Source organism: Panicum virgatum, chromosome 5N (assembly GCF_016808335.1).
Source record: "Panicum virgatum strain AP13 chromosome 5N, P.virgatum_v5, whole genome shotgun sequence".
In the NCBI taxonomy this organism is placed as follows: Eukaryota; Viridiplantae; Streptophyta; class Magnoliopsida; order Poales; family Poaceae; genus Panicum; species Panicum virgatum.
The window spans coordinates 68,210,590-68,278,997 of NC_053149.1; the positions used below are offsets into that span (position 1 = coordinate 68,210,590).

The window sequence follows — 68,408 nt, forward strand, 5'->3', positions numbered from 1 at the left end:
GCGGGAATCTTCCCGCGCGTGAAGTTTTGGCGGTTTTCTCAAAACCGTCCATCTACACGGGTTTCACGGACCTTCTAAAACTGTGGACCAGATCTTCATCAAGATGGCGGCATCGTGGAGAAGACTTCGTTCCGAAGAAAGAACCTCAGCCGCCAGATGAGATCGTGTACAGGGGGTGCTGCAGACGACCGGTCCCTGACACCGGTCTAACCGGTCTAACCAACCGGTCTGACCGGTCCATGGAACCGGTCTGACCGGTCCATGGAACCGGTCTGACCGGTCTCGGCGGGTATAAATACCCCCAGCAGCCCGTGGCTGGTGGAGTCTTTTGAGTTTTCTTGAGTCCTTTTCATTTTTCCTTCCCCTTCCTCCTGCTCTAGGTTAGGGCCAAGGACTCCAATGCAAAACGAGGGTTAGGGTTTAGCTAATCTCTCAAATTAGTGGGTAGGATGATGGGTGGATGGCTCTAGCCTTTGCATAGATGAATTCCTCTGAGATTAATGAATGAAATTCATTTGAGATTCACCTGTGTGTGCTGAGTTCTTGTCCTCTCCCTCCTCTCTTGCGTTTTGGGTTCGAATTGTCCTCTTTTGGTGTGTTTTGTGTTCGGAGATGACAACCCTTTAAATTCGTGCTTTGTTGAACTCTTTGTGACGATTCCTATGCATCTAGCCTAGTGCCAAACCCCCTGGAATCGCGAGTTCTCACGGATTGGAGATTTTGAGTTCTTGAGAAAACTCCAATCCTCTTTGATTTTCCCTTGATTTCTCACGATCTGTTAATCTTTTGGGAAAGATCTCTTGGGGATATGTTCACGGGACAGTTGTGAAGGTATCCTCCAAATTTCGTTGGATTTGGACTTCATTTGCTCGAGATTCAACTTTTGAAGTCTTGTTCCCGAGTTTTCTGGGAGCGACCGGTCTGACCGGTCCCTTCCACCAGTCTGACCGGTCTCTGCAGTCCAGTTCTGCGTTTCGACTCGTTTTACTTCCGTGTAGTTCCCTAGGGTGTTGTTGCTCAGAAATAGCTAGTCCATAGCTATTCTCTCATTTCCTAGGTGTGAGGGTTTGAGGTGATTTCTGGGATATAGGCTGACGGATCGATTTCGAAAGAAATTTTGATCGGCTCCCATTCACCCCCCCTCTGGTCGCCGGTTTCGGTCCCTCAATTGGTATTAGAGCTTGGTTGAGGTTTTCAGTACCTTAACCGGTTCGAAAACCACTTGGCGACCATGGCGAGTCTTGGTAAGATCCCTGTGTTTGCCGGCGAGGACTATGATTATTGGAAGGTGCGTATGCGAGCATTCTTGCAAAGCATGGGAGACGAGGTTTGGGAGATTACCAGGAACCAGGCTTACGAGGTGCTTGCCGTTCGGACCACACCTCTTCAGGTGTCCGAGCACGAGGCCAACGCCAAGGCTGTCAATGCCTTGTTCGCTGGCGTTTCTCGTGCGGAGTTCTCACGCGTCCAGGGTTTTTAGGAAGCCCACAAAGTTTGGACGTGCCTTGAGAACTACCACGAGCGCACACCTCAGGTGAAGGCCAGACTATTCGAGACTCACCGGCGTGAATACGAGAACTTCACACAGGGGCCGGGTGAGAGCATTGGCGACATGTTCAGTCGGTTTCAATCGATTGTGAACAAGGTCAATGCGAACAGATCTGCTGATGCCCTTGAGTACACAGAGCATGAGAAGGCCCTCAATTTGCTCTACGCACTTGACCGCTCTGTGTGGGATCTCAAGGTGAACATGATCATCGAGTCTGCTGGCTATGAGACTCTGACTGTGAATGAACTTTTCAGCAAACTCAAGGCCACAGAGGTGGATAACCAGACACGAGCCAAGCTCAATGGTGCCCCCTCCTTCCAAGATCATCGCTCTTGTGACTGGCCCAGGTGGATCGAGCTCCAACGCTAACTCTGCTCTTGGCTTTTCTCTTGCCTCTTTGCCTTCTGTTACAGATGAGCAGTTGGAGACGCTGGGCGATGACGACTTGTGCCTCCTCATCAGCAAGCTCCAGCGCGTCTACCACAACAGGCAGAGGAAGAAGAACCCCAGGTGCTACAACATTGGCGATTTGAACCACTTCATCGCCGATTGCCCCAAAAAGTCCGGCGGTGGCCAGAACAACCAGTTCGACTACTACCGCCACCGCGACCGCGATGAGGGAGGCTCCAACAAGGAGCGTCGGTGCCACAAGCACCGCAGTCGTGACCGGGGAGGACGCTTCGACAAGGAGTTGCTCAAGAAACGCTTCCAGTACAAGGCCAAGAAGCGGGAGAAGGCCTTTCTGGCGCAGCTCAGCGACCTCGACAAGAGCTCCGACACCGACCGCTCTTCTTCACCGACCACCGACGACGACGACAAGAAGAAGAAGAAGAAGAAGAAGAAGAAGCGGGACAAGGAAGCCACCGGCTTCATCGGCCTTTGCTTGGCGGCTGGTCGACGCAAGGGCTTCTGCACCATGGCGGGTGAAGCCGATGGTGCTCGTGCGTCTTCGGGTGGACATGCTACACCGACGCACGTCGACTCTTCTCCTGGATCCGAGAGCGATTCATAGGTAAACTCCACAATCGACCTGCTTGATACGGAGGTTAGGGAGTTGTACGCCGCTCTCGACAACCAGAAGAGGCTGCTTAAGGAAGCAGCTAGAGAGCGTAGAAAGCTTAGGGCTAAGCTGGCTTGTGCTAGGGAGAGATCTGGTGAGGATGAGTGCGCTGGCTGCATATCTCACATGAACGATCTTGTTGCTCTCTGTGCCAAGTATGATGAGAACGTTGCGAACTTAGATGTTGCTAAGACTTCGCTTGCTGACGTGTCTCATGAGCTCGCTAACACCAAGCATGAACTAGAACTGGTTAAGGACGCTCCTATTGTTAGCGATGTGCTTGAATGTGATGAGTGTCCTATCTTTAAGTCCGATCTAGCTTCGTTGCAGTCCAAGTTTGCTACTGTTGTGTGCGAGCTAGAGGAGATGAAGTCTAGGCCAGTTCTGTTTGGTGCTTGCAAGCTTTGTCCCACGCTTAGGTTGGGGCTAGATGAGAAAAACGCTTTGATTAAGTCTTTAGGGAAGACTAAGGTCGTGGAGTCTAGCCCACCTATTGACTGCTCTGTTTGCCCTGGTTTGATCTCTGATTTGGATAACATTGCGGTAGAGAAAGCCAATTTGGAGAATGAGAATACCTATCTTAGGGCGATTCTTAGTTGGGTTTCTGCTAGTGAGCCGCAGTTGGGCATGATGATCAAACAGTTCAAACTTGGTGATGGGTTTGGGGTCAGTTACACATACACAAAGTCAGACTTTGACAAGTTGTATGGTAAGATCGGCAAGGCTGCTGGAAACACTGCTAGTACGAGCACGCAGCCTTCGCTTGTTGACCCCGCGGATGGTGTGCTTAAAGAACCACCGAAAGCACCTCCGTAGAAGCAGGTTTGGGTTCCAAAGCCCAATGAGCTGAAGAATCCCCTCGATGCGCTCCCTGCTGCCGCAGCCCAGGTTGCCCAGAAGAAGAGGGCTGCTCCTCCCCGTCCGCAGGCGAGGCCTCCACCTCCCAAGCGTGAGATGATGTACCACTGCGAGTACTGTGATAGAGAAGGTCACCTGGAGGAGTTTTGCTTCAGAAGGAAGCGGGCTGTGAGGCGTGAGTAGGAGAGACGGAACGCGGACATGTACTCTGCTCGAGTGCATGGTCCTCCTCGGCGTGGTGGTAGGCAAGATGCTAGGGCGCGCCGTGTAGGTGGAGGTCAGGAAGACGGTGGTGGTTACCGTGCTCCAGCGGGTGGTCGCTTTGCCGGACGTGCTCCTGGTCGTTTTCAGTACGGCTATGGACCACAGGACCGAGGCTTTGGAGGAGGTTTTGAGGCACCACGCTTTCCACGTGGTGGTGTTCGTCAGTCACGCGTTAGACGGGATGCGGGATACGCTTTGACTGGTTGTGCTAACCTTTCTGTAGAGCAAATGGCTCGACACTGGTTTGCTTCTCACTTTGCTAACCCCAGTGTTGAGACATTTGCTCACCCTTTGTCTCCCTGCTGATGTGCAGATTGGAGGCTTGGAGAACAGGTGGATCATAGACTCCGGTTGTTCGCGCCACATGACCGGAAATGACAAATGGTTCTCCAGTCTCACCCCGATGCGCTCAAAGGAGTACATTCTATTCGAGGATAATGGAAGAGGAAAGGTACGTGGACTTGGCGCTGTTCGAGTTTCTGATCGCTTTACCTTGAGAGAGGTTGCTTTGGTTTTGAACCTTGGGTTCAATTTGCTCTCTGTTTCGCAACTTCTTGATGAGGGGTTTGAGGTTCGCTTCAAGGAGGGTTGTTCGCGTGTTTTGGATTCCAGTGGAGATTTGGTTTGCCGGATTACACCTCGCGATCGGGTTTTCTTGGTTGACTTCTCTGGAACTCCTCTTGGCCCTTCTCGTTGCTTGTTGGCTAGTCCTTCTTCTGATTTGTGGAAGTGGCATAGGAGACTTGGACATTTGAGCTTCGATTTGTTGTCGAGACTTAGCTCACTTGGCCTGATCCGAGGATTGCCCAAATTGAAGTTTGAAAAGGACCTTGTTTGCCATCCGTGTCGCCACGGGAAGATGATTGCTACTTCACATCCGCCTGTTAATCAGGTGATGACCACTCACCCAGGAGAGTTGCTACACATGGACACAGTTGGTCCTTCTAGGGTGATGTCTGTTGGTGGGAAGTGGTACGTTCTTGTGATCGTGGACGACTTCTCTCGCTATTCTTGGGTCTTTTCATGAGAACCAAGGATGAGACTTTCGAGTTTGTTCGAGACTTGATCATGAGGTTGGAAAACAAGCTACCCCAGGCCATGAGAGCGATTCGCAGTGATAATGGCACAGAATTCAAAAATACTCGTTTTGATGCCTTTTGCAGTGATCAAGGGCTTGAACACCAGTATTCTTCTCCCTACACTCCACAGCAGAATGGAGTTGTAGAACGGGAGAATCGGATGCTGGTTGAGATGGCGAGAACGATGCTCGATGAGCATAGGACTCCTCGCAAATACTGGGCTGACGCGGTTAACATCGCTTGTTACGTGTCCAACCGCATTTTCTTGCGTGCTTTCATGCACAGGACTTCTTATGAGTTGCAATTTGAACGCCAGCCCCGTGTTGACCATCTCAGAGTTTTCGGTTGCCGGTGCTTTGTGCTGAAAGATGGAAATCTTGATAAGTTTGAGTCTCGCTCGTCTGACGGCATTTTTATCGGTTATGCTTCTCACTCTAGAGCGTACTGTGTGCTGATTATTGATACTAACATCGTCAGAGAGACTTGTGAAGTCACTTTCGACGAGACTGCACCGTGCAATTCTTCTGTCTTTGAAGTTGCAGGAGATGATGAGCTCGGCACATCCATCTTTGAAGATGAGGAGGAAAAAGCTGCGGAGGGTGAGGCTGAGGCTACCACACGTGCTGTGGACCCAGTTGCCTCCGCCACGAGCTCGGACGATGATGACGGCCCCGATCCGACTATGTCTACTTCACGGGGACCGATCGAGCAGGTGACTCAGGCTTCACCAGCTGCACCTGAGGAGACACCAGATTTGGTTGAGGAGGAGGTGACTTCGACAAGGGAAGCACCGCGACACATTCAGCGTCGTCATCCACCTCAACAGATGCTAGGTGACCTCAATGAGCGAGTCACCAGGTCCAAGGTAACAAGTATCGCTGGCTTTGCTCATTCAGTATTTGTTGCCTCTTTTGAGCCCAAGGATATTGGACACGCTCTTTCTGATTCTAATTGGGTCAATGCCATGCATGAGGAACTTGAAAATTTTGAAAGAAACCAAGTTTGAGTTTTAGTCGAGCCTCCACCTGCCTGTAATCATATCGGAACGAAGTGGGTTTTCAAAAATAAGCAGGGTGAGGATGGGTTGGTTGTTCGGAACAAGGCTCGTTTTGTTGCCCAGGGGTTTTGCCAAAAAGAGGATATTAATTTTGAGGAGACTTTTGCCCCTGTTGCTCGTTTGGAAGCTATTCGAATCTTTCTTGCATTTGCTGCTTCCAAGGATTTTAAAGTTTTCCAAATGGACATTAAATCTGCCTTCTTGAATGATTTTATCGAAGAAGAGGTTTATGTGAAGCAACCCCCTGGTTTCGAAAATCCTAAGTTTCCAAACCGTGTTTATAAACTTCAGAAAGCACTTTATGGTTTGAAACAGGCACCTAGAGCTTGGTATGATAGACTGAAAATATTTTTGTTGGCTCAGGGTTTTAAAATGAGATGTGTGGATAAAACTTTGTTCCTCATGCGGTCTGGCACTGATTTTCTGTTAGTTCAGATATACATGGATGATATTATCTTTGGTGGCTCTTCTCACTCTCTTGTCTCCAAGTTTTCTAAGCAGATGTCCAGGGAGTTCGAGATGAGCATGATGGGTGAGCTGCAGTTCTTCCTCGGGCTGCAGATCAAGCAAACTCCTCAGGGCACGTTCGTCCATCAAGCCAAGTACACCAGGGACTTTCTGCGGAAGTTCGACATGAGTGACTTGTTACCTCAGCCGACTCCGATCAGCACTTCGATGACGCTTGATGAGGACTTGGATGGCGAGGCGGTGGACCAGAAGGAGTACATGAGCATGATCGGGTCTCTCCTGTACCTGACAGCTACGTGGACGAACATTCAGTTCGGCGTCTGCCTCTGTGCGCGGTACCAGGCTTCTTCGCGCACCTCCCACGGGCAGGTGGTGAAACGCATCTTCAGGTATCTAAAATTCACACCTGAATTTGGTATTTGGTACTCTGCGGATTCTTCTCTGGTTTTGGTGGGCTTTTCTGATGCCGATTTCGGTTGGTGTCGGTTGGATCGCAAGTCGACATCCGGCACTTGTCAATTTCTCGATACATCTTTGGTGTCTTGGTCCTCTCGCAAGCAGGCTAGCGTAGCGCTTACTTCCACAGAAGCTGAATATGTTGCCGCTGCTACTCCCAGATACTTTGGATGAAACAAACCTTGCAGGATTATGGTTTGAGTTTCGGTAGGGTTCCCATCTTTGTAGACAACATGTCAGCCATTAGCATTGCAAAGAACCCTGTCCTACACTCCAGAACCAAAGACATAGATATCCGGTTCCATTTCCTGCGAGACAATCATGAGAGAGGCCACATAAACTTGATCCAAGTTCCTTCAGAGAGGCAAACCACAGATATCCTAACCAAACCGCTAGAGCAGGACACCTTTGCTCGCTTGCGAGGGGAGCTTGGGGTTTGTTACCCCTTTTGATCGCTGACTTTTCTTTGGTTAGCTTTGTAGGTTTTATTTGCTTCTCTTCGTTTTATAGGTTTGGTAGTTGCATTATGCATATGCATTGTACATGTTTGCATTTTGCATTGTCTCACTTGCACTAGCATTCTAGTATACATTGCTATGATCTTCTAGTGCCTGCTAGTGTGAGTTGATAAATTTGATCATATATAGCTTGCTCCACTGTGTATATGACATCATCTGAGTTAAGCTATTTTGATTTGAAAATCTGAAAACATGGTCACCCTGTCTTGGCTACTAGCATGTTAGGGCGTGTTGATATTCTTTGCTATCTTATTCATGCTAGTGTAGCTTTTCGTTCAGCAATTCATACTTAAAATGATATAAATTTGATAAAATTGCTTAAGCTGTTCTTGAAATGGATTGAAAAGATTCAGGTGGGATTGCTTGTCGCACTGATCGAGCTTTCGGGACGGCTCACTTTGCACTTGTGAGAACCCGGGCAAGGCTGTGCATGACTGAAACGAGTGCCTTAAGCTTCTGATTGTCTTTGGCATAGGCTTGGCCTCGTTGCTAAGTAAAGCATGACAAGCTTTCAACCCCTAGCATTAAGAATTGCTTGATATAATTTGATTGAAAAATGAATGTTTGCAACATGCTTTGGCTGGTTTGGCTCATCTGTATGAGTATGATTAGCACTGCTTTCCATTCCCTACTTGTTAGTGCTAGATCTTGGGTGATGCTTTTATTTCTCATAAACTGAATTTGTCTAGCTCTAGATTGATTTGATATACCCTGTTAAGCTAGATGCAGGTCTTGTTTATGGATGCACACGTGCTTGTGACTAGATGTTGCTCATATCATTGTATCCCTGAATGCTTTCACTTACACCTCCTGCATTGCATTTATTGCATAGTATCTGTTCAGGGGGAGTTTCAGCTTCAGTTGGAGCTTTATATCTTTTTAGACTTGATGTGTGCATGTGCCAACAAGGGGGAGAATTTTGGGAGAAGTGATCGAACAAGGGGGAGACTTGTCTGATTTTTTTGAAAAACATGTTGTGCACAGGGCTTTTAGAGTGCATTATTTTTGAGAGAGTTGCACTTGTGAGAGGGAAAAGCTTGGCATTGGGAGTTTCTGCTTTGTTTGTGGCTCCTGGTTTCCTCGTTTTCCCTCTGCTCCTTGCATGACTGCGTCGAGTGTTACCTCTGTCTTGAGGAGTCATGTTTTGGCTTTTGATCGATTGTGTCGAGTCGCTGCCCTTGTCTTAGGGGATCGATCTGTGCTTGAGTAAGTGACTGGTCTTGCTTTTCTGAGCTTTTTGTCACTTGCTTGAGTTCTTCACTTTCTTGCTTCTATTTTATCATTTCTCTGGTTTCAGGTGGTGTGTTGATAATGCACTCATCAAGGGGGAGATTGAGGAATGTTGAGTACTATATCCTACCTGTGATGAGTGAATTGTCAACCGTGCGGTGTGATCGTGCGCTTGGTCTTTGGATTGCAGGTACACGGGCGTCGAGTGTCAACGGAGAGCTGCCGTAGAGGAGCTTAGGCTGGGTGGCAGCTGTGGCGTCCATTCCTGGACCGAGGGCACAAGCGGCGACGGAAGGCGGGTTTCTTGGTTTGCGCCACAAAACCAAGGAAGCGGACGGCTGTTGAAGACGCCAAGTCGTGGAGGCACGGGCATCGGTCTCGGGACTGACGGAGGCGACGGGCGTCGACGGCGTCTAGGGCCTCACTGCGGGCGAGGAGGTGACGGGCGTCGGGCGGCGTGTAGAAATACCCCCAGCAGCCCGTGACTGGTGGAGTCTTTTGAGTTTTCTTGAGTCCTTTTCGTTTTTCCTTCCCCTTCCTCCTGCTCCAGGTTAGGGCCAAGGACTCCAACGCAAAACGAGGGTTAGTGTTTAGCTAATCTCTCAAATTAGTGGGTAGGATGATAGGCGGATGGCTCTAGCCTTTGCATAGGTGAATTTCTTTGAGATTAATGAATGAAATTCGTTTGAGATTCACCTGTGTGCTGAGTTCTCGTCCTCTCCATCCTCTCTTGCGTTTTGAGTTCGAATACTCCTCTTTTGGTGTGTTTTGTGTTTGGAGGAGACAACCCTTTGAATTCGTGCTTTGTTGAACTCTTTGTGACGATTTCTATGCATCTAGCCTAGTGCCAAACCCCCTGGAATCGCGAGTTCTCACGGATTGAAGATTTTGAGTTCTTGAGAAAACCCCAATCCTGTTTGATCTTCCCTTGATTTCTCACGATTTGTTAATCTTTTGGGAAAGATCTCTTGGGGATATGTTCACGGGACAGTTGTGAAGGTATCCTCCAAGTTTCGTTGGATTTGGACTTTATTTGCTCGAGATTCAACTTTTGAAGTCTTGTTCCCGAGTTTTCTGGGAGCGGCCGGTCTGACCGGTCCCTTCCACCGTCTAACCGGTGTGACCGGTCTGACCTGAGAGTTGAACCGGTCTGACCGGTCTCTGCAGTCCAGTTCTGTGTTTCGACTTCTTTTGCTTCCGCGTAGTTCCCTAGGACGTTGTTGCTCAGAGATAGCTAGTCCATAGCTATTCTCTCGTTTATTAGGTGTGAGGGCTTAAGGTGATTTCTGGGATGTAAGCCGACGGATCGATTTCGAAAGAAATTTTGATCGGCTCCCATTCACCCTCCTCTAGTCGCCGGTTTTGGTCCCTCAGTTTGCTCTTTGCTGGCTCCGCAAAGGCCTTCAACCCAGCGGCGGCGAACGGCGCGGGTCTGCTCGAGGATAATCTTCGAGGATGGTGTGGGCCTGAGGAACTGTTGCATGGCGCCGAGGTCGGCAGGGCACCTGCAATGCTTCGCGACGGGCTTCTCGTGGTCGTGGCGTGCGAATTGACTTCGGGTGTTGTGGCAGAGACTAGCTGAATCGGACGCGGCGACAATGGAGGTGGCGGTGGGAGGACGAGCTGGGCGCGCAGGACGAGGACGAAGCGCGCGGGATGAGGGATGGTGAGTGGAGGGACTCGTGAAAGATGGCTAACGGAGGGGCAGTATACCAATCTAGATAGCGAGCAGTTGATTTTGGAGAGAACGTTGGATGCGATTTTTATCCCAATTTTACTATTTTTAGTTAGTCTATTTGTTTTACATAAGCTCTTGGACGTGCTCTGCGGTCAGCTTCCCTCGTGATCCTGCAGCATCTTCTTTATTCTGTAGCAGTGGAGCTGATTAAAATCAACTTGCTGATTCCATCTGCCATTAGCAATTTGTTGCCCCCAGGCTGTCAGATAATCGTTCCCAGAAACCACAAACTACTTTGCGATCTGAATAGCATTTTCGAAGTACAGCTTCAGTTCTTCATCTAATCTGATATTATCGTGCTACACTAGGATGATAATGTATGTACGTTTACTCTCTGCGCTACATGCTTGCTAACAATACCACGACAGAAAAGGATCAGTAAATAAAGGACAGAAACAATTCAGTGCAATACTCTCAACTTTACCGATTTCTGATTGTGTATAGCTGGGGAATCTCTCTCCTCATCATCTGAGTAATTGAAGAGACATCTTGTACATTGATAGACATATGGTACACAATCCCCCCTCGATTTTCAATTACTCTAACATGCGCAACATGTTTTCCAATTATTTTTTCACCAATCCCCCCTATTGTCCTACTAATACTATAGAATACTGAATATATTATCCGCATGAAGGTTGTAACACCCTGCCCGGATACTCCGGACATAGAGTTACTAGTTCATGTAATTGTTGTTCTCTGGGCCCCACAATCATTTAAATAGAAAATATCACTCCCTCACTCTCACTCTCTCCCGTTACCTCTCTCTCCCTCACCCCCCTCACGAGCTCTCCCTCTCCCCAAATCCCAAACTCCAAATCCCCCACCCCGAATCGATCCCAAGAGCAAGGAGACTTCGAATCCGCGTGGAGGGCCATCTTCCCCACGTATTCCTTCCCGGGGTGCCCTCGGTTCCAAGTTCTTCGCGCGGAGAAAAGCTCATCCTAGGTATTCAAACTTGTGCCGCCCCAATCTATGTTTCTAGGAGGTTCTAAGTGATTTCTTTTGGTCAATCAACTCTATATGCATCCCTCAACTAGGATCTAAAAGGGTTTTGATTTTGGTGGGTTGGTTTTGTCAAAATCAAGATTTCAGTTTTTGGGGCGAAAATGCTGTCAAGCCCGGAGACTCCGGGTATAAGCCCGGATACTCCGGGTTTTGAACACTCCGGGCGAAACTCCAGGTATAAGCCCGGATACTCCGGGTTTGGGATACTCCGGGGGAAACTCTGGGTATAGGCCCGGAAACTCCGGACTTGGGGGTCCAGATACTCCGGGCATTCGTCCGGATACTCCGGATTTTTGGGGAATGTTATGGACCAGGGAGTACAATTTTTGTGTAAATTACTTGTGGTTGCATCTATTCATTGGCTATTTTAAGATTGCAACCCATGCATGCATTCTCATATCATTATGCATACGTATAGCAGCCGCGGTGTCGCGGGACTTCTAGGGTACCCACAGCCGGGTGGCGGAACGCACCCGCCTATTCCCAGAGAGGGAGTGCTCGGGAAGGTACTAGGCGATTGGCTAATCTAGCTCTGAGATAGGCACATAAGAACACACGATCTAAAGTGGTTCGGGCCGCCGGAGCGTAATACCCTACGTCCACTGGAAGAGGTTTTGATCTCTGTTGTGTATGAATCTATCATCTGCCGGGTCTTGGCTCTCACCCAGCCTGAGTTTTTCTTCTAGCGGGCATCCCCTTTTATAGACCAAGGGGTGCGGATACATAGGACGTTGGGGCCCCGACAAGTGGGCCCAACGTGATTGTGCAGCATACTGCGCAGAGTAGTCAAATGGCTACAGTGGTTATGAATCTTTCCTCCGATACGCTTCCATGCCCTGCTAGCCTTCTGACGAAGGGTGGTCTTCTCTTGTCCTGTCAGCAAGGTGCCCGTTGGGGGAACGTAGCTTGCGGCGTGACCTGTTGAGGCTATTGTGTAGGCGTCATAATGGGTGAAGCCGAGCCGTCGTATCCACCTGTTATAGCAGACTGACAGGCGCGGCGTGGGCGGTGCCAGCAGCCCCACTATGCATCTTGGTAATACGCGATCAATAGTGCCCCCTGGTCAAAGAATCGCCTCGGCTTCCGCTACCTCAATGCGGACGTCCTCCTACCGCAATGAATACAGCGGTAGGTGAACCTTAATATGGAGACCGAGCAGCTTTATATACGAGTTCTGCGTTTGCAGACACGTGGCGGCCCCGGACCACCCCGAGGCGGGGTGTCGATTCCTTCCTGCTTGGCGAGGGGTCCGGTTACTATACCGGGGGTCCGAGACCCCAAAGGGGGTCCGGGATTTCGCGGGGACCTGGACCTCCACGGGAGGTCCGGAGCCTCCGGCTGTTCGGGCTGAGCGTCTGCTTCTTCCGGAACACGTGGTGCTCCCGGACCTTTCCCAATCAGAGGACGGGTCCGGGACCGTTGACGAGTGAACAGGGCTTCCGGACCGCAGTGGTTCGGCTGCTGGACATAGTTAAGAATAACTACAAAGCTCTTCTTGCCTAGACACAGCAAGAGGGGGTACCCCAGTCCTGGGGTACCGACAGTGGCCCCCGGGCCCACCTCGGGAGAGGTACGAACCCGCGGGTGGGGCCTACTATCGTGATGTGTTTCCACGCAAACTTGATTGCGTCGGTGTGCTCATGTCAAGAGCGGGTGCTCCGGACCCCTTGGAGGCCAGAACACCGGTTGCCAGGTCCTGGTATTAGAGTGCTCTCCACAGGGCGTCGAAGGTATAGACTTAGGGTACGGAACCAAGCTAAGCAGCTACACAGACTTCGGATCGCTCGGGGAGCTACACAGACCCGGCTCTTGGCGAGCGGTCTCCGCCGGAGCGGGCCACCGGAGTGGACTTGAGTCGACCGTGGCGAGCGGTCTCCGCCGGAGCGGGCCACCGGAGTGGACTTGAGTCGACCGTGGCGAGCGGTCTCCGCCGGAGCGGGCCACCGGAGTGGACTTGAGTCGACCGTGGCGAGCGGTCTCCGCCGGAGCGGGCCACCGGAGTGGACTTGAGTCGTTGCTGACGATCCGATGAAATATATCACCGGATCTGAGAGTAAAGGTGCGAGAAACCAATCCTTATACTAGAAGGGAGCTCGGGACCTCTAAAGACAGCAGTTCTCGGATACTAGAGTACTTGTAACAGGGTAGTGAAGTACGTAAACTTAGGGTACATTACCAGGCTAAGCTACGCGGAGCTTCTCTACCCCAGGATACGAGTACTACTTCTCCGGAGCAGGTTCTTAGGGGTCCGAACTGCTTTCCAGCTTGAAGGGGTGTCCCCACCTGGCCACAAGCCAGCAACTTAACTTGGATTGTTAGCAATAAAAGGAAGGTTCCGCTTAAGAGGAACGAATAGTTAAACCAAGGCGAATAAATGTAATCAAGGTGGAGCCTAGATAAAACTGAGAAAGAAAATCTCCTTTATTATTGTGGTTGTCACGGTATACATCAGAGGTCAGGATTACGAGGTCGGACCTCTACCGCTCCGGACCGTAGCTTGCCTGTTTGTGCGATAGGGCCAGAGGTCGGGTTTACAAGGTCGGGCCTTGACCGCTCTGGACTCACATGTAGGCGCCACGTTATTACAAAGGAGGAATTTTCTCAGTCCTATTTTAGGAGTAACCTTCGGCTGCATTCTATACAGCATGTCCTTCTCTGATTGGAAGTGGTACCACTACTCCTGGGTTCTTTATGGTCGTCGGAGGTGAAGGCGCCCTGGATGTGCCTGAACTGCATCATCCAGCATCACCTCGGGAGCTCGGGGGGCTACTCCTTGCCTAAGAGCTGTCATATGCTTTAGGTAGCATGAGACAAACTCTTTGGCTTTGAATGGGAGAGGCCCCCCCTGCCGTCGTCGTCTGCCGATGGAAACCAGACGCCCTTGCGCAGCAGAAGGACCGGTACGGGGCGTGGAGAGGTGCGGTCGTTCGCCGGCTTGTCCTTGGTGCTAGCGCCAGGGGCCCCCGCGCCTGGCGGCGGGGCCCTGTCTGCAGCAGCACCAAGCTCCTCGGGCGGTGCTGGCGACGGCAGGACGGCACGGTCAACTTCCTCCGGGATGGCCGTCGGCTCCAGGCTCCATGTTGAGAGAAAGCCTTGAGCCGACGTCATGCCGCTGGAGAGGAAGCATGGCCGTTGCTTGAGAGAAAACCTTGAGCCGACGTAGGGGCGGCAGTGCCCAGCGGCGCCTCCGCTGTGCGTTGCCGCGCCGGCTCTGAGGTGTCGTCGTGGCGACGCACAACAAACGCCGCTGCCGTGCGCCGCCGTACCGTGGGCGTTGGCGCCCCAGTGCCATGGCATGTGGAGTGGGTGACACCCTGCCTTCCTTCATCTTCTCGTTCACCATTGCAGAGGATGAACACAGCCCTAGAAGCCTGAAGATCCAGCCAGCGCCTGACCTCCCCACGGACGGCGCCAAATGTCGCGGGATTTCTAGGGTACCCACAGCCGGGTGGCGGAACGCACCCGCCTATTCCCAGAGAGGGAGTGCTCGGGAAGGTACTAGGCGATTGGCTAATCTAGCTCTGAGATAGGCACATAAGAACACACGATCTAAAGTGGTTCGGGCCGCCGGAGCGTAATACCCTACGTCCACTGGAAGAGGTTTTGATCTCTGTTGTGTATGAATCTATCCTCTGCCGGGTCTTGGCTCTCACCCAGCCTGAGTTTTTCTTCTAGCGGGCATCCCCTTTTATAGACCAAGGGGTGCGGATACATAGGACGTTGGGGCCCCGACAAGTGGGCCCAACGTGATTGTGCAGCATACTGCGCAGAGTAGTCAAATGGCTACAGTGGTTATGAATCTTTCCTCCGATACGCTTCCATGCCCTGCTAGCCTTCTGACGAAGGGTGGTCTTCTCTTGTCCTGTCAGCAAGGTGCCCGTTGGGGGAACGTAGCTTGCGGCGTGACCTGTTGAGGCTATTGTGTAGGCGTCATAATGGGTGAAGCCGAGCCGTCGTATCCACCTGTTATAGCAGACTGACAGGCGCGGCGTGGGCGGTGCCAGCAGCCCCACTATGCATCTTGGTAATACGCGATCAATAGTGCCCCCTGGTCAAAGAATCGCCTCGGCTTCCGCTACATCAATGCGGACGTCCTCCTACCGCAATGAATACAGCGGTAGGTGAACCTTAATATGGAGACCAAGCAGCTTTATATACAAGTTCTGCGCTTGCAGACACGTGGCGGCCCCGGACCACCCCGAGGCGGGGTGTCGATTCCTTCCCGCTTGGCGAGGGGTCCGATTACTATACCGGGGGTCCGAGACCCCAAAGGGGGTCCGGGATTCCGCGGGGGCCTGGACCTCCACGGGAGGTCCGGAGCCTCCGGCTGTTCGGGCTGAGCGTCTGCTTCTTCCGGAACACGTGGTGCTCCCGGACCTTTCCCAATCAGAGGACGGGTCCGGGACCGTTGACGAGTGAACAGGGCTTCCGGACCGCAGTGGTTCGGCTGCTGGACATAGTTAAGGATAACTACAAAGCTCTTCTTGCCTAGACACAGCAAGAGGGGGTACCCCAGTCCTGGGGTACCGACACGCGGCAGAGGAGGTCGTATACGAGGTGGTTGCGGAGCCACAGGAGCCCCAGAGGCAAGCCCCGCAGCAGGAGGATCGTGGGGAGTCGGCCCAAAGCCCCACTCACCCCAGTGTTGAGCAGCAGGCGCAAGGCAAGCCCCGGTGCACATCCTTTTATTTCAAATTATGACATATATATTTATGTTTCTATTACTTGTGCATTAGGTTCAGGAATTGTTTGGAACTCTAGGTATGATCCCTAGGTTTCCTCGAGTTATACTAGTATGTAGAGGACGATAGAAATGCTATGCTTAATATAACTCGGTAGAAGACGAGTGATTTCGGGTCACTCGCGAGATATAGGGTATTTTATTTATTTTGAATATGTGGAATATTGAATTAGGTAAGAAAGGAAAAGAATTTAGAGACCGGGCGGGGAAAAGTTAGCCCCGTCTGTGTCGGTTAAGGACCGTTCGTTGTTTGGCCCTGTGATTGAGTTTGAACAGTACTAACCGCATACCGGGAGTAGGAGGTAGTCAAAACCAGTAAGCCGAGTACTACTTTGCTTCGAAAGTACAGGAACCCGCACCCAACTCCTGGGGCGAGTCGAGTAGTCACGGAGAATTGGGATGCATATGTTTATTTTTTGTGGTCTCACGTTGAGCTCGGCTGACCATATGTCGTTGGGCTGGTTCCTGTAGTTAGAGGCGAGGAGGGGAAATGTTGGTGCGTGGGGTCCGACGGGGCTTTTGCGTGCCGTGTTGGTTAGGTCCATCTTGCAAGGTTAAAACGGATCGATTCGCCGTCAGTCGCTCTCGGATATGAGCACATTGATCGCAGCACCGCATCGTAGTAATGATATATGGAATTTTAAGTGATGTTTGGAAATGACTATCATGAATTATTATCCCATGTTTGTCATGATTTGATTAGCAGGTGCAAATACTAGTTAATGATTTTTGTACATTAAATTTGGAGCTAAAAGTGGAAAAATAAGGATTTATTTTAGAAGCTTTTTATGCAAATTAACCACCAGCCAGAAAGCTTTGCATGTCTAGATATGTGGGCTAAGTTATACCCACTGGTCGGGTAAGCCTTGATGAGTATTAGTATACTCAGGGTTTGTTGCCACAATTATTATTTCAGGACACCCGAACGTCGATTTCTGCCCCTATTACGTTAAATTCATCCGCAGAGATATAGAGGGGTGGGAAGTGGAGGAGAGAGACCCTTAGGCTAGGGCTTTGTCGAGTTGTACACTTGGGGCTGAGTGTGCAGCCTTTCTGTTTTGCGCAGACCGGTCTGACCGGTCCGTGGGACCGGTCTGACCGGTAGGGTCGGTAGGTAGTGCTGACCGGTCCGACCGGTTGGGAGCACCGGTCTGACCGGTCTTGATGGATCAGAACTGATGTGAGCTAGAGTAGTTGTATGATCTTTATATTCGACTTCAGTCATATCCATTGTAAAAGTTAGTCTTGTAAATTATTTATGTATTTGAACTCAACTTGTAAAAATTAAATATCTCGTGTCGTGATCACTCTCGTATTTTAAGCATAAAATAGTGTGAGAATATTTAGAACCCGTTGAGTTCTGATCCGCCGATCAGTGGCTCGCCGCCTCCTACATAAGATAATGATAATGTGGGCACGGCCCATATATGCATACTATATTCCTCGGGCAGCAATGCAAAGCTCATGACAAAGTCCCTTGAGACATGAGCAAGCTTGCAAGCGTCTGCGATCAGCTCCGTCAGATCCGCCCTGATCTGTCAGTGGCATCTTGCGTGCAGCCATCTTCCTCTTGCAGTCTTGCGCCGGCGCCATGCTATGCTTTGCAGGATTTGTGCTAGAGAACTGAAGGTGTGGGATGACAGTTAACGGGTGTGATTTGTTGTCTGACGTGTTCTGGGAGTCCTTAATCTTATCTGCCAATCCTATCCATGATCCGTCTACTGATGATAGGATATGTTCTGAATGGTCTGACGCCCTTTAGCGTTTCCCCTGCTTTGACTAAAAGGATGTTCAGAATTCAGATAAAGCACCTTCGCAAAAAAAAAAAAATTTCAGATAAAGCAGCGCAACGCAGGGGCGGAAGCAAGAAGCAAGCGAGTTCGTGAAACCAGTTGACTGTGCAGCGTCCTACTTTTGTTTCGGAATTCGGAGTCAAATTCACCTGATCGCGACGGCACACTCATTGTTCAGAAAGCGTCCAAGTGCAGATGACACCAGCTGTGACGCTGAACCCATGCCACGACAGTGGAAATCAGCTGCTGGCCCAGTCCAGCCACCCGGGAGGAAGGACCAACACGCCCTGACGTGGATCCGAGCAACGCGACGGTATTCGCTAGGAAAAGTTGCTCGGAAATGGCCGTGCACGCGAGAGGGTAAGCCCACGGGCGGGCCACCGCGCCCCGCTCCGGCCGGCGTCGCGCTCTCGCGCGGTCGCGGTGGCATCGGCCGTGTCGTTTCGCCCGGGATGGCTGCTAGCCCGGCGTCGCCTTCCGTTCCCGTGCGTCGCAGCGGTGGATCCCACCTCCCCGCATTATCGTCCAGATACGACGGCCATCCCACCCACCTCCACGCCGTGGGGCCCAGGTTCACGCAGCCTTCTCTCCCCGTCCGCACGGATCGCGGCGCGCAACCAACGGCACTATAATTGGCCGGCCCACCCTGCCCTGTGCCCACCCCCCTCCTCACCAAACTCTGGAACGCGAGCACACAAGTCATCTCCTCACCTCCCTCTTGTCTGGCTCGCGCGAGTGAGTGAGCAGCTTCGCTTCCTCGTCTTCCTCATCTCCGGCGCTCCGGTGGCCGAGATCCTGGTCCAGCAGAGCTGACCGGAAAGGCTGCGTTCGTTCTGTTCTCTGCAGGCGGTTGGTGCGCGACCTGAGAGCACCAGGGGCGGCGAGAAGATGGCCGGAGCAGCGGCGGTCGACGTGCCGGCGCCGGCGGCGGCCAACGGCGGGGCGTGCTGCCACGCCGCGAAGGGGCCCGGGTACGCGACGCCGCTGGAGGCCATGGAGAAGGGCCCGAGGGAGAAGCTCATCTACGTCACCTGCGTCTACAACGGTGAGCTTGCTTCCTGCGTAACCCCATCCGTCGTCCTGCCACAAGCCATGAATGGAAGGATCATGGAGATACTGACATACTACACATCACTCATCACCATACAGGCAGATCTTGGAGGATTAATCGGGTTTTTATAGCACCTCTAATAGAGCGTTAGCAGTTCTTAAATACGGGTTGTTAGGATGGAAAGGCAGAAAGCGACCCTTCAAAATTAACCTGAAATTAAGTCAAGACAAAGAAATATTCTGTACGAGTGGTCCTGTGTATGTTTTCATAATTTAAGACTGTCTATTAGTTTCCGATATCATAATTTAAGACTATTAGTTTCCGATATCATAATTTAAGACTGTCTATTAGTTTCGGTTACTGGCAGAAGTTCACATGGTTTCTGCCTTGGGAATTTCTTAAGACCACAGAAACCCCGTGATAATGAAGAGAGCTGTGAATCTTGCAATGTAACGGGGTTTTTGTGCTTACGAGTATGTATTATTGTGCAGGCACAGGCATTAACAAGCCAGATTACCTTGCGACGGTGGATTTGGATCCCAACTCTCCTACATACTCCCAAGTGATCCACAGGCTCCCGGTGACCCACATTGGCGATGAGCTGCATCACTCTGGCTGGAATTCTTGCAGCTCCTGCCACGGCGATCCATCAGCGGAACGCCGCTTCTTGATCCTGCCTTCATTGCTGTGAGTATCAAATGGAGATGACCACATTTTTGGATGAATGAATTAATTGACTTGCTGGAGTGCTGATACGCAGAACTGAATTTTTGATGTGGCTTGGATGGCTATCTGCAGGTCAGGTCGTGTGTATGTTGTTGACACTGCTACAGACCCGAGAGCGCCGTCCTTGCATAAGGTGGTCCAGGCCGAGGACATTGCTGAGAAGACTGGACTTGGGTTTCCTCACACATCGCATTGCCTTGCATCTGGTGACATTATGATATCTTGCCTTGGGGACAAGGAGGGGAATGCAGCCGGCAATGGCTTCCTCCTGTTGGATTCAGAGTTTAATGTCAAAGGGCGGTAAGTTCTTTTCACGATATAGGCACATTGATGTGGAAAAATAACATGCGACTAGGGACAATTACAGAGCATAACCAATTATATGCAGTAAAATATGAGCAAACAAGATCCATACTTGTATAATTTACTATGGATGTAGGGTGCTCTGAAATGGCAGCTCATGCATGACAAATTGTTACATGACAATTGACAAGATAAACAGACAGATTCATAATGTTGTTCTTAGTGTCTTGATTAATGATTAGATCTTTTCTACTTGTAGTTGGGAAAAGCCAGGTCACAGCCCCTTGTTTGGCTATGACTTCTGGTACCAGCCTCGTCACAAGACGATGATCAGTTCAACATGGGGAGCCCCTGCAGCCTTCAGGACAGGTTTCAATCTTCAACATGTCCAGGATGGTCTCTACGGAAGGCATCTTCATGTGTATGACTGGCCTGGTGGTGAGCTCAAGCAGACCCTTGATTTAGGAGACACGGGACTTCTTCCCCTTGAGGTAATATAATGTTAAAAATGCAGCAACTACTGTCGGAATAGGTTTCCTCAGACCATTTTTTTTACTTTTGAGATGTCTTTGTTTCCTGTAAATGCTACCAGAATAGTCGCGCTTGTAGTATTCTTCCAGGGGCGGTTTTAACCAACTCATCTGATACCTGCAGCTGGAGGCTGACATGCCCCAGTTTTGTAATGCGTGATTAAAACTCTCCTTGCCAGTTTTAAAAAAAATGGGACTTCTACACCGCTTCTTAAGTGCAGTTTGTCTAAAACAGCAATTCTGTAAAACAACTGGTTACAATTCTCTGTTTGTTTTTCCTTCAGGTGAGGTTTTTACATGACCCATCAAAGGACACTGGTTACGTTGGATGTGCTTTGACAAGCAACATGGTTAGATTTTTCAAAACTGCAGATGGATCATGGAGCCACGAGGTTTGCCCATGCTACATGCTAAAGTTTTTCTTCCCACCTAATAACTTGATTTCCAACTCTCTTACACTTCCTATGATCATGTTTGTAGGTTGCTATCGATGTAAAACCACTGAAGGTCCGCAACTGGATTCTGCCAGAAATGCCAGGATTGATAACTGATTTTGTTATTTCTCTTGATGACCGCTATCTCTACTTGGTCAATTGGCTTCATGGGGATATCAGGCAGTACAACATTGAGGACCCTGCCAAGCCTGTCTTGGCGGGACAAGTATGGGTTGGTGGGCTTCTTCAGAAGGGCAGCGATGTCGTCTATGTTACTGATGATGGCCAAGAAGAACAGTATAATGTGCCCCAGGTCAAGGTAATTTCTCCCCTCGGAACCTTCTTAATTGAGAAGTGTAATTTGGTTGTTGCACATGGTGAATTGTAAGCTAATGAAGTGTGAAGTACCAAAGAATACACAGCATCTATCTTGCCACACTGGATTTGCATTGTCAGTTGTCATGTTCAAAAGCACACTTTATCTTCATTGAAATCTAGCACACTTGAATCTTACTGAAGATATTCTTTCTAAATATACTGAGGAGGAAAACACTACGGGACAAGATTGTTGAGAATAAGATAATCTAATTTACTATGTGTTCTATAATCAGGGGCATCGACTTAGAGGTGGACCTCAGATGATTCAGCTGAGCTTGGATGGCAAGAGGATATATGTAACCAACTCACTTTTCAGCCGTTGGGATGAGCAGTTCTATGGTGATGATCTTGTCAAGAAGGGCTCCCACATGCTGCAGATCGATGTTGACACTGAGAAAGGAGGACTGGCTATCAACCCCAACTTCTTCGTAGATTTTAGCAAGGAGCCTGATGGTCCTGCCTTAGCCCATGAGATGAGATATCCTGGTGGGGACTGCACGTCTGATATATGGATCTAAGGTCATGGATTGGCATAATAGTCTGCTGGGGGTCCTTGTTGTATGCACTGTAATTAAGATGGTATTATACAGTGTTTCATCTTGTACTGTGACTACTGCCACTGGAATAAGCCATGGTTTCATGAGAGCTTGAGCTTAATAAAAGATGTCTCGGTTCTGAATTTCTGATTCTACCGCCCGCTTTAAAGTCTGATATTGTGTGTATGGCTGGGCATTCGGGTAGCCCGAAAATTTCGGGTCGGGCTTTTCGGGTATTTGAAATTTCGGGTTTTGAAAATCGATACCCGAAATTTGCCGGAAATAACAAAAACCCGACATTTCGGGTACCCGAAAATTCGGGTTCGGGTTCGGGTAATACCCGAACTACCCGATATCAAGAGGGCCGATAATGGCTCGCCGCGCCGCCGCCGCCATGAACTCGGAGCCGCGCGCTCGCCCGTCGCTCGCCGAGCAGTGCCCGCGGGGGCCTCTGCACGCCACCGCAGCCGCCACGCGCCCACGGTGGCCTCTGCCACCGCCACCGCGGCCGGGATCCGCTCGCCCCGCGCCGCTTGGAGCAGGGGAGGCTGGCCCCACCCCACGCCCGCGCCGGCCGGTGCAGCTCCTCCCTCGGCCCGGCGTAGGTGAGGAGGCCGCAGCTCCTCGCCCGTCGGCCCGGCGCAGAGGGAGCCGGTGAGGCGGCTGCCCCGGCGGCCACTGCGGCGAGGGCGAGATCCGAAGCTGCGCTGGCTCGCCTGCTCGCCGAGGAGGGAGAGGAAGGAGCGGGAGGCGCCGGATGCCTCCATGGATCCGGTCGGAGAAGAGGAGAGGGAGGGCCGGCACTGGATCAGGCCGCCGGGGGTCGCCGCGAGCAAGGGGGTCGCCTCGAGCTGCACCGTCGGAGGAAGCAGGCCGCGGTCGCGTGCGGTGGCGCGGTTATGGCGGCCGGCGGGTGAGGGGCGGTGGCGCGGTGAGCCGGTGACGGCGGACGGAGCACGAGGGGCGGACGGGCGACTCGCGACTCGCGAGGGGGCGGCTGGGCACTGTGGCCTGTGGCGGCGTGACTGGGGTGGGGCGGTGGGGGACGGGGGGTGCCGGGGTGGGGTGGGTGGGGCGCTGACCGCTGTGCGTAGGTTAGGGTTAAGAGGATTCATGGGCTGGGCTGGGCTGATTTTCATACAATGAATAAACACATCTATGGGCTGGGCTGATTTCGGGTAGTTCGGGTAATTCGGGTACCGTAGCCCAATACCCGAACTACCCGTAATAATTTCGGGTACCGTGGGTTAGAACCCGAATTGGGGTTCGGGTTTTTTGGGTTCGGGTTTTTCGGGTTCGGGCTCGGGTTTTTCGGGTTCGGGCTTCGGGTTTCGGGTATTTTGCCCAGCCATAATTGTGTGCTCGTGATTTCTAGTAAATCACTCTCATTCGCTTCGTGGTAGATGGCACCCCTCACAACTTTTTTTTTTTTTATCATCACCCCTCACAACTCTGTTATCACACTGCAGGTTTTGCCGAGCTCAGTTGCGCGGGCTTGTAATTCAATCGTTTTGCATTGAGTTACTGCGCTGAAATGGACATGCTTCTGTCAGGGTAGGAAGGAACTCTTAAATAGGGTGATGTCCTGCCCCTGAATCTTTCAGGTCACCGCAGCTAACTGGTAGGAATGAACTCTTAAACAGGGTGATGTCCTGCTCCTGAACCTTTCAGGTCACCGCAGCTAACTGGTAGGAATGAACTCTTAAACAGGGTGATGTCTACCCCTGAATCTTTCAGGTCACCGCAGCTAACGCAACTAGCAGGAGTTTAACAGTGTTAAATAAAGTTTGAATTGTACGGGTGAACTACTTAGAATTATACGGGTGAACTACTGGAGAAAATGCATTGCTACGCAACACATCACATTCGACTATACGCGTATCAACAGCAAAACGGGCATGTATGGGTAGAAGCAGGGGCGAAGCTAGAGCTGGGATGACCCTGGTGCACTGCTTTAACATTGTATTCATTTGCCTATATGTTATGTATATCAATTTTTTTTACAATGGTTGGGGGAGAAATAGACGGCTCACGACATTATTAGTACATCCATTCTTAGGCCCTCCATACCTCCACAGTGTACAAGTGATGCCTGAAAATTAGAAGGGCCCTGCGGCAGGAAACAGGAATTGACGGGATCAGCTGCAGCGTGAGAAAAACTGGGCATTGTCTGTTTGGTTAGCGCGCTAATGGTTAGTGCTAACAATTAGTGCGAAGGAATTTTACTAGTAAATAAAATTTATTTAAAAACCTATTTTAAAGATGGGTGTAATTTCGCCAGACGAATCCAATGAACACAAAGTAACTGGGGACGGACGAGGAAAGGGCGGAATCGGAGGTTGGAGCGAGCACGCGTGAGTAGCTATTGTGCCGGAGAAGAAGCACAGTACCAAAGCTGGGAGGAAGAAGAAATGCTCAAGATTGTCCCATGAAGATCCTATGATATATGCTTATTAGGGAGTTAAAAATTAGGCGCTAGCGCAATAACATGTCCCTGAATATGTATATGTGTTAATATGGGAATTTAAAATAGAAAGATTCTAAATGGCCAGAAGATGAGAGAAATCTAAAGCTTTCGATGCTATATATCAGACAAACATATTGAGGTGTATGGTGCACATTTCATGGCTAGGTGAAGGCACAAAGCACACCTGGTGCCTTAGCATCGTAGATGGATGGGCCACGCGGTCATCGACCTGGTGCACAGGTTTGCTCAAGGGTGGTGCACAAACGGTAAAATATGATACTTACTAGCAAAAACATGCCTCAAACCCTGGTGCCAGTGCACCACCCTTGATCAACGTGGCTCCGCCCCTGGGTAGAAGTATGACAAAGAAATGCAAAATTAACTCAGCAATCAGAGCAATTCCATTCATCTTTGGAGACATTGCATTACAGAGGCGAGAGCTGGCAATGCTCTCAAGTACAGATTTATGAATAGCTGATTACATTTCTGTTGGGGAAAACCTGCAAGTTCTTCCCAGGTTTTCAGAAGCTCCCATAGCTTCCAGATGCATACATACAATTACAAGTAATAGAAAATCTATAGAGAGCATCGCGGATCAGCAATCCTCCACTTGGTCCTCCACCAAGTTGACCTCTTTCTTCATTCAGTGCCTTGTGCCCACGCCAACTGATGATCTGCGCCCCCACCTCCTCTTGAAGTTGCGCTCATCATCGCTTGCATCCTCCTCACGAGTCATACTCCTGGAACTGTCTCTCGACCTCCGACCGCTGTGTTTGTCGCCATATATTGGAGAAGAATCCCGCATTCTCTTTCTACTTGACTGATCCTCGTGGTAGTCGTCGGAGGACCTGTCAGGACGCCCATGGTCCCTTCTCTCAGAGCTTGACCTGGTTCTGTTCCTCGATTCTGAACCATGAGAACCCAGTTGGTGGTTGTTCTCTGAAGATTGGGGGTGAACACGAGTGTTCTTGGGCCTCTCAGCCTGTCTTGAATGTGACGCAACAGCTTCTGTGCCCCGGTGATTTGTGGGCTGAGTTTCAGGCCTGAAGAAATCAACAAGGACTATTAGCATTGCAATAGAAAGGGGAGCTCTGGAAACTGGAACCAGATTATAGCATACTATAATTAATAAAAAAAAGAGCATTATGAACACAAGATGCTAGGACAACAGATACCTCTGATAGCTTGCTGGATAGCCTGGCATTCCAGGAGCCTGTGGTGGCATACCATTGAAGTAATTTACACCATATGGGACCATTGGATAACCAGCGTAAGGCATTCCCATCGAGCCACACATGTAAGGTTCAGTTACCCAAGAATACCCACTGATGAATGGGTTGTAATAAGCTGGGTCAAATGGAACATTGTAACCATTTAAACCATAGTCAACACTGTTAGGTTGAACATTCTTTGTTGAGTCTGCCTTCCGCTTCTTCTTCGGTTGATTTGTCCTTGTGGCATTGTGCTCTAGGGCCCCCGAAACAGTAGTGACCTTTGATGTTGATCCACTTCCATCTTTTACTTGAATTACCTCAGAACCTGCTATAGTCTTCTCTGTTGACACTTCTGTGGAATTGCCTTCATCTCTGCTCATGATATCAACATTGGCTGCCAATTTCTCTCGAGGTTGATTTATAAGATCACCTCCTGTTGCAACCTGGAGTCCATCATCCGGTGCAGATGCTGCTGACAGCTCAAGGTCTGTCGATTGCTTCATCACCCTTTCTGAGGCAGCAGAAGGGGTGTGGCTCTGTACTCTGGGGTCAGGGTTGCTGCCTGACGAACTTCTGTGCGTTGTTGTGCCACTTCCACCGCTGCAAGCTCTTGTTCCCATCATATTGTTGATTGTGCTCCGAAGTGTTTGATTGGGAATGAGGTCATCTGCTAGCGCCTTGACTCCACAAATGCACTTCGACTCCGTAATAATGTAATCCCGAATGCCTGACAGAGGTAAACAGAAAGTTGTTCCTCATATTGTCCGAAGTGTAATTACTTGACCCAGAAACAGCTAGATACTGCTATTACTAAACAAATTTGGAGTGTATGAAAATAAAGATTTAAGATACATACATATGGAGTATATGAAAACCACTTACATTTATCACAAAAACTGTCAAAACAGCACTTGCTTGTCAATACTGCATCCATCATCACTTTATTACACAGTCGACAGTGGAGCTCTGCTGGCAAGTCATCAACAGCACTAACCGGTGCAGCTGGGACAAGTGCTTCCAGAATGCCATTAACAGGACTTACAGTTACTACTGGCGCAAGGGACCGACTCAATTTATTATTGTCGAACTTAGGATCCCCAATGGTGGGGCAATGGTGAATAAAATGCCCTGGGATTCGGCATCTGTAGCAGATGTATCCAGGTGGAGGTGTCTTGCTTTCCTCTGGGCAGTGTTGAATGAAATGGCCTGGAACACCGCAAGAGCGGCAGACATACCCTAGTGGAGGTGTCTCCACTTCCCGTCCATAGTTTCTTCCTGATGTAAACCTTCTACTACCCTGTTCTCTTTTAGCTGGGTACTGTTCCCTACAGACACCATGGAGCAAGATTATCAGAATGAAGGTAACAAAAAAACTACTAGCATTTTGGGTGAAAAGCGAATATAGTATGCTTACAATTTGAGTTCAGCTGCATCAATCACCGCGGTGATTGCAGCATCTTCATCTTGCACTCCTATGGAGGAACACGATTTTGAGTTTACATCAGTAACCACTGACTCGCTTGAAGGTACAGGACATCCTTCTGTGACTTTCCGCCTGCAATTAATTACATAAAATTAGTATACATGGTCATCATTTTTCTGCCCTGCATGTTCTGCTTGAGCTCTATGTGTTGTTGCAAAATCTGTGTGGACAGGGAGTGCTTGAAGGAAACAACCATATTTTTCAAGGAGGCAGAGAAGACATGTAAATATTAGGGACATCGAGAATTATTTTGCTGGTTTCATAGTGAAATCCAATTATTCAGACTTAAAGCACACATTTATCTAAGCAGAGCAGATAATACAATAATGTTCAAAAGTGAATTTCAAATGTCCGTCTTTTAACCTCTCTATCCAAACAGGGAAACAGTGACTTTGACTGTGAAGTAAAAGATTTAAGAGGAGACATTACGTTGGGGATAAGACGATTTTGTCTGACAGTTGTCCAGGAATGTTAATTCTGCGGACCAGAACATGTGTGTTCTGTAGTACCATTGCCCTTTCATCTGCATATTCTGAATTCAGGAACAAGCACAGAAAACAGAAAAATGTCAATCAATCCACTAAAATAAACATAATCTTGCAAGTTATAAGAGAAATGATGCGTTGAACTGAACATCAAAATTGAGATGTTATTGAATTAGACTACGATCTTTGAATAGCATTGACTTTTGTTCACAATTGGTATTGGAGCGCTATTCTTATCTATTGGACTCATGTGCAGTATCGGGAAAAATAGAAAAGAGAACACAATGTTACAAATGATCACAATTTATAAATTTATAAACCCTCCATAAGGATTGCAAGGCGCAATCTAATGGAGGATGTCCAGTTATATGGATCATCTTTTATCCCGGATGCTTTCCTGACACCTTCAGGAGCAAATCCCATGCATGGGCATACAAAAAAAAAGGAGACAAATAGAATTACAGTGCTCAAGAAAACAAGTAACAAATGACCACTGTACGGATTCATAGCCCAAACAGCATCTACCTAGGAAACAAGAACCATAAAATCTCGATCACAAAGAAATTGACGTTATCGAAACAATGCCCTCTGCATGAATCCGAACATCTCAGTGGCAAAGCTACTAATCTCTCAAAATCGTGATGATCGTGATAACAAAACGCTAATTACACATGCTTTTCAGGCTGCAGAATCTATCGTGCAGCATATGGCCTACGATGAATTTTACCACTAGTATCAAGTACAATCGAGCACGTTAAAACGAACCTTCGCCAGTCTGGGCGTTGGAGATGACAATATCGTCCATGGGACGGCCGCGGGTTCGGCCACGGCCGTACTTACCGCTCGTCATGATAAGCTGCTTGAGTTCAGAGACAGAGATAAAAGTATGGGGCACAGGCATGGAACAGATCTCCTTTTCACTCTTATATTGGTAATACACAACACCCATGATGGATGGCGAGTTTGTTTTCTCGCAAAAGGCCTTTCTCACAATTTTGAACGAGAGGGCCTGAATATTTTTTTTCTCAGATGAAATACACAATTCGAAGGGCTACAGATCAAATTCGATCTACGGGGAGGCGATCGGCGATCGGCGATCAGCGACGACGGCGGGCTCGCGGATCCCTCCGATTCGGCGCCTGGCGGGTGCGGAAGAAGCCTCCAGCAAGCGACTCCTCTGGACTCCGCCGGGGGGAGATCGCAGGCGGAGAAGTCGGGTGGAGAACGACGGGGAGCGGAGGTGCCGGAGCGCGTCGACTGGGGGTAGCAGCGGCCGATTGCGCCGGATGTGCGCGCTGGATCTGGAGGCGCCGCCGGGCTAGGGTTCCGAGGCGCTTGCGGAGGCAGACGACGGGGACTGGGAATTTTGCGAGCAGGCGACGGGGATTTGGGAATTTTGCGCAGGCCTCGAGGCGGTGGTGGGGAAACTGGATTTTTATAGCAGAAGGCGAACGCGTTGAACGGGTCGGACGCGGCTTCATCGTTTCCGTGGCCTCGAAGGTTCCTGTGTTACCGACCTTTCACCCGACGGTCCATCTTGGGCCAGGCCTCTAAAATATGGACCTGAAAGATAATCAGGCCTAAAGCCCAAAAACGGATACGCACCCATGAAGCCCAAAACCTGGCCCTATAACACGAGCCTTTTCCTCTACTGTATTTATCTCGAGAGAAAAAAACAGTCGGCAGCGCAACTGAGACTCTGGCCTGGCCTTGTTTGATGCTTTCTATCGCTCATAATAGTAAATTTTGACCGCTAATTACGGTATCAAATAAAATTAATTTACAAAATCAACTTTAAAACCCTGCACTAGTGACACTGAAGAATCTAATGAGACCTTTGATCCCGCGATTAGAGGAGGGTTACTGTAGCATCACTGTAACAAATCATCGATTAATTACCGTCATTAGATTCGTCGCGAAAAATTACACTCATCCTTGAAATTTTTTTACAAATAGACTTCATTTAGTGCTTCATGCATACGAGATTCTTTTTCCGGAAAGCGTGCTTGCTAGATTTGTTGCCAAACCAAACGAGGGCTCCGAGAGGCAAAAACCCTAGCCGTCTTCCTCCGTCCCAACCACCGCGACACCCTGCTCAAAAAAAAAAAAACACCGCGACACCATGGCCGCATCCAACGGCGGCGGCGGCAGCGGCAGCGGCAGCGGCGGTCCGATCTCCCCCGAGGCGGCGGCGGCGCTTGGCGAGGGCATCAGGCTGGTGTTCGGGCGCTGGACGGCCCTGCAGATGGCGGTGGAGAACCAGTGGGGCGGCCGCGACTCCCGCGCCAAGGCCGACCATTTCGGCGAGTCCATCCACTCCTGGTTCTGTCGCTCCAGGGGTACGTACAGCTCCTTCAGCATCCTCGGACAATTTACTGCTCCTCGAGGCGGGTTCCGGTAGTGAGGTTGACAGGGTTTAGTTTACGCGCTGAATTCTCAAATCTCAGTCGCTGAAATTCTCATATCTCGGTCTGAGGATTTGGAATTGGGCTCGGCTGTACGAAGTTGCTATGTTTCATATAGCTGTAGCTGTGGCTTAACTAGCGAGGATTTAGGTTTCTGGTTGTGTGCAAAAGTTTCATTTGCTACGGGTAATGGCGTTGTGCTTGTATTAATTGATCATTATAATTGTATGTTGTGGCTATTGAATGTGAGGTGTGGAGAAACTTAAGGTTATCTGATTCATCGTGGGGGTTGTCCTTTTTAATTATTTCGATCCAAATAGTTGAACATATATTCGTATATCCTTAAAGAAAAGAAAATATTTTTCCAAATAGAAATCTTGGATGACATATACATTTGCTGAATAATATGGGGACCAGTTAGCTGCTGTGCGTTAAGCTGTCAATTTTTACTCCAAAAGCTGCCAATGTAAACTTTAAAGAATCAGTTTCATTAGCTTCTATAGGCTATGCATACTCATAAATAGGGACTTGTTAAATTACCCCCAAAACTACTGGTTCAGATTTCTCAAAAAAAATTGTTTGGATGGTTGATGCCTTCAGTAGTCAGCAAGAAATGCCTAGGTGCACCATGTCACCATTCATTTTGGTTGTGGAAACCTATTAGCCAAATTGTGAGAGATTTATGAGACACTTATTGGGATCGATTTAGAGGCACTTGTGACTTCATGGACACTTCTTAGGTTCAGCATTGTGAGCCTGTAGGAGTCAAGGCGCAACCATCTAATCCACGACTAAGTACTACATAGCCTATTGGATCCCATCTATACCTTTCTCATAAATATGATACTGGTGCCCATATTACCAGATATCTCAGTGACTTAATGCATCCTAGATCTTATCCTGAAACATTCCAACTAGCAAATTGAATCCCACGATTATAGAATGCTACTTTTCTGCAAGCTTCTTATTCTTTTTATCTCCTTATGGTACACTTGGAGCAGATTTACACTTCTGAAAAAAAAAGAATTAGAGTTTGGTGAAATTAGCCAATTCTTTGAATCAATGCAGATAGGCCAGTTTTTAAAAACGTGTGCAGGTCCTCAGGATCGGGGACTACCAGCCAGTTACTGTTGGTATAAATCATCAGATGAGTGTCTTAATATCTATTTGCTTATATGTATGATTTGAGAAGATCGACACGGATTAAAGCTTGTTTGGCCGGCATGGAAAAATGTCTACCATGGAGCATTTTGTAATGTTTACATTTCTGCTTTCAGCTCCGAGCCATGTTTGTACTATTCTTCTTTTACTTTAGCGGTTTTAAATTTAAGTGCACAAGTGCATTCCTTTACGCAGGATTTTTTAGTCAGGAAAGAATGGATTTCACTCCATTTTTTTCAGCTTTGGTTTTTTGGAAATCAAAGGGCTTTTTTTATATCTATTCAATTGGCTGTGGACTCAATTTCATCAGCTTAGAACTTTTGGGGTCCATTTGTATTGATAAGGTTTCTATTTCAGGTCCGCACTATTTTGAAGACTTGGTGGATATGATGTACGACACAGTATCTGATTCTTTCAATGCTGACTTTGAGGATAATAGTGTTGAGGAGGTAATTTATTTCCCCTGTCTACTCATTTCCAGTTAAAACTCTATCGGCACACTGTATGACTGTTTTGTAGTGTGATATGTTCCTTGCAAAAAGGATGGTTCAATTTTTCATTATTGGAATATTTAAATTAATTTGGGTATGTTGGGTTACCTGGATGTCATTTAATGTTTTTAATTAGTACATTGGGATTTGTTGTACCTGACCTTTTTTACATGTTGAATGATCTTATTCAATGGCAATTCAGCTTCACATGACCTTAAGATGTGTGTGAGCAAATCTAATACTCTCACCTTATTGGACCAAACATATTTTTGTGCCACACAGGTAGCCTAAGCAAAGTTTGACAAGTACATGGATGGAAATTTGGATATGGATTGTACCATTCAATTTTACACAATGAGCGTTTGCATTGGGGAGATCTTATGCTGTTTATGACATCACTCAGCAGTAGATAATATTTCTTCAGAAGAACTAGGCCTTGTTTTATATTACACATTACTTCATCAGTTCTGTCTTTATGGGGCCGTTCTGTAGCATATCACACAAATAAAAAAAAAAACTTCTTACAATAAGCAATGTAGTGTTTCTGTTGGTATTAAGTGTTTTTCATTTAGTCATACAAAACATTGTATATTTTTTTAGTTTCAATCACTTCTTTAAACAGGTCGCTGAACAATTATTGATTATACATGAAGAATGCCTGCAAAGCAACTATTCATCAATAGAGAAGTTAAGGAATTTGCGTGTTCAGGGGAATGCTGTTTCTCAAAGTAGACAGGTATGTGCTGTTTTTGCACTTCATTGAATCATATGTTTCCCAGAGTGCACATGTACCTACTGTCATTGCATTCTCTCCCTTTGCCTGCTCTGTAATTTAGTGTTGCATCTGTTCACACTTCTTAACTAACATTTTTCTGCAATTTTGTATCAAAGTATGACCAGTCTTCATTTCCAAAGCATCATCGATCCACCTTGATACATAGTTCATCTCAGCGGAGATTAAAACCTCTTTTTTGCTATTGTAATGTTGGTTTCATTCCTGATATTTTCTTCTCTTGGCAAATTGTTATTATACCACGAGTAATTCTTGGCACATTCTGATTTGTTTTGTTCTCATCAGCAGATAGCAGCAGATGATGATGACAGTGATAGCTCAGATGATGATGATGATGGCGAGTCAATGATGGAAGATGAAGCAGCTGCTGCGCCGGAGGAGATGGCGGTGGACAGACCAAGACCCTCGAGGCCTGCACCTGACTCCGATGGGTGGACTGTTGTGCCTCCTAGGCATGGCGGTCGCTCTCGTGGCAGGAATTAGGCAGAGGGCTTGAAACCTTACTGCATACTTACATGTTGCTAAGCTGCCGATTTTGTTACTGAATGTTTGAGTGTTGCTGGTTCCTAGTTGCATGTATTGCTCGGGATTTAATCAGGGATGTCCACTGTTTTGCTTGCCACCAGATATGTACTTGACATGGTAAATTGATAATTATATATAACTTGTGATTAAGTCTTGTGATGCGTGCTTAGTTAATCGCAGTAACGCTGCGCGTTTCGGTGCTTGCTTGCCAATAACGTGGGCCGCAGGGCTGGTGGGCCGGGCTTAAATAGCAAAATCGAGGAGCCCACATCAAAATAAGTCCAAGACTCGGTCTTCTTGGGCTGAGGACGTATCACCACATACAGGCGACGAGAGAATACGAGATGATGAGGCTAGTCGTTCTCTTTTGTTTTTTATTTAATCTTCCCTAGAAAGCTCCGTGGGTCCCACGGTTGCCACTGGACCCGCCGCAAAAGCGAAATGCTACGGGAACACGAGTTATAGCGATCATAAAATGTGTTCTTAGCCTGTTAATTTCTTGAGGAAAAAACAATAGGGCAGTTTTCATTCTTTTTTTTGATAGATAATATAATTCACAAAAACTTTACCTGGTTTATGTTCTTAACTATTCTACACTCTTTGTTTACATCATTAACAATAAATGTGAAAAAAATTGAGTAAGTTAAGGTCCTCCACAATGAAGTGGTGCCAGAAAAAATAGAACATACACGTGAAATTGGCATAACTCTTGCAGCCTGTTCGGTTCGCTGGGTGCTGCTACTGAGAGCACGACCCTGTAGCAGCTGGTACTTCTACAGTGAAAAGCGCTACTGCTATAGTGAAAAAAGCTAGCCGTGGCTGCCCCAGCGATCCAGCCGAACAGGCTGATAATATGTTGCAGTATGTTAACAATGCTAGGGAAAAATAAAATATCTAAAAGTTGCCAGTAGTGTTAAGTGTTTGCCCATCTCAGCATCACTCACTTGTATCATCTCTCTTCTTCTTTATTTTTTATTTAATAAGACATCGGCGAATGTTCTTACCTTGCTCCATATTTTTTAAACACCGCTAAGAGTTGGCATCGCCAGCCTCATTCGGCTTGTTCCGCTGGGCGATTCCCCGTTTGGTTACTTGTGCTAATGAACAGTGATTCGTGCTAATCTCTATGCATGGCCCACTAAACAAAGTCTATTTGCAAAACCTCTTCACGGATGGATGTAATTTTTTGCGACGAATCTAATGACGGTAATTAATTGATGATTAGCCACAGTAATGCTACCGCAACCATCCTCTAATCATGCGGTCAAAGATCTCATTAGATTCGTCTCGTGAAGTTAGTTTTGTAAACTTTCATTATTTAGTATCCCTAATTATTGGTCAAAATTTATGCTAGTTGTGCTACAACCAAAAACAAACAGGGAATGTCATCTCCAGCCCAGACTTTTGTCCAGCTGGCTGGTTCCTGCCAAATTTATCAGCTGAAAAGGCTGATTGTGCAAAGTTTCAATACACGATGACCAAGAGTGATATATCATCAAAAGTCTTTTGAAACTATGGATGAAATAGGACCTCCCAATGCATAGTTTCATTTCACGATTTCATAGACGAGCCATTGCATTCAATTACTATAAACATGATTGGTTGAAATCAGATGAGATGAAATTCTCTAGCCCCCAATGGTAATTTCATCAAATTTCATAGTCTTGGAAACAGTGTAACCCAAGTTTCATCTAGATGAAACTCATTTCTTCTCTCTCTTCATAAATTTCTTGCCATATCATTATTTTTGCCTATGTGGTACCTCATTTAACGTATATGAAACATCTATGAAACTTACACTAGGACTGGTATAAGGAGCCTCTATCTCTCCTTAAATATCACTCTAGGCACACGGCGTGGAGGGCCTAAGCTGTTCCCATACTTTTCTGGTACGAGCCGGGTGCGCGTTGGAATTTTCAGTTACTTTATGTGTACCCAGGCAGAAGGCAGTGGATATTTTCGTGGCGCCGCCAACGGGCCAGATATTTTGCGCCGAGCTGGAGCTTGGCAAAATCCTCAAGAGGCAACGCCCAACAAAACCCTAGCCGCCTTCCCCTCCTTTCTTAAACCCCAATCCGTGCCTCCACCGCTCACTCTTCCCCCATTCCACCACCTCTCCTGGTCTGGTCGCCTCGACCCATCCCAATCTTCAGGTAGGTCTCCATCCGCCGCCTTGTTCCGCTTGATCTGACCGTGATCTATGTGTTCCTTAGATTGATTCAGTCGGGGGGCAGAGCGGAAATGTTTGGATCCTTGGGTGGAGGAGAGGGGATTTCGGATGCTCGCTGTTTGTATGTGGATCTCGTCCCCCTCCGGTAGGGTAGAGGGAATTTCTTCGCACGCGTGCTGTTTGGTAGTGTATCTTCGTTGGGGAAATGTTCTGGCTGGGGAGAATTTCAGGGTTACAACTGGAGTTCTGTAGTTTTTACATGTAACCTCGCCGGATATCCTCGCCCGGAATCAGATCCTCTGAGTTGTTTTGATATGTGAGTTCTGTAGTTTTGTTGGTGAAATGTACTTGGCTGATGCGAATTAGGCTTCGATTGGAGTTCTGTAGTTTGCATATATAACCTGGCTGAAATCCTCGGCTGGAAGAAATCAGATCCTGTAAATTGCTGTTATATGTGATTTCTATCTAGTCCCAGTTGGTTTGGGCTTCATCTGTCTCCTATGTTAAATGCCTAGTATGCTGTTTAGATGCTCTTAGATATGTTGCCGTCCCGTTTGTTTTGCTGTAGTTTATGCAGTGCCTTGTTCCAGTGTGTTGTATAAGGGTTCCTATGAAACTATCAAAGTGATGCTCAAGTGTTAGTCCGGGTCTGTCTCACTTATCTGTTCAATGGCCAGGTTTAGTGCTCAATGGCAGCCTTCAACAAGCTTGGCAGCCTTCTAAGGCACAGCACTCTGACAAGCGGTGCCCCTGCCAGCTCGTCTCCTGCTTTGTTCAATGTTGCTCGGCTAATGTCCACCAAGCTTTTCGTTGGTGGTGAGTTTTTGTTGTTTGGTTTTCTTTGATTTATGTTCAGAAGCTAATCTATCACTTTTGCTTTATGTTAATCCGGTATCATTTGGCTAGGTCTTTCCTGGGGTACTGATGAGCAGACTTTGAGACAAGCATTTAGCAACTTCGGAGAGGTTACTGAAGGTTAGTATATACAATTAAATGTTGAGTTGGCAGTTGATCGAGTAATTCTTATTTGTTTTGCTCACCTGTTGTTTCATCGTCCGTTTTCTGTTTTAAAATGTTAATACTTTCGTGTTGCAGCAAGGATCATCACAGACCGGGATACTGGTAAGTCAAGAGGCTTTGGATTTGTGAATTTCAGCAACAGTGATGATGCCAAGGCGGCTATGAGCCAAATGGATGGTCAGGTGAGCGAGACCTCTGGTCCTATGTTTGGAGTTTGGTTACTAGTGTGTTGTAGTTGTTTAGACGGAGACCTGAAACAAATGCTGGGTCAAAGATTGCACACCTCTGCTGTCTGCTCCTGTCTTTCTAGTATGGTTATAAGCTTGTAGCAGCTTTTGTCTAAATGGAGACCTGAACAATTGCAGGAACTTGAAGGGCGGAGTGTCCGTGTGAACTTTGCTAATGACAGGCCTGCAGGGAACCGTGGTGGTGGTGGTGATGGCGGCTTTGGCGGAGGTGGCTATGGTAGTGGCGGCTATGGCGGCGGCGGCTTTGGTGGAGGCAACCAAAGCTATGGTTCTGGAGGGCGGCAGGATACCTTTTAAAAGTTTGCTAACTATAAAAGTATTTGAAATAATGGACTTCAGGCCTGATGTGTGGCTTATGTGAGGCCTTAATCATGTTTTACTATTTTGTGTTCTGAAGTTGAGTCGTTGAACTAGTGCAATTCAGGAGCTACCGTATTTTGCTGGCGGGTGGTTTGAAGGGTGCATGGTCTCATGTATCTCATGAGACGAACATAGCAAATTTCGAGCACATTACTTCAGATCCCTATCTATCGCAATGTGTATAGAAATATCACTTGATTATCAAAAAATTGGTTGCCAATATTGTTTGTGTGGTTTATGTGTTCAGCCATCAATCCAATTGTTGCAAATTTGTTTTCATGTTGAAAAAGACGGATTCCTATCTAAAGATTGAACTGCTGTTTGTGTACTCCGGATGCTCGGTACTATTTGAACACCTGCAATCTTTTATGCCTAGCTGTTTTTGTTCCACATGAAAACTGTGCGAAGGTGCAGCTTGGGTCCCTATAGTAAGCGATTGAAATGGTTTGAAGCTCAGTTGGGTACTCATCGCCTTTCATCCTGGTTAAGATTTTATTGCAAATTCTTGCAAAATCACGAGAAGTCGTTAAACGAAATAACTCCATCTAGGTGTATGCTGAGTTGAAAAAAATAACTATTTTTGCTGTGAATAATAGAAGTTTGCATTAACAAATAACAACACCTTTGGCATACTGGACTCCTTATGAAAATATTTTTATATTATTTAGCTCCAATGAAATAAAATATATATTTTTGATAGTTCTATATGTTGTAATTCTTATTGCCTTATATTTCCCAATACGATGGAGTATCAAATGAACAGAACTGACACAGTCATCAGATTGTGCAAATTTACATTCAAACCAAACGCCCCTTTTGCCCACGCAAAAGCTGGTTTCCTCTTAAAACCCTCCGTGCCCATCGCCGCTGACTCGCCCACTCCGCCGAGAAGACAGGCGCCATGAATCCACCGCACCCGGGGCCCGGCCTTCCGCGCCGCCACCACCACCTGCTCCACCTCCAACTTGACCCCCGCCATCACCACCATGTCCACATCCACCTCTGCCACCACCACCACCACGGCGCTCACTTGCTCGCTCCCGCGCCGCCGGCCCACCTCCACCACCAGCACCAGGTCCCGGCTCCTGTGTTCTTCCCCAACACCAACGGGAACGCGGCGCCCTGGCATCCGGAGCCGCCCCCCGCCGCCGTAGGAGAGGACGTCGCGGAGTTGGATCCCGCGCCGGGGCTGCTGCACGCAGAGGGGGCAGAGGACGAGGAGGAGGAGCCGGTGTTCGTGCTCACGGACGAGTGGGCGGAATTCTTCGCCAAATCCGATGCCAAGAGGAGACTTGGTAATTGATAGTCACATCTTCCGTCGTCTCTGATTGTCGCTCAATGTCATGCTTCGTTCTTTCTGCCTGATTTTTCTTAGCAACTCCTTATGGTAGCGATTAATTTTTTTGATTTCTTGGTGCGTGACTCAAACTGGAGTAACTAATTTTTTTATTTCTTGGCGATCAACAGCTAAACAGCAGAAGAAGAACAAGGGCAGGAAGTGAACTGACTGCGACGCCGAAGAGAAGGCGCGTGAAGAGAGCTGAGGCGCTCAGCAGTCAGCACCACGACGGATCAGTGGCCAACAGCCATCAACACACTCATTGCATAGCCAGAGACAGAGAGCCATGATACACCGTCTTTACAGTGTTTTTTTGGAAGGGTCTTTACAGATTTTTGGGTTTACATGGTTTGAATTCTGCGCTGAATTTGTTGGAACATCGGAAATATAAAATGCTATTTGATTTCGATCATGCAAGATATTCCTAGCGCGCCACGCCTAGCTTGCGCCGTGTGTTCAACTCAAACTTGGAAGTACTAAGTTCTCCCTGACATTGTGCACTGTCTCTTGACCAATCTCTACTTGTTCGAGCTACTGCACATCACCATATGTTTAAGGTGTAAGATTCTTGATGATGTGGAAGAAATATGAAAAAGTATCTGATCTGTAACACCCCAATTACAAGCTCGGCCAGGCATATTATATATATAAAAAGATACTGATTCTGCAACGATTACCGGTTTCTAACGCTGCGGACAGATAGAGAACCAGCACACAGGTTACCGTCCACCAGTAATGGGCCTAATAATAGCTAAATAGGAACAGGAATCTTCCCCGACTCCTACATAAATCCCACCGTTTCAACAAAAATCTTTCAAACATTGCAGATGAAATTTCTCCATGCAAAGTCAATAGTCAAAACACGGGAAGAGGAATTCGCCCCAACATGCTCACAACCATGACAAGATTAACCAGAACAACAGCACATTACGTCAAGCATGCAGCACACACAACTACACAGCCAACTTTAATAAAACTGAACAGAAAAACAACTAAGAAAAATTTCCGACCACTATGTACATTTCAATCATTCTGTCTCCCTAACATTATTCCTAGAACGTGCAAAAAAATGGTGATTCAAATGCTTTCCTACAACAAAGATGTTAGCAGTTAGTAATTACAAAATACAAAGTAGCCGGATGGTGAGCCACACATCTATGTTTCACAAGTACAAAATCACTGTAAGCTACCCATATGTATTTTCTTCACCTTCCACATTGTTTACAGCACAAAATGTATGAAGCTAAACATGCCCCATCTCTGTAGGTAAAATTCGCATTGACTAGCTTCTATCTGCGGTACTGAGCAGAAACTTTATAGTCTTCCTAAGCAGATATTTCACATCTCCCTAACTGGCGCCAGCAGTATACTCTTAAATGGTTTGCTTAGTTATACTGAAATATGTTTTCTCACTGAAGAAAACATGAAATTTATCCGCTACAATGCTTGGAGGAATTTTATGATGCTCGACTGAATCCATGCCAGCACTGATCAGCTATTTCCGGTGCTTCCTTTTTGTTTCAGTTCTTGGTCGCTTTTCCTCTTCCCATTCCCTATCATGCATTCTGCAGTTGAGAAGTGTTAAACCAAGTTAGGATCATTTGAGAAAAGACAACACCAAGTATACAAAATTACAAATGGAATTGATAGTATTCACAAAAACTCCAGAAGGCAATTCACATAACAATTAAACCAATTGAAACACAGTGCAAATTGCAAAGTGGGAAAGAGTAAATTGTTGGAAACTGAGCAATGCATATTTCAACAAGAAATTATTCTTCATTGAACTCACTGGTCAGCCTCTCGACGACTTTGCTTGCTTGTATCCTTGCCATGCATCCTAGGAAGGTCATCATTGTGCAAGCTGCGATGCTGTGAAATTGGACCTTTTCTTTCTCGTTCTCGTACATCAGATACTTGTGAGCTGCCAGTTCCATGGGAAGGAGGCTGAGGAGCAGAAGGTGCATATTCCCCAGCTTCTAAAGAAGACTGTTCTCGCTTAATCTTTCTTCGTTTGGAAGCACTGTTTGGGTCGCTGTCTTCCTTCATAGCAGTCCCTTTTTCCCTGTCTCTGTCATCTACCTATACAATCAACGAAGGATTCGTAAGTCAAACATGTGGTTCTTCAAGTTACAGCAATCTCACAAGGCTTATGTGAAATCACAGCACCAGGGTTCTTCAGCTGTCAAATTGTAGCTAACAAGCATCTAGTATAAAACAAAATATATACTGTTACAGCAAAAGAAAAACTCACAGTAATAACAAACCAGATGGTGGAGTAAGTAAACAGCTAAAGGCGTCATTTACCTTATTTGATAGAACATCCCGATCTTCACGCTTTCTATCACGAAGATCCTCCTCTCTTCTATGTTTTCCATCATCCTGAAATGACGAAGCATTCTCCTCTGACTGCCTCCTTTCTTTCTCATCACGCCTGGGAGATGACCTTTGAATATGCCTAACACTCCCACCCCTTCGGTCAGTGTCGTCTTCTCTTCGGTTGGCACCAACTGATTGGGGTACAAAACTTGTGGGAAGAGGTGGAGGTGGTGGCAGACTTTGCCCTCGGAACCGTTCATCAGTAGAATGTGTCCGGTCAACTGAAGGTTCAGCGTATTTACCTTTATTCCTCTCATCCTTATTTCTATCCTCTCTTCCTTTTTCAGGAGCTTTATCTGAAACTCTCTCTTGCATCCTTTCAATAGAACGTTCTCTCCGATCTGATAATCTATCTGTTGCTCTGTCAATGGCATCTTCCCCACGGCGCCTTTCAGCTCGATCCAATTTTTCTCTAGGATCTCTGTCATATTTATCATCAAATTTATCTTTTATTTTTTCTGCCCTACTCAAGTTCTGTTCCTCATTAGCACTCTTCTCATGATCCACAGAACGAAACTTATCTCCGGCACGTGAGTCCAAACTCTTTTCCTTGTCTATATGGTGTTCACTGAAATCAGTATCTCGGGGTTCAGCTTCTCCTTTCCTCCGTTTGCTTGATCTATCTTGCTCCTCAGCTGGAACAGATCTTTTTTGCTGTCTCACGGTAGAGTCAGTCAGATCAGTAGACTCACCAGAGGGATTAACTGCTCCATTATGTGTAGCCAACATTGCATTTCTTTGGGAGGATGAAACTTTCCGCGGCGCTGGATGCATGTTACCATTGCTACTAGCAGAATTGGTATCTTGGACAGAATCAACTGCCTGAGAAGCTTCTCTGTCAACAGGAACAGTAGAGGCTTGTTGATTTGAATTCCGGCTGGTAGATTTTCCAGCTTTTCCATCTTCCTTTGCCACATCGTGCTTCAGTACCTTCCCAGCATTATGTGCAGCACGCTTTTGTGGTGCCCTTGTCTGTTGTATAAAAGAACAGCTGGAATAAATTCCAACAACTCATGCCCAACACAGAACTGCTCACCAATATGCATTCAGGCATAATGGTTAATTTCTGGACAAGCTATGTCCAGAATAAATTCAATAATTAGATACAATAAGTTGTGAAGCTACCTCACTTCCCTGTAGTTTAGCCAGGTATTACCTAAAGCGATATGAGAACCTAAACTCTTTCCATGCTACACATATTTTGTTAGCTTAACATGTTTACAGTTACTGTAAAACGAGAGTATCAAATGACATGATCTAAATAGCACTTAAGACTTGGGCAGTGTTACATGAACATATAAAGGGCAAAGGATAGGCAAACTAGTTTTTGAATAAATGTTAAAAAAATCACATCAAAATATGGAGTAAAAAGGAATTTGCTACGCACTGTTGTTAAACACAGGTTGCCATGGATTCATGCAGTCATTTTTTAAAAACTCTCAGTGCTACTGAAAGTAAAACCATATGGATTAACCATAATGATAATTTGATAAAGATGCATGGTCCAAGTGAAAACCTGCCTATATTTAGTGATGTTTGCTAAGCATTCTTGTGTGTTTCTGTTCCTTTTCGACAAAGTAAAGTAAAATGTGATGGCCAATACATATTAACAAAATATAAACTCTGGGAGATACCTCAGATTCTGAACTAGGCTTCGCAGAGACCTTAACCCCCTCATCAGATACAGGTTTTGGAGGTTCATCCGCTACACGTACAACCCCTGAAGATTTCCCTTGTACGGCGGAAGATGGTATTTGATTATCATATCCAATTGCGGACACAGAGCTCTTCTTTTGTTGAACATCAGGCTTAATAGCACCTTCTAACCGTTCATGCCTACTTTCAGACTTTGCACGAGCATTTTGATCTTTTGCCGTCGAGGGATCTGCTGACTGGTTTCCTGAGGAGATCCAAAGATAAATGATGCTCAAGATAATCATAACACTTCAACAAAGAAACAACTTAATAGGTTTCCATATACCAGGCACAGATCTTGTTGTTGCTGGCTTCAGATCAATGTGGCCCATGCCAAACTCTTCTTCAGATAGCCAAGAACTCTGCACAATAGAGAACATTGTGCTTAAATATATTATATGAACAATGTGCTTGAATATATTGTATATAAAGAGATGTTTCCTACTGCATAGGGGAAAAACACTAATTAGGAGCATTGTCAAACTTACCTTGCGAGCAGCTAAAGCAGCAGCTACACCAGTAGCAAGAACTTTGAGATCTTCTCTCTCATCCCCTTTAAGTTTAGCCACCTGGTAAAAAAAGTTGGTGAGAAATATGCCAACAGCTGAGCAGCATAACATAAGCAATGGCTGGTAAGGGACTCACCCGTTTCTCAAGATTGACACCACTTTTACGAATCACAGGAAAGACACTAGAAATTTTTGTAAGCACAATAAGGGCATTTCGGATTTCCATGTATTCTTTTGATTCCATGCATTGGTTAAGCGCCTTGGTGATTCTTGAACTCCACTTCCAATGAACCTTTAAAGAAACACAGAAGTACAAAATAATAAATATGATGAAAACCATACATTGTGGAGACAAGGGAATAACAGAAACACGTTAAGAAATTAGGCATCACATTTTTCCTGATTCTCAAGTCAAGACCAAAATATAAGAGTAAACCCTACTTGGATCACACTGAGAACTTACGGGAACTGTCATTACTACCGAATTGGTGTATCAAAAACAATATACTATTATAAAGGCATTTATTCTAAGTTACTGTAAGTCATGCAAAAAAAACATCTATCATGATTTCATCTAGAAAAAAGTGTATTTTTCATCCCTCAAATATTGCAAAAGTGTAACATTCATCCCTCATGTTTCATTTGGTGCAAATTAACCCCTTAACAAACTAAATCAGCGCATTTATCACCCACATTAGCTTAATAATGATTTAGTATCATATAATATTGGTTTGGGTTAAGTAATTATCTAACAAATAATTGGTTAACGGATTGGCGTTCGCTCGAGTGATCCTTATCCCCAACTACAGTGCAGAGAGGTGGAAAGGGAGAACTCGAGGCGATTCTGTCTTCCGACGGCGTGTCCGTCGATCCCCTTCCTCTCCGACGGCCGGGCCGGTGTTGGAGAGGGAGGTGGACCGCGGATGTGGCGTGCGGTTGTATATAGGGTTGGTAGGGGTCTATCTAGTCCTAGGGTCTGCTCGTCGCCGGAGTTGGCGGTGGAGCTAGGTTTTCCGCTCGTGGTGGCGATAACGGAGCCGAGAGTGATGGCGGCGATGGAGCTGCAATGAAGGCAAATAAGTTTCTTCTCTGGGTCTGGAGGGGGCCTTCCCCTCTTATCTGGCGAAGTTTTGTTCCTCTGCATCGGCGACAAGTTCTTCGCTGCGGATGGCAACAAATTCAGGTCGTCTCGGTGTGTGAGGCTGCTATGCTCCCTGGTGAGCTTCTTCTTCCGGGCCTATGCTTTTTGCGCTGGTTGCGGATTTATTTCTTCGTGTGCCGACTTGCTCGTTGCTCTCGTTTGCGCTGGGATCCAAGTTTCACCGGAGGAACAGAGGTGGGGTTGTCGATTGGGAGGCCTGACTGTCGATGCTCTAGTCCCGAGGATTTCGTGCGGTTTCATTTGGGTCGGCTTCCTGATATGGTTACGAGGCGAAGACGGTGGAGGTGATCTCTGGACCTCAGAGCTGGCGTTTCAGTGGGTTCTTCGGCATCACGATGCGAGGCGGAAGGACCTCGATATCATTTCTATATTACTTAGGGGCCCTTTTGTAACAAGGGGTTGCACTGAGCTTGTACCTGTCGTCATCCTTTTAATGTGATGTTGAAAAAAACTAATCATTGCTTAGCCACATCTAGTCAATCGCTATAATCATTCGGTGTGAATCAGATCTGTTAATTTTTTGGATAAATTTTTATGGTACCTATTTGAGAGGATTTACTGAATTTTTTATGGGCTTTATATCTTCAACTTAGCATATTATATGGTCAAGCAAGGATTAATCAGATGATTTGCGTGGCATAAATCGTCATTAGATAGGACTGAACCATTGTTAAACTAAGATGAGGATAATACATCAATACATGCACCGATTTAGTTAGTTAAGGGGTTAATTTGCACCATATAAAATACCAGGGATGAATGTCACACTTTTATAATACTTGAAGGATGCAAAATATGTTTTTTCCTTTCATCTATAACATGATAAATGGCAGAACATATAAGAAAAGAATTCCAAGCAACATTAAATATAGCTTCAAGGACGGATAAAACCTACCCGAACAAACTGACTATAAGATACCCTCTGGCTGTTTGGGTATCTGAAGTATACCGCAAAACCCGGTTTGTTTACACATTCACGCTCATACACAGATTCATCACTCTGCAAGGTGTTGGAGATAAACAATTAGAAAGCATCGAAAAGACAATAACCAAGACTTCCATTCTGTACTACCATGAATACAATGAAGATAAATGTGTGGTAGACCTCAAGGGTTAGAATACCTTCCAATAGTAGGCCATCTTCAATGTATCATGAAGAAACCTTCCAAGCCTGCCAGCTTCAAATTCTGTGCAACAGCATATCATTGGCTGTAGGGTCTTACAGACAAGGACATCAATATGATTGACTGTGTTAAAGAATGGAGTCCCAAGTGAGTGTAGTGTTTGGACAAATGTAGCACAATATACAGCATCCTGCGTACTAAAAACACAGCGTGGAAATATGCAGCGCTGTAGGAACTCCATGTTAATCTTCAGTGCATCTGGACTCGAACTCAACCACTTATCCTTTTCACGGGCTAGCCTTTGGACCACAGATGCAATGTGCTGTTGGTGCTTCTGAGATTCACTGTTCAATTTGTCGAGTAAATCTTGGATTCTCTCCTTGTCCTTCTTCCGTCTTGAAATTGCAATGCTAGAGTTATCTGAGTTGTCCTCCAATTGTTTGAGATTCTCATGCAGCTTCTTGATTTCTGTATCATAACGGTCTTTTGGGAAGTGAAGATCATAGAGCGTTAAGCCCCAGAAAGTAGCATATAAATCTGGTGAAAGACTGTTCCAAGCTTTTGCTGGCAAAATTGACCGGACTGTGTTAATAAGATCTGACCACCTGTAGTCAAAACAGAAAACATGAGTGGAAACCTTATAACATATCATAAAATACTAATTAGGTACCCGTACGTTGCAGCAGATCTTCAATACACATGTATTGAGTTTCTGAACTATACTCATTGAGCTAACCAATATTCTCAATCTAATTATCTCTAAATCAGAAATTACACAATTTCCAAGATGATTATTAGGCCAAAAAGTTGAGTACAACCATGCACTTCATCCAAGCACACATGCATACACAAATAATGCACAGTAAGATCCTCCAGGTTAAGGTGTAGAAAAAACACCACCACAACAGTCCAAATATTTTAAGTAGTAACTGCCACTAACTTTTGTGAACCAATATTAACCACAGGGTTGAAAATTGATTCATAGATTTCGGTGTATAATAATTCCTCATTCAAGCGGTAGAGGAAGAGTTGTCAGTTCCTGTAATTGTGCTTTGACTTTCCAAATTCTCTCAAAACTTCCCTTTATTTCTATTTAATTTTTATTGTTGTACTTCACCAATATGATGACAAAATGTCAATGTAAAACATCACTTCAAAAGTTCAACAGTTGTAACTTGTAAATATCAGATAAGGAACGGTACAGGAAAAGAATAACAATTAGCTAGTTTGTACTCCTTGGAATAAACGATAGCGTGGCAATTGCCCCATAATTTGGGGGGGGGGATGGAAAATGACAATAAGAGGAGAAAGTTAAATAACATAGGGTGTGACACTAATACCACATGCTATGGAATGGATACTCAAAACGAACAAATAGCAGCTCTCCTGCATATTCGAGAAAAAAATGAAGAAATAGATTTAAATCTTGCATTGTAAAGATTCCAATGGCTCAAGTTAGTAGAACAACGGTGCATATTAATCCCAGTTACAGAATGCCCACGGATTATATTATACTACAACAGTACAGTCATATCATCTCTCCATCAAACCAACTAATATGTAATGAGAAACATGCATTTTGGTCAAAGATGATCAAATTAATCATGGAAGACTTACATGATTGGTTCCTGAGATGAGTCAAGATGCAAGATAAGATCATCAGATGATACAGATTCTCCTTCCTCGTTATCATCAAGAGGCCAACAAGTGTCACCACCATTAGTGCTCTTAAAAAGTCGCATCACTGGGCGGTATATAAGGAAAGCAACCTGGATTTAAAGATAAATACCACTTGTTTACCCATGCTGAAGAACAGTACCAAAATAAGTAGCACCACCAAAACCCACAAACAACAGTAAAAGTGAGCAAGGGAGCAGAGATAGTAGGAACTGAAATGTACTACCTCTGGCTCAATGTGGTATTTGTGTACCAGATCTTGCAAAGGAGGTATTAGTTGAGCATAGGCGATTGGAGTTACGGCACTTGTAAGAAACTCAACATACTGAAGAAGTATTCCATGGCATCTATCAAACTGCTCACTGACCATTTTGATATATGTTGCATCAGCATTTATTATGATCCTGAGAACAAAAATGATGTTATCAAGGTTTAAATTGGTGCAAAAAAAACTAGAGTTAAATATGACAGGATCTATTGCAAACACATAAATTTACTGTAGGAGATCCGCAAGCGAGACAAAGGCCAATTTGCCATTGCTAAGCTGTGCTGTGCTGTTCTGTAACTGTACGTAGTTAGCAGTGGGAAATTAGCACCATGCTTGCCAAATCAATGTATGGTTTAACTGATCTATGACAACCAATGCTTTATCCCACTCCAGTCATCACTTTCTTTGTTGTATATAATTTCATTAGTAATGACTCCATTTCATGTTTCTGCATCTACTTTAACATGGTTTAGAAATTAGAACAAAAAGCTCATGAAACAAACACAAGACAAGATGTCTCACAGTGCTTCAGACAAACAATTTTTAGCGTCAACCTATCAAAGAAAATTATAAATTATAATGAACTATATTATAATGAGCAGAGATACACCACCTCCTGGTATTGGCTGATACAGTCTAATATATGTTAACGGAGTATAGCAGTTATTGTGCTGAACATTACAGTTAAAGACCAGACAACTTGAGCACAGCTCAACAAAGCAACAATGTGGAGATGTAAATTTTATTAATAAAAATCATACTTGGATCGATGCTGAGCAATAAGCAGTAACATAGGAACTGCAAGGTTGGGCTCTTCTTTTGGAAGCAATGAATCCCTCAATCTGTTTGTAGACTTACTCAACACCTACAAAAGAATTTCATTTATCAGTAAAAGAATGGTTTGACCTTAATATGCTACCGAGATAGAAAAGCATGTCCCTCACAACCTTATAGTTCCTTGTTGCTCCAAATAGTGAAGCTTGCTGCCGCAAAGTCTCACTTCCTGCCATAGCATCAACTTGTTCCTCCGTCATGTTCTCAGTGTACTGCACATTCGCCATTTGCTGAATGAGCTCCTACATGACTCGTTATGTTAGTCTTTAGTCTTAAGGCTCATACAATTCAGAGGCAATATGAAGCTTAAAAAGGACAGACAGCAGACCTCCAGGACAACAAGTTCAATGCCCACACCCTTCTTTAGTTGATTAACAAGGTACTGCAAAAGGCTTTTCAGCTCCACAGCATTATGCTTTTTGCACCTGCAAAAAAGAATTGGACCAAATCAGACTCAGTAGCGGGATATACTTTAGAATTAAGATTTAGGAGCACAGTAATTATGAATGTAAGGTACTAAGAAAGAGTAATAAAGTGCAACAAAGCAATATCACATGTATAATACCAGAACAAAATAACAGCAAAGTCAAAAGGTACATACAGGTGGCCCCAAAAGGATGCTAGACATTGAAGCCAATCTGACAGGTTAAGACCATCATCTTTGAGTTTTGCACGGCCACCTTGAGCCAAGCGTTCAATTACAATATATTGCAAGATGTCATACTCCAGCTGTAAAACACAATAGAACAATGCTGTATGATAAACAGATGATAATACAAAGGCATGTCGAATTAATTGCCGCTGATACAGTAAACGGGGTACAGGTACATTCATAAATCAAGCAATAACATAAGCATAATACATAAATCAAAATAACAGGTATTACCTGAGTCAAGTACTTAAAAGCATCCACAACTGGCGTGATCATATCCCTATACGCTTCGACCTGCAAATTTTGACATGCAAGTGTAAACATATCGTTTTAAGTAAACACAGAACTGAAGACAACATAGTCAAAACAGGGATAACGGTAAAAAAATGTACCAGAGCAAATGAATTGCATGTTAACAGATATTTCAACACTTAGAATTAGAAAAAAATAAAATGATAAATAACACAATTTAGAAACACCCTGACAAACTGTGTCCTTGCTCTGTAATTCTCCAGACTAGTAACACGACCAGTAATGTTTGGTTTGCAGTGCCCAGAAGTGCAAGATTAGCTAAAATCCTAGAAAATATTTGGGTCTATATTCCACATGAAGTTTCCAAAAATCGGATATTATCTCATCATCCCTATGGGCCTCCCAATGATGTCCATAATGAATCAAGACGAGTGAATAGTCTCAATCTCCTCAAAACATCGCAGTCCAGTCTACAGTGTCTAACTCAACAGTCACAGTACCTTCCCTTCAAGCCATGCCTTGTGTTCCTCAGGGTGGTAGTAACCCCGCTGTCAATTGGACATTTGGACTATGTTGAACAAGGGAGAATTACATGGAGGTGACTTGGCATTGAAGAGGTAAACATGCTTTTATGACATTTCTGATTTTTTTTATAACTGTAGATTCCATCCTAGGCAGTAGTACAAGCAATGTTGCAAAAGGCGCTAGGCGCTCTCTAGGCGGTGACCCACCGCCTAGAACCTGGCGCACCTAGGCGGTTCAAGTCGGTTTTCTAGGCGGTGCTGTATATGTAGACACTCCTTGCCATACACATCAATTATCTCTAAAAGAAAAGGAAAACCAGAGAATAGTGGACCTAATCACCTAAAGTTAGATAGAAGGCCCATCAAAGCAGCCGAACACCAGTCTCAACCCCAATTTATCCCTAGCCTCAACCTTATCCATTCAATGCCACACCACCTTGCCTCCACCTCCATCCGTCTCCACTGCTGCCCAGGCCGCCGCCACCCTCCCGCCCCTGCTTCCTCCTCCGCTGCCCAGGACGACATCGACCCTCCTCATCCTCCTCCTCCTCCGACACCCGCCGTCTCCACTGCTGCCCAGGCCGCCGCCACCCTCCCGCCCCTGCTTCCTCCTCCGCTGCCCAGGACGACGTCGACCCTCCTCATCTCCTCCTCCGACACCCGCTCTGCCTCAGCCTCCTCCACCACTGCCCAGCGCATAAGCACGCCGCCGCCGCCGCTGCCTCCTCCTCTCAGGCTCTCACCTCCTCCGCCACCACTTCCGCTTGATGTCCCTTCCTCCCTCGATCTACGCAGATCTGCGCGGTGGCCACCAGGGATGGAATTCTGGCCATCCTTTCGCCACCGATGAGCTGACGCCGCCTAGGGTAGCGCCTACCCCCCTAGGCAAGGTGGTGCCCCGCCGCCAGTGCATAAGCGCACCTAGGCGAGCGCGGAACAGCACCTTGTGGCAGATGTGCCATGAAAGAACATCATGGCCATTGGCACATCTCATGCACAAGAAGATGATATTGAACTACTGAGAGGATGATTACTTTGAAAAATCTAAACAGAAGCAGAAGTCACATGCAAAAACATCAACAATTGATGGGAGAAAAGTAAGGTGATTAAGTTTTCCCAAGGAAACACAACAGCAATAACATGCACGCAGCTTATGTTGCACGTACCTGTTGGACAATTGTCCGAAGCACAGTCATCGGATTTGCATGAGCAAGTTTAGCCACCATGCGCCCAAGTGGCCTCAGGTTTTCCTTAGCCAGCCGTTTCAAGAGCCTTCTGGTATCCAGCTGATTTAGTAAAAAGAAGGATGAATAAACTTGACATTAAGTGATAGATTAGAAAAAAAAAACGTTGGACAAATAAATATATGACCTTTGCAGTTTGCCTTGCAGCAAGGACAATTGGGTTTTGTTCGGTCTCCTTCTCCCATTCACCATATAGACGGTAGCGTGCCTGGAAACTAAGGATAGTCAAGATACCAAATGGCTAAAACATGAATAGAGCAGTAAAAATAATATAATATGACAAACCTCATAAGGAAGAAGTGAAAGAACCCCCCATATCTCCATATCAACAGCAGGATTGGCAGGGATAAGCTGCAGTGAAGGAAACAAGCACGACCCAAGTGCCTCTTCAATCCGAAATTCTGGTGAAACTACATTTGCTGCACGTGTAGACTCTTTTGATGAGTGGTAGTATGCTTTTAGTATTCTGCAAACCTGAAAAGTCAACACGAATGATGAATCACCAAGTAGATAGCATCCAACAGTTGGAACAGGACACTTGCAATTTCCATTCAAAGATATTCATAGCAAACCCTATTCAAATGCATTAGAAAATAACAAAATCATAACATGTTGATCTGCAAGGCTGCAAAACTTGATTGCTGATTTGTTACAACTAGGCAACAACAACGATATTCTAATTTCCTCGTTTGTTGAAACAATGCAGGCTGCGAAGTGAAATTTTAGTCATGACTTAATAGATGCAATGCACATACTCCTAATGTGGTGCTTCTGGAAGAATTCTAATGTCACAAATCAATAATATATGACAACAGTACACTGAACAAAACCATTAGGTATAGATGGCAGAAGCAATGTAATGATGTAACAATGGTAGAAAGATTGAAGATACCTTTTGAAGTAATTGGGTATCACGATGAAGATATGGTCCACAAGCGGTGAGCATTTGGAAAAACTCTTTTGGTAGATCAAATGAACATAGGGACAGAGCAGATGTGACAGTCTGATCAGCATCATTCTTAGGAGGTAAATAATAATACAGTTGACAAACTATATCATAGGCTGAAGACATTGTCTTTTCAATCATTCTGCATAAAGAAAAATAAATATTAAACTAAACGAAGACGATGGAATAAAAATAGAGATGCAATCATTGGAACAAAATAATAAAACAAACCTAAATAGTCCATCACAAATTTCAATATGCTCAACAGGATTTAGGTGTGCAAGACGCTCGAAGAGTAGTTGTGCATGGTGCCTGGGAAAGAACAGAGGGAATCAATCAGTCCATACTTACAACAAGGACAAAGCCTTTTGTGTCCCAATCAAGTTTGACTAGGCTAAAAATTGCTTTTAAATATCTTCACAGCATGATTATACAATTGTATTTACAAAATGCCAAAAATATACTAGTGCATTTACTGCAGAAGAAATCTGATTGCAATATATGAATAAACAATAGAAATATATTTCAATATATTCAATTACACAGCAAGGGAAGATGATGGAATAAATGTATATTACCAATCGTGCACAGAGAGAAAACCAAGAAGAAGCCCAAGTTTCTGGTTCTTTTCCATCTCAGGGGCTCGCTCCCCAACTATATCATTTTCCATCTCCAATGCTGTGTAAAAATCAGTAGTCACTTCTTGCTTCTCGTCATCCATAAGGTCCTTTCCTGTAGCAGCAAGATTGATTTTGCCAATTCTATTAGCCTGCATTCAAGAAAAGGAGGAGTAAGCTCATCAGTAATAGTTTCAATCAGTCCAACAATAATAAATAAGAAATCAGTACAACCATAGTGGTAATGCAAGAACAAATTCACGCATGGAGGTGGTAATTGTTCCGGTTAAGGAACAAAGGAGAAATGCTCTTTAAGTTTTTTATTAGTGCATGGTATAGTACAGGTAGTTGGCCAACAATGTGTAACAAAACTTTCCAAACCTTTCACCCCTCAACCCTTTTTATGTCACTCCCTTTCACGCTATTTGGTGGGGGGAATGTATGCAACAAGTATAACATAGTCACATTCCTTGCACAGTTACAGATATAAACTTTCCACAATTTAAAGGGAGACCAACCTCATCAATTCTTCTTGAAATGAAAGAATCAAAATGCTCAAATGCCTCGTCATCATTCGGAAGCAAGTGAGAATAGCTGGGAAAAAAGTCATGAAACACACCCATTTGAGAAGGTTAATCACAAATAATACATCTGGCAGCAATCAGGCTATGTTACACAACAAAAAACAAAAATAGAGACAACAATCAGTGAAATCATATTCATGAGTTTTCTTTGGTTCAGCAGCAGCTATGTTTGCCATAACTTGAGGAAAATGAACTGATACACATCTACGAGTACTGAAATAATAGTGAAATTGAGAAACTAAGAAATGGAGATAAAATATTTCCTGTGGGTTACACCTTGCAACTCAAAGCTAGAAAACCTCACAGAACAAAATAAAACATGATCAGACAGAAATTTAAATTACAGATATGTGAATAACTATGTCTAAGAGGACTGTTAAGAAACATACACATTATCAAGATCAATGAAACCAGATTTGACTAATAAAGCTGCTGTTCTGAAAAGTCCTGATGGAACAGGGCTGTTGACATCCAATCGTTGATAGTACTGAAATTTGAGCCCCAAAATTTGAGCAGCGTGGGACTGTAATAGAGGAAATTGTAAGATACAGAGAAAACACTACATGAATTATGATAACAATCATGTAAGATGTGGCAGAAAATTGAAAATACTACATGAATTATGACCATAATATACGCTACTGGTTCTAACAGAAAAATACCTTTGGGAAAAGAGGAATGAGTTGATGAAAGATGTTACTATCTGGATAGACTTCAAAACATTCCAACACCTGACAACAAGGAGAACAGATAGAAATTATACAACTTCAATAGCATATTGTCCAACATTTTAGCAACAGTGCCATAGTATGAATACTCACAATATCAAATACACGATTTGGATCCAGATCAAAATGACCAATCAATGACTGTCACAAATAACAATATGTTATTACACAGTACTACTAACAAAAACCTAAAAATACAGCAAGGTGGAAATTAAGGCCTAATGACAACCTTTATAATGCTGATTGTAACTGAAGAAGAATTCTGGCAGGCCAGATCTGAACCAACTTGACAAAGGAGTGTCACCTGAATGATGCAGACACATGAGTAGGATTAGAAACCTGCTAAACTTTAATAAGCATTACAAAGAACCTTCGAGAACTACAGGAAGAGTAGGACTAAATCCCAGACAGTGGAAAGTACTCATACATACATACATACATATATTATGAATAGCAGTTGTATTCAATAATAGCACCATGTGGGAAATATATATGAGCACATGAGTACTACACAAAGAGGATTCTACTAATGTATACATAAAGAACTCTATACTCCTAAGAATATACAGTACGAGGCACTTCTAATTATAGTCACAGTTCGCATTTCTTTCCAAAATGACAAAATTGGAGTATGCCATCTAGAATTAATCAAATGCATTTCTAACAGTAACCTTGGGAATTATAAACTCATAGCTCCCTGTCATTTTGACATTAAACTCCAATCCTTAGAATCAATGAAACAAGATGGGCTTATTATTTTTAATAGACAACTACTGAACAGTGCACTTGCTTGCTACGTTTTTAAATAATCAGATTGTTGGTTGGTTCGTTCACTCTCTGTCCTCTCCAAGAAACTCTAGGAAAAACATAAAAACTGATATATTACCAAATTTTGACGTCACCCTAACAAGTTACTTATTCTCACATATAGATTATATTGGTTTCTCAATGTACACCTCCTCACCCTAAGAGGTGGTGAACAGGCACAACTGCCGGCTACAAGAATGATCAGATCAGTCACGGCACTCGTTGTGCAATATGTGCTGCAGTGAAATTCAATCAGGCTAGCACAAGAGCTGCGCATGCACTTTCTGCCAAGGACAAAAGCCAGATACACAGGGCGGTATGGCAGGCAAACCCATTGAGTATGATTCAAAGTACAGGATTATGGTTATCTTTATTCATTGCAGAGCATGACATTCAAGTATTAAACAAGCCCACAACCCAGTGTAGAAAATAGAAGTGCATCATGTGTTTTATAGGTACCCAATTGAGCAGAATATGTGTTGCCCCTCTACAAGCACTACAAAGAACAAAAATGAGAAAAGCAGAAATCAGGACAAGCAGATATACATACCAACTTAGCATAGCCCTCGCTTTCCTCTCGTAAGAGGTTGAATTTAGTTTGCTGGTAAAGAAGCCGTGTGTTGACCCTAACCTATACCAATTATTTAAAACCAACATCAATCAACCATACAGCAGATGTTAAGCTAAATAAAAAACACAAAAATATACCAGCTTAAAAGGCATTGATTGTGAAATACTGAAATCCTGGCAATATTCAAAGCATATGTCACATTGACATATTGGTACATTAAGCATACCTCCTTGGATTTTAAATCTTGGCCTTTCAGCTTACTCTGTTCAACCTCCCAAAGGAAATCTTCCTTTTGAGTCCACGGGTGGAAGAAATAGAAAGCATGTATCAGCTCTTTATCTTGAATTGAGGTCAACAGAGATAAAGTGCACTAGCACAAATAACAATACTCACTTCACATCGTTCTTGCAGAAGCCTAGGTGCGGTAATTGAGGATTCCACAAATGACTTAGTCTGAAGGAAGAGTATTGAAATAAAATTAATGAGACACTCGAGATTCTTAAATCGGAAGAAAAGTTGATAGCAAGACGTACGAATTGTGCGTTTGCACTAAAAGTTATGCCTAGGATATTACCATTTTAACAAGACGGCTGCGATATTCACCGGAGATTGTAATCTGCAGGTTGAAGATGTCAGCTTGACTAAACACTGTAAGAGGAATCCCACAAAGTAGGACACAACAAGAAAAATATTGCCAACAAGGGGCACACCGCACAAGTGGAAAGGGATATATCGGGGGTAAAAACAGCAGATCATAGGTAAAAAATCAATGCCCCTGTTGCAGCGGATAAATAACAAAGCAATTGAGGCAAGAAAATATTAAACAATATACAGGGCATGGCAAGAGACCAAATGAAATAAACGCATTTGCATTTTATCAAGTGCCGTCTCTACTGTCCACCTTTTGGTTTGAAGACATACATAGAAACAGAACTTCCTACTGACAAATCAGGGCTAATTCAATTTTTTTGGGTAATTGTTATGTATTCGGAATTTTGGGTAATTGTTATGTATTCGGAACTGATAAAATTTGGATAAATCATGCTGAAAAGGGCATAGCACCATGTGTGTTCAGTTTTTAATCACCAAACCGGAAATGTAAAGTATGTGCATGAACTTTTGACCCTTAATATGATTCATTATCTGAACAAGATTTCTCCTGTTAGCACAGAAGCTCATTGAACAACTCATGATCTCTTGAACAAAAGTTATCTACTGCTACTATAATGCACGTTCATGTGTACAAGGCTGCTGACTAGGTCATGTTATAACAGATTTACCTGACAATTATCTGGTTCATTTCTGACCTACCAAAAAGTGCACTCAAGTATATTGACCTGGAACAGAATGGATTCAATTTGTTTATGCTACAAGTTCAGCTGAAACTTTTTATCGCGGTCACATTCATAGTACATGAAAGAATAGAACCCCCAGAGCTAATTCTCGTATACAATGCCACTGAAAAGCTGTTCAAACTACCCATCAATTCAGCTAGATTGTTGACCTAGCCACCACAGCAAGCAATAGACGCCCAACAGACTGACAGAGTAGCCAATTCAGTTCATACTCAGGCACCTAGTGCCACCGAAACACAACACCAGACTGAGAAACTTGACTAATCAAATACGCACCCAGGAACCAACCCATTAACCACGACACGGCAACAATACGAGTTGCATATACTCACATCCTGCCCTAGGTGAGCGATGATATCAGCGAGCACCGAGCCGAGCTCCTCCTCCCGATGTGCCTCCTCCACGAACACCACCGACTTCAGCGCCACGCGGCTCTTCTGCGGCGGCAGGTCGCCTCGCACCTGCGCGGCCGAACCCACCCAATCAGCACGGAAGGACCAGCGGGCTGAGCGAAACCTAATCACGAAGCAGTCCGAACTGTCTTGAGCTTACGATCGCCCAGCAGAGCTCGTAGAGGAAGCTCGCCATGGGGACCGGATCGGGGAGCCGGAAGGCGCCGGCGGACTGGCCCTTCCATTCGCGGAGGCACTCCTCCGTGATGTGCTTGTAGTCGGGCGCCTGCAGAGGGGGCGACATGGCGGCGGAGGCAGTGCTGGTGGGGGTCAGGGTTTTGGGGGGATTAGGGTTTCATGGGAGGTGCCGAGGACAGAGGAGCAGCAGGATCGGTGGGGGTGGTGGCGAACTGGCGATGAGAGATGGGGAAGGGGGGAAGACGGCGACGGAGGTCCCCGTGTGCGAGAACGCGATGATGCCCTGCTTCGGTTCTGTTCGGGCTGGGCTTTTGCCGTTTTGCGATTATGAACACGGAAAACAGTAGAGGCGTAAACGGATCAAGAATGCAGAAAATGGGTGGAAACAGAGGCGTGCGATTGTTTTCGTTGGCTCATTGCCATTGGCTGCTCGTGCGATCAAAGCGGTCGACCTTCCAGATTGGACGTATATACTTCAGCTAGTGCCGCCGTTTGGTTGCAGCGTGCTAGTAAATAATGATATTTTGATCGTTAATTATGGTGTCAAACAAAGCTAGGTCATGTTTGGTTACAAAGTTCAAAATTCCAAAAAAAAATTCCGGCACTTGCATGGAGACTTAAATCTAGACGAAATAAAAAACGCATTGCGACTGCTGTATGTAAATGGCGAGACGAATCTAATGAACCTAATTAGGCTGTAATTAGATGCTAAATTGCTACAGTAATGCTACAGTAAATAACCTCTAATGATGGATTAATTATGCTCATTAGATTTGTCTCGCGATTTATAGACGAGTTCTGTAATTATTTTTGTGATTAGTCTATGTTTGGTACTTCAAATATAGAAAGATGCCTTTTCAAAAAATTTACGGGAGGCAACCAAACACGGCCCTAGTTTAAAAAATAACATCAGAACCCCCGCGCTAGTGACCCTGAAGAATCTAATAAGACTTTTGACTGCGCGATCAGAGGATGGTTACTGTAGCATCATTGTAGCAAATCATCGACTTATTACCGTCATTAGATTCGTCGCGAAAAGTTACACATATTCCTGAAAAGATTTTGCAAATTAATTTCATTTACTACTTCATGCATAGAAGATTTTCTTGTAGAATGGAATAGCGTAACGTGAACCAAACAAGACCATCAATCTTCAAAATCCCGTACATGCATATAGGCAGGGCCGTCTCCAGGATTTGGAGACCCGTGTGCGAAAAGCAAGTGGAGGCCCGCGGCGACGGCGTGGTGTGGCGAGCCGGCCCGCGTTGACGGCGTGGTGTGGCGAGCCGGCGATGGAGCGGCGCAGCAACGGTGCCGGCGCAGCGCGGCAAACCGGCGACGGTGCGACCAGCGGCGCGGTGATCTGAGACGGCTCCTCGACCTTGACACGGATGGGCGTCGGCCATCGAGCGACAAGCGACGCGGTTACAGTGTCAATATTCACGTCGATCGGTTGAACGAAGCCATTAGCGATGGCGACAGTGTCTTCGCGTGGAAGAAATCGGCAATGGGCCACTGTTGCTTCATTTCCCACTAGTTCCAGCGAATATGGACCGTTGCTGTTCTAAACTGCCATCTGCTATGGATTTTGACAGAACAATTTGGGCCCGCCCACCTCGGACATGGCCTTCGACGGGCCTACATATAGGTCAACTGCAACATTAAAATTATATATAGTGTTTACGGCACATTAAAATTATATAGTGATGCGCTTATATCGATTAGTTCCACGTAGTTATATCAAATTATCAAAGAACTATGAGAACCTAATATTTCTCGAATGAATAGGTTTTTTTACGAGTAAATGAATAGGCTCCTTGACTCCTAATAGGTGAAAGTATTAAATTTTAGCACATGCTCATACATGGGGAGTGCTAATGCATGGCTAAACTTTAGCCAAATCTCAAGAACTTTATTATATGTATATGAGTACTACTAATATGTGCTAAATTTAGCACTCAAACTTTAGCTCCTTCAAACATGATCTAACTTTGCGGACATACCGCCTAGGAAATATCTTAAGTTTCACATATATGGCATACAATATATTTTTGGTTAGTGGTGGGCTCGTAGCTTTAGGGATGAAAGCGGTCGGAAACGATCGGGAAAATACTCTAACCACTTTCGTTTTCATATTTTTTTATGCGGGAACGGGTACGAGAACGGGAGAGCTCGGTTGGGAAAACGAAATCGAATACACGGGAAAACGAAATCGAAATAATTCGATCGGAAGCATGTCGATAACGGTCGGGAAGCGGTATTTAAAAGCGGGAACATCAATGCATGTAACCACTTCAAACGTAGAACTCGACGCAATAGATTCAACCATACATACATAATACATAGGGAAGCAAAACTATAATCCGTAGATAGGTAAATAGCACCACGACATAACATTAAGCCTTCACATAACAAATAACATGACATAGTCTCATACTGTCATAACCGATAACATGCCATCACAGTCAACACAATAAAAGTCCACACTCATACAAATAATATGTGAATAGGTCCACTGTCCACAAACAGTCACACACCGACACACACAAACACGATACACCATTCAGCTTGAACAACAGTAGCAAGACATCTTATGAGCCAATCCAAAAACCTAGATGTCCAAGCCAAAGTCCAAGTCGTCTGCATGAGCCTCCTCATCACTATCTGCGACTTCATCATCCTATAATATTGTAATTACAAAATCTACATCAATACTTTAGTAGCATAAATAGTATAATATATTCAATATAGTAAATCAGTAAACCTGAATTGTTAATTTCGCAGCAAGGGCTTCTATAACTTCTAAATCAGCAACAATTGAACCAACTCTTTTATCTGATAAACAAAGATAAAAATCCGCAAAGGACAATTATGAAAAATTCATGTACAAGTACTAAATTTAAGGAGTTATTGTTACCCCTTTTTGTTGCAACAACCCTGTCTTTTGTGCAATACTAAAGCTTCAACCATCTCAGGATCCAGACGGAAGCGAAATGGATCAATTACACGGCCACCAGCACTAAATGCAGACTCAGATGCAACAGTTGAAACATGAACAACCAGCAAATCTCGTGCTATTTGGGACAAAATAGGATACTCATCCACCTGATTCTTCCACCATGCCAAAATATTAAACTGACCACTAATTCTCAAAGGTGCATCTGCCATATATTTATCCAGCTCACTCAATTCAGCCCCATCTGGTCTACTTGACTCATATAAGTAGTTTTTAAGCTCCTCCTCATCATTATCCACTAACATATCTATTGTATCACTAGGCATATGTTCACTCCCCGATCTAGCCCTTGAAGTTGATGGTTGTGAAGCACAATAAAACTGATACAAATTCTTGATAACATCCTCAAATTCATCAACATGGGACTGATATGCATGACCATGAAATTTTCTCATGTAGAATTCTATTAGCCTTTTCTTATACCTAGGATCTATGAAGCATGCAACAGCAAGGGTGGTGCTGGACTTTTTCCAATATTTTTCAAACTTTTTGCTCATAGAAGTAGCCATTGCACTAATAGTGGTATCTTGACTATCACACAAATCATCAAGTAAGATCTTTATCTCACAAAACTCTCTATAGAATAGATTTGCAGTTGGATATAAAGTACCAAAGAGAAGTTCAGTGAGATCAAAAAATTTCTTTAAGCATTGAAAGAGTTTCAATGCCATGGACCATTCATTAGGAGATGGAGTGATTTTCTCATACCTACGTCGATCTGATGATTTCAACCTCATGAATGAAGCCTTGTAGTATAAAGCATCTCGCAGCATCATGTAAGTCGAATTCCATCTAGTTGAGACATCAAGACAAAGACCTTTTGTTGTATCCAATCCACACTCAGTTGCACGCTTCATAAGCTCTTCCCACTGCAATGGAGATCCTTTAACAGCTAGTACAAGTTGTTTAATATTCTCAATTGTGTGGGCAATGACACTCAAACCATCTCTAGCAACTAGGTTCAAAATGTGGCATGCACACCGCACATGAAAGAATAGGCCATCACATACCAATGAAGATGAACCATTGGCCTTGAGATCAGCCACAATGTCTCTTACTGCTACTTCATTTGCTGCTGCATTGTCCAAAGTGAGTGCAAACATTTTCTTATCAATGTACCACTTAACCATGAGCCCAATGAAGGTCTCAGACAACTTGCTACCGGTGTGGCGGCCCTCTACATGCACAAAATTCACAATCTTTTTCTGTATGCACCAATTGTCATCTATCCAATGTATGGTGACACACATATATGACTTATTTTGATTTGATGTCCACATATCCATTGTGGCACTAAAGCGGCATGGGACAGATTTGAAATAAGTGTACAACTTCTCCTTCTCTTGCAACAACATGTTCAGAATTTCCTTCCTTACGATAACACGAGACTTAATGGGAAAACTGGGACGCAGGGATTTAATGAAATCAACAAAGTACTCATGCTCGGATATGTTAAATGGATACTCATGCATGATTATTGCCAAGTAAAACTTCTTCAAACTTGCTTCTTCATCATACCTATAGGGCCGCACAGTAGTGATGTTCTTTTCACCATCTTTTTCACATTTGAGCTGCAACTAACCCTTCACTATGCTGTGTGCTGTTCTTAGGTGGGTCTAAAAACCCGTTGTCCCATAATTGCCCTCGGCCCTGGCACTGTGTTTGCAACCAGGTTGTTTGCAATGTGCCCACACTTGGAGATATGTCTTTCTATTATCCTCTTTGATCACCTGCTTCTTTGTGAAATATTCCCACACATTTGATGTGCATCTCTTTCGCCTCTTTCCACCAACAAGAGGTTCATCTACATCTCCATCTTGCACATGCTCATCACCCTCAATAATTATGGCATCTGTAGTGTTTCTTCCTTGCTGTCCTTGCACTTGTGTCCCTTGCTGTCCCTGCATTTGTGTTCCACTACCATCTCCAGTAGTAGCATCACTCTTGGCTTCACCACCGGCATCATTCCCACCTTGACTTGGCAAAGAGGCTGATGGCAGGCTAGATGCAGGAGTCCCATTTGCAGATGCTGAAGATAGACACAAACCTAGATCCTGACTAGGGCTTCCACTTGCTGATCTAGACCTCTTGCATCATATAAAGATAAGAAATGCTTAAATGTATAAGACGATTGCAACAATTAACTTGTATCTAGTAAACTAATTAACTTGCTGATCTAGACCTCTTGCATCTAGTAAACTAATTAACTTGTTGACTACACTCTACAGAACCACATCAATATGAAAACATGTACATTGATCAAATTCGTATATTACCTGGTGCTGGAAAAGGAGCTAGAGTGCTGCTGTTCACCGGCGGCGCCGGCTCCAGGAAGAGACGCCTTGTGGCGGACGATGCAGAAGTTGAACCGGAAGATGGCCCTTGTTCGGTCCACAGCTTCATGGGTCCTGACATCCTGAGCGCCAGGGACAGGGGCACAGGGCGGCAAGGACTCGGCCGTGGCGCGCGCTTTGGCGAGGAGGTGCTGCTGTGTTGGATCTGGGCCTCCGAGGTGACGAGCTGGCTCCTTTGCTCCTGGGCTCTTGGTCCTGCCGGCGGCAGGTGGAGGGCGACAGGGCGCAGCCGTGCCGGGGAAATCGGGCGCGCGACCGAGCGAGAAGGTCGGAGGGAGGACAGGAGGGGCGCCGAGGCCGGTCAGGTGGTGCACCACCGTCCACCGGCGGTCGGAGTGGGAGAGGGCGCGATGGGGGCGGGCGGCGCCGAGGCTAGGTGTCGTGCGGGCGTGCGGCGCGGGCGCGCGACTGCGCGAGGGGGGAGGCGCGATGGGGATGGGGGCGTGCGGCACCGCGGCTGGGTGTCGGAGGGATGAGTGAGCCTGGGAGGGTGGGACTCGGGAGGTTAAGGTTTGGTGGAGGGTGGGCGCACGAATGGGCCTTGGGCCGTGAGGTGCGATGGCTTTGGCTGGTGTGGGCTGTTGTAATTCGGGAATACCGCGGGAAAATACCGAGTTAAAAACGAGATCCGCTAATTCGGTCGGGAAAAGTCCCCAACCGATTTCGCTGAATTTTCCCGAATCCCCCCCGAAAATACGGCATTCGATCGGGAAAATCGGGATACGGTGTCGGTCCGTACGGGATTTTCCCGTTCCCGCTTTCATCCCTACGTAGCTTTGTGTGAAAAATAATTATTAAAAATTATATAGCTTCTTAATAGTTAGGAACAACTCCAGTATAGGTAGATCCTCCCCACCGATGGTGAAAGAAAAGCAAGAGCGAGTAGTGCAGATCATATACGGCCAGCGCCTGATTACTCGACAAACGGTTCAAGCTCCGTATATCTAAGCCGTGCTGATCATTGTCGGTAGTGTTCAGTGTATTATTTAGGGTTGAAAACGGTCGGAAACGGTAATTATTCGGTAATCAGTTTTTTGGTCGTTTTTCTTTGATTGCGAATAAATAGGATATAGAATCTTGTATACAAATTTGTATTCTTGTTTTGAGCATTGAGCTTGTAAAGATTCATAAAAGGTAAACCTCAAATTCATCCTATATTTTCTCAAATGATAGATATAAAATTCGGTATGGATTCGGAAACAAATTCGGTATTTTTTCACTTTTTGTTGTTGTAGGGAGCAAATAATGCATAAAATAATTTATGCAAAATTTTATTCTTATTTGTAATAATGTGCTTGATAATGTAAGAAATGATCACCATCCAATTTTATACATATCTATTTTAAAATATTAAATTTGTTCTAACAGTTCAGATTACCACTTTCATCCCTAGTATTATTGTCCTCAGCCGAACTCCTTATTAACTGAAACGAATTCAGGTCTCCTGCTTTGGTTAAAATTTAAAAATCAAGGGCAACCGACTGATCTAGGAGAGGGATTAATGTACCACGTATACTTGCGTACGTGCAGTACGGGTACGCCGTTTGTTGTCGCCTGCAGGTTATCAATGTATTGCCTCTCTCATTTCCAGAGGGTACACCGTACTCGTAGAGCATCCTGGCTATCACCTCCAGCTAGTTCACGAGATTAAACAGGTAATAATTGGTCTTTTTTTCTCTGCGAGGAAGCTATTGGCTGATTGGTCAGAACGTCAGTTGCTCGGTTTCTTGCACCTTGCACGGATGGAAAAAGATGCAGGCGAGAAAAGGCGGCGCAGCCAACTTTGAATGCGATCAGGGACGGCCACACGATAAGAATATAAGATGGCGCGCGAACGGCCTCGTCTTTACAGAGCAGGGACGCACGGCCGCGGACGAATCCACCTCGCTTTGCCGGCGTTTACTGCAGCCTCCGTGAGACATGATGGTTTGCAGTGCCTGCATGCGCCCCCTCTGGGGTGGGTTAAGATCCGCGAAAAATTGGTAAAAAAAGTCACATCGGATACTATAGTATATTATAATATTTTTTGTTTGTTCGTGGTAAATATTATTTTACTATAGACTAACTAGGCTCAAAAGATTCGTCTCCATGCATGAATTTTTTTAATGTGATTAGTTTTTTTATTTACCTACATTTAGTACTCTATTCATGAATTATTTGCTATATTTAATATTTTGATGTGATGGAAAATTTGGAGAAGAGAACACAGCCCTGGTTGGTCTCGGTCCCTCGTGTCCTTGTGCGCTCTGATGCCAGTGTACCGGTAAACAACTGTGCGTCAGTGCGTGGATCGTTGGGGGCACGGGGGACACCCGTTTTCCTTGCAAATTCCACGTGCCGTGCTGGCATCTTTGTTCGCAAGTACAAGCATGGACTGCCTCAGCATTACGAGTACTAGTAGATGGCATGACGGCATTGGCATGAACGCATGCCCTATACGGCCATGTTCAAGTACCGAAATCATTTCGAGCGGCTAAAACCAGCTAAACGTGATGCTTCATTGGCCTGTTCGCGCGCTAGATTCCTAGCACGTCTCTTCTGGTCTCCGCATGGAAGACCAAATAAAGTCTATTTATAAAACTTTTTCAGAGATGAGTGTAATTTTTCGCGACGAATCTAATGATGGTAATTAATCGATGTTGTGCTACAGTGGTGCTACAGTAACTATCCTCTAATCACGCGTCAAAGGTCTTATTAGATTCTTCAGGGTCACTAGCGCGGGGTTCTGAAGTTGGTTTTGTAAACTGACTTTATTTGGCACCGTAATTAGCGGTCAAACTGTCACTATTTACTAATACGCTGCAAACCAAACGGGGTCATTATATATATATAATAACTTTTATCTGTGTCGAAGCCTCGTGTCAAAAGGAGAGCAACTATGCAGCGTGATTTATATTTATTAATCTGCCAAAAGAACCCAAACTGGCTGACTTCCCGCTGAACCAGCCCAAATATCATGCTCTGATCATTACAGGCATGTTACGCCGGGAGGCGCAGACGCGACCGGTCGCGTGACCGGATGAAGGCCCTGTGTTTCCGATTATAATCAGTTTATCGGTGGAAATAAGTGATAATTCCACCAAACATCTCGATTATTTTCGCTTCTCTGGTAATCCGCTTTAGAGATTTGAACGACGAGAAACAAGAATCGAGAAGCGAGAAAATCTTCGTTTCTCTCGGCCACGCTTAGATTACAAGCTAAGCGAAAACAAGGCCGAAGCCGCGCACTCACCGAGACCCCACCGCTCAGCGCCGCGGGGAGCCGCCCATGGTCCCACTTGTCACCGTCACGCGCCGTTACAACCTGTCGGTGAGCGGAGCGGAGGCGGCCCCCCCAGCTACTTCCCACCCGAAAACGAAACCGCAGTTTCGCTGCGCCACTCCCTAATTAAGGCCCACTAATTTCACCTCCGCTCCGCCGCCTCCTGCTCATACGCTCACCGACATGTGGGGCTTCTGTTAACATGGACCCACACGTCATTGGGTATAGTTAGGTTGCGAGGGGTGGCTGATCCCGCCGCAGGAGGCGTCAGTGCGGTCAGCAGTTCAGAGCATCTCCAAGAGGTTGCCATATTTTACTTGGCATATTTTGTATTTTACCAACTTCTAAAAAGATATGCCAAGTAAAAAAAGAGCTTATCTCCAACAGTTTGTCATAATTCACTTGCCAAATTCAGATCTAACTTACATCAGAAACCCTGAGAGAGAAACAAAATTATATTTATGCCCTTCCACCTCTTAAAAACTTAAATCAGGAACCCTTCTCTGTTATTTATTTCTTTTTTCACCCTCCCACCTGACTAGAAACAACGATGCCAACCGCGCGCCGCGCGCGTATATTTACGCGCTGGAGGCTGGTTTTTCACAAGTTGCCAAAAATTGCCAAATCTTTTGCCAAACTGTTGGAGGGGTATTTTTAACATTTTTGCCAAAAATCAAAGATGACAACTCGATTTGCCAAACTGCTAGAGATGCTCTTAGATCCTATTTGGATGCTCCTAGCCAACTAGCGCTACTAGGGAATCTTCAATGCATGAAGTATTAAACAAAGTTTATTTGTAAAATCTTTTTATTAATGAGTGTAATTTTTCGCGACAAATCTAATAATGATAATTAATCGATGATTGGCTACAGTAATTCTACAGTACAATCCTCTAATCGCGCGGTCAGATGTCTAATTAGATTCGTCTTGCAAAATAGCACAGGAGTTATGAAATTAGTTTTATAAAATATTTTTATTTAATATCTCTAATTATTAGTCAAAGTTGGTTAAAATAGCTTGCACTACACCAAACAGCCCTTTAATACGAACCCAGCCTCAGTCCCGATGGAGAAGAAAACAAAACAATACAGCAGCCAGTGGAAGCCTCCGTGCCGAAGGCCCGAGGCGGACCGCGGACGGGGGCTAGCGACCAGCTTCCGCCGCACCGCAGCGCAGGGGAATGCGGCGAGGGGCAGTGGGGCCGCCGCTGCAACGGTAGCTAGCTGCGGGGCTCGGCTCGGGTCCGTCTCCGTGGGGGCGCGGGAGGAGAGTGATGTGGGTGTGGAGGGAGGGCGCGGGGTGGTGCTTCTGCTCCGGCGGCGGCGACGACGGGGGGCGGTCGGAGCGGGTCAAGGCGGCGATCTTCTCCGCGAGGTCCCCCGCGCTGGCGGAGGTCAATGGGCTGGGGAGCGACAGCGGGAGCGGGCTCCTGATCCACCGGAACCTGCTGCTCACCACGCACGGCAACCTGCCCTCGGCGGCCGCCGCCGAGGACGCCGAGGCGCGGCTCGGACACGGCCGCCTCGTCGCCAGACTCGAGCCTCACAGGTTGAAAGTCTTCTTCCACCTCCTGACGCCATCCAAACTGCTGCAACTTCTCTAGGATTGCTTGCGCTTGCGCTTGTGTGGGATCGGAGCCTGTGGTTATCTGGCTCTGGCAGTGATTGCAGATCTGCCCGCTCCGCCTGCGGCCGAGCAGGCATGACCAGTTGCTGTGCGGAGCGGGTCCCCTCGCGGCGGCATTCCTGGATTTGTCGGTGGTGGTGGGCGAGCTGTTGCTAGTGCTCATGATTAGCAGTAATGCGGCTGATTAGGAAAGGGAATTGCTTCTGAATTGTGGGGTTTCTGTTGGGTAGTTGGTACTAGCAATCGTCGCTGTATTGATAGTGGCAGGAGCTACACCTCAAGCAGGTGTTCATTGCTCACAAAGCTCGAGCAGTGTAAATGATGCCTTTTAGTTGTGGCAACCGCCCCTGGTATTTTGGAGAAGGTTGCACAGATCTTTCTTGTTTTTTTGCTTAGTGTAGTACTGTTTAAATTTTGTTTTTATTCCTTTGAAAAGGCTTTTGAGGCTATCCAAGAAAATATATGAGTTATGATACCAACAAACAATAAGTGGTTCATGATGAAAAAGTAGCAGCAACCAACAACCTTGGATCATAAAAAGTTCAAAGCAAAGCGACCTGTTTTTACATTTATGTCACCTCAGGTGAACTTCGCTCCTCAGTCAGAAACTGGGTCTGAAAAGTGCACGTTTTATCTGTATTCGTTGTTTTTTCCTGAATAAAATTCTTCATTACGGCCTTCCCAATATTTGTTGTTTATGTATCCAGCGTTACTTTCTCTCTGAAATGGTTTTCTTTCTGTGCAGATTCTTCATTACAAGCTCAATTCTTGACCTTACAATAGTGGGTCTGGATTACACAGAGGGTGACTCAACTTTGCAGAGCCAGCAGCCTCACTATTTGAAAACAAGCTGCAAACCAAGCCTAGATCATGGAAGTGCTGTGTACCTACTGGGACATACAGGGAAAAAGGAACTGGTCATTGGTGAGGGCAAAGTAGTTATTGGCACAGACAATCTCATTAAGCTCGCAACCAATGGGGTGACATGGTGCCCTGGATCTGCCGGTTTTGATGCCCAAGGGAAGCTAGCTTTCATGATTTGTGATCCAATGAAGTTGGCGTCGTCTTCTCCCACCGCAAGATCATCCTCGGCATCCTCATCCTCATCACATTCGTGGAAGAAGGATCACCCAATGCAATTTGGGATCCCCATATCCGTGGTTTGCGATTGGTTGTATCAGCATTGGCAGGGCAACTTGGATGAGGTTAGCAAGCCAAAGTTACCTCTTGTTCGGCTGATGTCCAGCAGGAGTGATCACTCAAGCACCTCTTTTACTCGTCGTCATGTGTTCAAGCCTGAAGACGAGAATGATGATGCCTCTGTTTGTTCAAAGCCTAAATATCAGCAGGCATCAGGAAGCTTGGCCACTGCAAGGATTTCACATGAAGCAAATCCTCTAGTTGATCTGCGCACTAGCAGTGAACAGGGGATTGCAACACCAGAAATCTATGAGTCGCCAAGGCCTTGCCAGGCTCAGAAGGATGCTGCACCAGGTCAACTCTTGGACATCAACTTCCCACCCAGGGCTCCAAATACTATCTTTCTACCACTGCCTCTGAAGCAAATGCTTTCTGATGAGAACAATGTTGAAACATCCAAGCCTAAAAATCGGTCGAAAGACAATGGTTTCCCATCAGGGCTGATGTGGCACCGTAATAGTGAGGCTGAGTGTCGGGACCCTCCAGTAGCTCTT

General features: G+C 45.6%; 7 protein-coding genes and 1 long non-coding RNA gene across 11 annotated transcripts in view; 6 read left to right on the forward strand and 2 right to left on the reverse strand.

Moving 5' to 3' along the window:
• The first annotated feature begins 18,429 nt into the window (after positions 1 to 18,429).
• On the forward strand, positions 18,430 to 21,930 carry LOC120673251 (selenium-binding protein 2-like). 3 transcript variants are annotated; one of them, XM_039954010.1, is made up of 8 exons: positions 18,430 to 18,554; positions 18,666 to 18,864; positions 19,362 to 19,557; positions 19,669 to 19,896; positions 20,159 to 20,390; positions 20,714 to 20,821; positions 20,910 to 21,182; positions 21,475 to 21,930. In XM_039954010.1, exons 2-8 carry the CDS (start codon positions 18,708 to 18,710, stop codon positions 21,757 to 21,759), a joined length of 1,479 nt encoding a protein of 492 aa, XP_039809944.1. In that variant the 5' UTR covers positions 18,430 to 18,554; positions 18,666 to 18,707; the 3' UTR covers positions 21,760 to 21,930. The 3 variants fall into 3 exon arrangements, with proteins under 3 accessions (XP_039809944.1, XP_039809943.1, XP_039809945.1); XM_039954011.1 differs by having other exon boundaries at positions 18,489 to 18,558; XM_039954009.1 differs by having other exon boundaries at positions 18,484 to 18,864.
• A 1,200-nt stretch (positions 21,931 to 23,130) lies between these two features.
• LOC120674023 lies at positions 23,131 to 24,328 on the forward strand. The gene is made up of 2 exons (XR_005674949.1): positions 23,131 to 23,176; positions 23,247 to 24,328. It is a non-coding gene; the product is annotated as an uncharacterized LOC120674023 (long non-coding RNA).
• A 287-nt stretch (positions 24,329 to 24,615) lies between these two features.
• Positions 24,616 to 28,375, reverse strand: LOC120674022 (E3 ubiquitin ligase PQT3-like). Its single transcript, XM_039955080.1, has 6 exons — positions 28,192 to 28,375; positions 27,371 to 27,473; positions 26,873 to 27,013; positions 26,341 to 26,783; positions 25,420 to 26,185; positions 24,616 to 25,287 (listed from the first exon to the last, which is right to left on the reverse strand). The coding sequence occupies exons 1-6, from the start codon at positions 28,373 to 28,375 to the stop codon at positions 24,888 to 24,890; spliced, it is 2,037 nt and encodes a 678-aa protein (XP_039811014.1). The 3' UTR covers positions 24,616 to 24,887.
• A 1,123-nt stretch (positions 28,376 to 29,498) lies between these two features.
• LOC120675155 (pre-rRNA-processing protein TSR2 homolog) lies at positions 29,499 to 32,956 on the forward strand. Of its 2 annotated transcripts, none has more exons than XM_039956237.1 (4): positions 29,499 to 29,765; positions 31,350 to 31,441; positions 32,106 to 32,219; positions 32,562 to 32,956. In XM_039956237.1, the coding sequence occupies exons 1-4, from the start codon at positions 29,549 to 29,551 to the stop codon at positions 32,757 to 32,759; spliced, it is 621 nt and encodes a 206-aa protein (XP_039812171.1). In that variant the 5' UTR covers positions 29,499 to 29,548; the 3' UTR covers positions 32,760 to 32,956. The 2 variants fall into 2 exon arrangements, with proteins under 2 accessions (XP_039812171.1, XP_039812172.1); XM_039956238.1 differs by having other exon boundaries at positions 32,565 to 32,956.
• Positions 32,957 to 34,755: 1,799 nt separating this feature from the next.
• On the forward strand, positions 34,756 to 36,837 carry LOC120673306 (glycine-rich RNA-binding protein 2, mitochondrial-like). The gene is made up of 5 exons (XM_039954083.1): positions 34,756 to 34,954; positions 35,649 to 35,787; positions 35,878 to 35,946; positions 36,067 to 36,173; positions 36,357 to 36,837. Exons 2-5 carry the CDS (start codon positions 35,661 to 35,663, stop codon positions 36,534 to 36,536), a joined length of 483 nt encoding a protein of 160 aa, XP_039810017.1. The 5' UTR covers positions 34,756 to 34,954; positions 35,649 to 35,660; the 3' UTR covers positions 36,537 to 36,837.
• Positions 36,838 to 36,991: 154 nt separating this feature from the next.
• LOC120673307 (uncharacterized histidine-rich protein DDB_G0274557-like) lies at positions 36,992 to 38,373 on the forward strand. The gene is made up of 2 exons (XM_039954084.1): positions 36,992 to 37,894; positions 38,067 to 38,373. The coding sequence occupies exons 1-2, from the start codon at positions 37,501 to 37,503 to the stop codon at positions 38,099 to 38,101; spliced, it is 429 nt and encodes a 142-aa protein (XP_039810018.1). The 5' UTR covers positions 36,992 to 37,500; the 3' UTR covers positions 38,102 to 38,373.
• A 558-nt stretch (positions 38,374 to 38,931) lies between these two features.
• Positions 38,932 to 56,740, reverse strand: LOC120674384 (THO complex subunit 2-like). Its single transcript, XM_039955562.1, has 33 exons — positions 56,419 to 56,740; positions 56,199 to 56,327; positions 55,086 to 55,127; positions 54,905 to 54,964; positions 54,738 to 54,800; positions 54,491 to 54,571; positions 53,363 to 53,437; positions 53,227 to 53,274; positions 53,068 to 53,136; positions 52,795 to 52,928; positions 52,340 to 52,415; positions 51,783 to 51,973; positions 51,436 to 51,516; positions 51,151 to 51,346; positions 50,544 to 50,732; positions 50,386 to 50,466; positions 50,181 to 50,300; positions 48,473 to 48,532; positions 48,188 to 48,315; positions 47,915 to 48,011; positions 47,700 to 47,828; positions 47,514 to 47,617; positions 46,711 to 46,888; positions 46,425 to 46,576; positions 44,806 to 45,412; positions 44,579 to 44,683; positions 42,658 to 42,813; positions 42,501 to 42,581; positions 42,299 to 42,374; positions 41,952 to 42,217; positions 40,246 to 41,289; positions 39,731 to 40,020; positions 38,932 to 39,503 (listed from the first exon to the last, which is right to left on the reverse strand). The coding sequence occupies exons 1-33, from the start codon at positions 56,560 to 56,562 to the stop codon at positions 39,434 to 39,436; spliced, it is 5,322 nt and encodes a 1,773-aa protein (XP_039811496.1). The 5' UTR covers positions 56,563 to 56,740; the 3' UTR covers positions 38,932 to 39,433.
• Positions 56,741 to 66,154: 9,414 nt separating this feature from the next.
• LOC120673789 overlaps positions 66,155 to 68,408 on the forward strand; it is a 3,350-nt gene continuing 1,096 nt past the window's right edge. The window contains exons 1-2 of the mRNA XM_039954794.1: positions 66,155 to 66,636; positions 67,460 to 68,408. The exon at positions 67,460 to 68,408 is cut by the window's right edge and continues 1,096 nt beyond it. Coding sequence (XP_039810728.1) covers positions 66,362 to 66,636; positions 67,460 to 68,408 — 1,224 coding nt within the window. The 5' untranslated portion in view covers positions 66,155 to 66,361. The remainder of the gene's footprint in view (positions 66,637 to 67,459) is intronic.

What these genes read in the sequence shown, in the direction of transcription:
- LOC120673307 (XM_039954084.1), top strand. Translation starts at nt 37,501, where the DNA reads ATGAATCCACCGCACCCGGGGCCCGGCCTTCCGCGCCGCCACCACCAC. An exon ending in CGATGCCAAGAGGAGACTTG is followed by an intron (nt 37,895 to 38,066) that starts GTAATTGATAGT and finishes GGCGATCAACAG; the next exon opens with CTAAACAGCAGAAGAAGAAC.
- LOC120673306 (XM_039954083.1), top strand. Translation starts at nt 35,661, where the DNA reads ATGGCAGCCTTCAACAAGCTTGGCAGCCTTCTAAGGCACAGCACTCTG. An exon ending in CTTCGGAGAGGTTACTGAAG is followed by an intron (nt 35,947 to 36,066) that starts GTTAGTATATAC and finishes TTCGTGTTGCAG; the next exon opens with CAAGGATCATCACAGACCGG. An exon ending in TGAGCCAAATGGATGGTCAG is followed by an intron (nt 36,174 to 36,356) that starts GTGAGCGAGACC and finishes GAACAATTGCAG; the next exon opens with GAACTTGAAGGGCGGAGTGT.
- LOC120674384 (XM_039955562.1), bottom strand. Translation starts at nt 56,562, where the DNA reads ATGTCGCCCCCTCTGCAGGCGCCCGACTACAAGCACATCACGGAGGAG. An exon ending in ATACCCAATTACTTCAAAAG is followed by an intron (nt 50,733 to 51,150) that starts GTATCTTCAATC and finishes TTGACTTTTCAG; the next exon opens with GTTTGCAGAATACTAAAAGC. An exon ending in TCATCTCAGGAACCAATCAT is followed by an intron (nt 45,413 to 46,424) that starts GTAAGTCTTCCA and finishes TTTTGACTACAG; the next exon opens with GTGGTCAGATCTTATTAACA.
- LOC120674022 (XM_039955080.1), bottom strand. Translation starts at nt 28,375, where the DNA reads ATGGGTGTTGTGTATTACCAATATAAGAGTGAAAAGGAGATCTGTTCC. An exon ending in AAAATCGTCTTATCCCCAAC is followed by an intron (nt 27,014 to 27,370) that starts GTAATGTCTCCT and finishes AATTAATTGCAG; the next exon opens with GCGGAAAGTCACAGAAGGAT. An exon ending in TATCCAGCAAGCTATCAGAG is followed by an intron (nt 25,288 to 25,419) that starts GTATCTGTTGTC and finishes TGATTTCTTCAG; the next exon opens with GCCTGAAACTCAGCCCACAA.
- LOC120673251 (XM_039954010.1), top strand. Translation starts at nt 18,708, where the DNA reads ATGGCCGGAGCAGCGGCGGTCGACGTGCCGGCGCCGGCGGCGGCCAAC. An exon ending in CGGGACTTCTTCCCCTTGAG is followed by an intron (nt 20,391 to 20,713) that starts GTAATATAATGT and finishes TTTTTCCTTCAG; the next exon opens with GTGAGGTTTTTACATGACCC. An exon ending in ATGGATCATGGAGCCACGAG is followed by an intron (nt 20,822 to 20,909) that starts GTTTGCCCATGC and finishes TCATGTTTGTAG; the next exon opens with GTTGCTATCGATGTAAAACC.
- LOC120675155 (XM_039956237.1), top strand. Translation starts at nt 29,549, where the DNA reads ATGGCCGCATCCAACGGCGGCGGCGGCAGCGGCAGCGGCAGCGGCGGT. An exon ending in AGGATAATAGTGTTGAGGAG is followed by an intron (nt 31,442 to 32,105) that starts GTAATTTATTTC and finishes TTCTTTAAACAG; the next exon opens with GTCGCTGAACAATTATTGAT. An exon ending in CTGTTTCTCAAAGTAGACAG is followed by an intron (nt 32,220 to 32,561) that starts GTATGTGCTGTT and finishes TGTTCTCATCAG; the next exon opens with CAGATAGCAGCAGATGATGA.